General features: G+C 53.9%; 2 protein-coding genes and 2 long non-coding RNA genes across 13 annotated transcripts; 2 read left to right on the top strand and 2 right to left on the bottom strand.

The window, feature by feature from the left end:
- Nucleotides 1-2,008: 2,008 nt before the first annotated feature.
- On the bottom strand, nt 2,009-4,090 carry LOC132517950 (uncharacterized). Its single transcript, XR_009539843.1, has 2 exons — nt 2,663-4,090; nt 2,009-2,373 (listed from the first exon to the last, which is right to left on the bottom strand). It is a non-coding gene; the product is annotated as an uncharacterized LOC132517950 (long non-coding RNA).
- A 10,690-nt stretch (nt 4,091-14,780) lies between these two features.
- LOC132517949 (uncharacterized) lies at nt 14,781-17,976 on the top strand. Its single transcript, XR_009539842.1, has 2 exons — nt 14,781-15,071; nt 17,771-17,976. It is a non-coding gene; the product is annotated as an uncharacterized LOC132517949 (long non-coding RNA).
- Nucleotides 17,977-32,236: 14,260 nt separating this feature from the next.
- Nucleotides 32,237-46,524, bottom strand: TRIP13 (thyroid hormone receptor interactor 13). Its single transcript, XM_060145973.1, has 13 exons — nt 46,345-46,524; nt 45,367-45,532; nt 45,143-45,272; nt 44,382-44,437; nt 43,518-43,608; nt 42,183-42,255; nt 39,538-39,601; nt 38,658-38,744; nt 38,339-38,445; nt 36,499-36,652; nt 34,498-34,610; nt 33,437-33,506; nt 32,237-33,107 (listed from the first exon to the last, which is right to left on the bottom strand). Exons 1-13 carry the CDS (start codon nt 46,434-46,436, stop codon nt 33,012-33,014), a joined length of 1,299 nt encoding a protein of 432 aa, XP_060001956.1. The 5' UTR covers nt 46,437-46,524; the 3' UTR covers nt 32,237-33,011.
- A 102-nt stretch (nt 46,525-46,626) lies between these two features.
- On the top strand, nt 46,627-68,310 carry BRD9 (bromodomain containing 9). Of its 10 annotated transcripts, none has more exons than XM_060146809.1 (17): nt 46,627-46,789; nt 47,443-47,657; nt 47,960-48,092; nt 49,836-49,896; nt 50,335-50,479; nt 52,401-52,511; nt 53,124-53,299; nt 54,462-54,594; nt 56,177-56,252; nt 57,417-57,512; nt 57,954-58,086; nt 59,796-59,907; nt 63,298-63,336; nt 64,410-64,509; nt 66,404-66,571; nt 67,546-67,650; nt 67,796-68,310. In XM_060146809.1, exons 1-16 carry the CDS (start codon nt 46,738-46,740, stop codon nt 67,644-67,646), a joined length of 1,851 nt encoding a protein of 616 aa, XP_060002792.1. In that variant the 5' UTR covers nt 46,627-46,737; the 3' UTR covers nt 67,647-67,650; nt 67,796-68,310. The 10 variants fall into 10 exon arrangements, 9 of the variants coding, with proteins under 9 accessions (XP_060002792.1, XP_060002791.1, XP_060002794.1 ...); XM_060146808.1 differs by having other exon boundaries at nt 67,760-68,310; XR_009539951.1 differs by lacking the exon at nt 64,410-64,509 and having other exon boundaries at nt 63,298-63,353.
- The last annotated feature ends 629 nt before the right edge of the window (nt 68,311-68,939 follow it).

Genomic DNA, 68,939 nt, shown 5'->3' with positions numbered 1-68,939 from the left:
GAGTGCACCCTCTGACTCTCCGTCTCCCCCCGCCCCGGAAGGACCCCTGTGACTGCACCGGGCCACCCCGATGACCCAGGATCACACCCCCACCTCGAGGCCAGCTGGTCAGAGCTTAATCCCCCTTTGCCACATAGCCTAACGTATCTGCTCCCGGGTCCGGGGATTAGAACGCAGAGGTCTTTGCGGGTTCTGCCCGTTGCATCCCGCATTCAGATGCACGGATATTCAGATGGGCGCAGAGGTGACCTTGGGAAATGTGCATGGATGCCTGATGCCACCTCTTCCCAGGGACCACAAGTTCCTCTGAGGAGTTTCAGGGAATCATGGATTCTTCCTGCTGAATTTCATTCCCATTCTCACCCACACCCTCACGGCAGCGCCCAGAGCAGACTCAGCCCTGCCCAGGCTGAGAGAGACAGAGACAGACAGAGAGACAGAGACAGACAGAGACAGAGATACAAAGAGACAGAGACAGAGAGATACAGAAAGACAGAGACAGAGAGAGATACAGAAAGAGACAGAGAGATACAGAGAGAGACAGAGAGAGATACAGAGAGACAGAGACAGAGAGACAGAGAGACAGAGACGGAGTGTACAGCGAGCGTCAGTGTGGACTGAGCCATTTTCAGGGTGAGACGCTGCTTCTTTCTGCACGGGAGACACCGCGGCCGCCCAGACACAGCAGGCGGCATTGCTCGGCTGCCCGTGGCCCTGGGAGCCCCAATCTGGAAACGGGTGGTTGAGTGCCCCTGAGAACGTCTTCACCGTGTGTTTTTCTCTCCCAATCCCTTTTCACCCGAGGGAAGAGCTCAGGGCCAGGAGCAGCCCACTCACTCGGGTGCGGGCGGAGGGCTCCGCCCCCAGACACACGCGTGGTTTCCTCGGGAGTGAAGGTGCTCGGGGCAGGACCGGCAAGCAGTGTGCGTCTGTTTCTCCTGTTCGACGCGGGTAAACGTTTGGGAGGGCGGCTCCCACGTGCAGCTGGATTGACCCGAGACGGAAGCGGTGCCCGCCCCGTCCCTGCCTTCGCCGAGGGCTGCGCCCCCCCCCCGCACCCCCCTGCCCGGGAGGCGGCCGATCTCCGCTCTGGCTTCTGGTCGGTGCAGCTTCCGTCCGGGGGTGGCCAGGCCCTGAACTCACCCGCTGCGGGTGCAGCCTCGGCGGGAGGCCCGACTCTCCCCTCCCGCGGCCCCCGTGCCTGCCCCTCGGGCTCCACCACCCACGCGGCCTCCGCAGAGTCGCTGCTGTGGTCTGAGCTGTGTCTCCCGGCTTAATGGGACACGGAGCCCCTTGCGGTCGCCTGGAAAAGCCCCTGGATGTGCCTTCGTGTCCGGAGTGAGCTCCCTCCTGACGGGCTCCAGCCGCCCGCGTCAGACCCGCGTGTCCCGGAGTCTCCCGGGCTGGGGCTGGCCTTCCCTCCCTGGAGTCCTGGATGCACAGACGTTCTCACCTTTCATACTGCCCCGTTCCTCCCTCTTTTCTTCGGAGTCATGCTGTCTCTGCCCGGTTTGAGGAATCTGCCCCCGGGTCATGAGGCTATTTTCCTGTGTCCTTTCAGATCCATTTCAAACTTATTTTCGTTTTTGATGTGAAGTGTGGCTCACGGTCCGTGTTCCCCTCCCATGCAGATCCTCGGTCGACTGGACACCGCTTACTGAGAAGACTTCCCTTACGGGCAGCGGTGCATTTGTCCAGGCCACGCAACTCGGGTGCTCGGGTCCATTTCACTGTTGTGGCCTCGCCTCGCCCCACACCCGAGGGTCCACGGCTGCCCACAGCCCACCCCTGAGGGTCTGAGGGGTGTGGAAGCTGCCGGGGTGGGGGGGGGAGACAGGTGTGCCCCCCCCAGGCCCATCTCCCATCACCTCCGCAGGCTCAGCCCCACAGAGGGCCCTATATGAGCCGCTGGGGCATCCAAAGTGCTCCGGAGAGGAGGAACGCATTGTTTTCCAGGAAAGCTTTAACGAGGCCCTCCAGCCAAGATGGCACAAGAGGAATACAGGCGCACAATTGAATCCTTTATTTGAAAACGTTCAGACTAGGCTGTTTTTACAGACACATTCTGGCCTGATCCCCCCTCTCTGCCCGCTTCACGCCGCTGTGGCTTTCACGGGGAGCGGGCTGACGTTTCCCTCTGACGGCATCTTTTAGAGCTCGATGGCAGCAGGAAGAAACAATTCCTACCAAAGTCGAGAGGAAAAGAAAGTATAGCAAGTGAACCAGAACAACTTTTACTTATTCCCGTTTCAAAAGGCAGCGCCCACAAGGACAAAGCAGATGTTTGCCGTGCGGGCCACAGAGCCCGCGACTTCCCGGCTGACGGCCATTCAGGGGAGAGCGGACGGCGGCTTGAGAACTGCTCTCGTCATCCTCGCTGTAGGGAAGGAACAACTGATAAATGCATGAAAATAAGAAAAGCAAATGCACGAAAGGAATGCAGGTCTCCTGGAGCCACCCCGCGGGTCCCTGTGGACCAGCCGGACGGGGCGGGTCCACACCCCACTGGGCCCTCACCACCGCTCGACGGCTACACCCCGTCCCAGCAACTGTCTGCAAATGCAACTTGATTTGGGAGGAGTCACGTGCTTCCCGTGAGCGGACGTGGGCTCCTCGTTTCTGAGCCTGACTCTCTCACCAGCACTCAGGTCCCCAGGACAACCTGCCTGAGAGCACGGTGTCCCCTCCTGCCGTCACAGGGGCCTCGTGGACAAAGACAGGGTCTCGAGCAGACGTGGTGGCCCTGACCGCCTCCCAGTGTGACGAGTGGCTGTTTGCTGAAGGTGCGGGCCGGGCTACGGGGGCTGCCACAGGAACTGCCCCAGGGGCTGTGGTGTGACATCCCCGCACCTGTGTGCGGTGATGTGCAGGAAGGATCCAGTTCATTCATTCGGGCTTCAACAGCACGTGGTACCAGCTTTATGAAATGTTCAGTAAGACAAAGGGTAAAGCAAACACACCAGAGGCCACGTGAGAAGGTGGGACACTTGTCCGCAGTGTTCAGTGAACATCCTTCAAACTGGCCTGTAAAGTGAATCCCAATGGTCGTTGTTGGAAACTTGTAACAATATAATTCTTAAGTTTATCTGGAGAAAAGAATCCAGTAATAGCCAGGGAAGTCCTAAAAAGACAGAGTAAGAAGGAGTGACTTTCCCTAAGAGATGTTAAAATACATGAAACTCTGCGTGGCAGGGGTGCGAAGCCGGCAGTGGACTCCAGGATTTCAGGAAGTCACTGTTGACTGAGACAGCATTTCAGGTCGGGTGTGAAGAGACGGAGCTTTTTAAAATGGTTTTAACACTGAAAATAACACTGACCTCTTCTTCATGTCTTATGCCCAAACCGATATGTTGATTACACTATGTAAAAATACCCATCCGTATTTTATTCTAATCCTTTATGGTTTCACTTCTGACTTTTGCTTACTTTTGGAGCTTGGGTGCAGAGTTCATCAAACCTCTCACTTCTGGAACGTGCGCTGTTCCAGTGGGTCACTTCTGGTCCAGCTACGTTGCTTTATGCCCTGCCCTGTTCCTCCAGCGAGTTCCATGTAGTCCCCCAATGTGACTGGGTATGTCCTTCTTTGTGTATGAACCGTGCGAACACACAGGGTGCTTCCTGAACTGATTTTAGTGGCATAATTGATATTTGCAATGATCTTACTCATAATTGTTGATCTTTTAAACTTAACACTGTTTTAAAGCTACGTCCAGATTTACGCTATTGTCACACAGCCGGTTTGCTGGTTCTCAAACCTGCTGCGTTTGGAATAGCCTGGGGTTTCAGAACAAATTGTGTCCCAGCCCCAGAGACTGTGACTGATGGCACCTGGGGTGCAGCCTGGGTGCCACATGTCTTAAAAGCAGGCCTAGTGGTTGCCACATGCACAGAGGTGAAGGGCTGCCCCGCTCACTGCCTCTGGGGGCGGGTCAGGCACCACCTCACCTCCAGCCAGTGGCCACCACCATCCTCCTCCCCAGAGAAGGTGGCAGTGATAGGCGAGCCCGTCTCTCTGGCCCTCTGCCTGCATCCCCCGATGGTGCCCCGGGGGCAGGGTAAGTGCCCGTCACCCAGGTTCTTCTCCATTGCTCTCCAGATGCCCGCGATGCCGGTCCCCCCGCCGGGCGGTGCTTCCCAGCACCCCGCCTTCTCCCCCCCTCTGCTGGGCGTGAAGTGACGGCCTGCTGCTTGCCCTTGCCTGCCCCCACTCCCCGTTACGGGTGAGGCTGCTCACTCACCTGAGTGCCCCTCTGTGCATCGCCCACCCACCTCCTCTGCCCCAGTCCTGGCTCCCCCTTGCCTGGTGGTGGGCGGGAGCTCTGGTGGGTTCTTCAGGGCAGAGACCCTGGCAGGTTTCTGACGATGGAAACGGCTCCCCTCCGCCTGTTGCTCGTCCACAGTGTTGCCTGCAATACCCTCCACGGAACACACGCATCTAACTTTGATGCAGGCAGACCCAGCAGGTTTTCACCTTACGGTTTGTGGTCTTTGCGTTGTGAAGACAGTCCTACATTTTCCTCTGTTCAAGGATTCAAGCTTCAAGGATCATGATGTCACTTTTGGAGCTCTATTCCAGCTCCCCCTTTTTGCATACGGTGTGAGGCAGGGACACCACAGGTAGTAGCCAGTGTTCACACCTCTGACTGGACGGAGCATCCTTTCTCCATGGATATCTGGCATAGAGCTGGTCCCACGTGTGGGGCTGCACTTTGGCTCTCCCTGCCCGTCCTTGCAAACCAGCCCCCTGCCTTATTGCCACGCCGTATCTCGGAGTCAGTAGCGGCAAGAACGGCTCCTCTTCCTATGTCACAGCTCTGCAGAGTCTGTTCCTATTACACCTGGCTGCTGCCGGTAGAGGACAACACTATAACACTGACTGTCTCCTGGGTCAGGTCAGATTGTCGATTGATCTCGTGCATTGGCTGTAGATGATCCAATCATCCGTCTACTCCCAACTCCTTTACTTTGGAGTCAGGAACCTACAAAGCTCTTTGGAAACGCAGTGGGGGTGGAGGTCACCCTTATTGCTCCTGGTCTTGGAGAAGTGCACCAGCTCCTCTGCTGCGTGTCCCATAGAAGAGGGTAATAAAGTGCATCTGACGTGGTGGGGGCTGTGGCCTTGGTGGCCCTAAGTCTCTGATTGCAGCCCTAATTCTCCAGTGGGTATTGGACTATCACATTTTCGGTTCCTTCTCACACTAATTTTGGCATTCTTCATTTTCCCAGAAATGTTTGTTTTACTTAGGTTCTTGAATTTATCGGTGTTTAGTTGATAATCTTCCCTTTCGTTGCTTTCTCGTCTACATAGTTGGCATAAATTGACTTATTATTTAGTTAACAGTTCTGAATAATATATCTATATGGTTTAATAAATACATAGAAAGGTAGAGAGTGAAAATTATCCCGCCTGCGAACTTTCCCAGTTCCATTCCTTCAAGAGGTAATCAGCTGTAACACTTTTTTGTGCATGCTTCCAGAGGTTTTTTCTTTTTAATTTACATACAAGAAATATTATACAAGAAAACACAAGTCTGCCCCCCCTTTTTACAGAAGAGACAAGTTACCCTTGAAATATGGCTTATATATATACCCTTGAAATATGGCTTTTCAGCATCTATTGAGAACATATTATGATATTTGCAGGTCTTCTAATATCTGATCATCACAGCCCCATTTGGTCCTAATGTGTTGCTGGATTCTGTTAGCTAAGATGTTAAAAAGGCTTTTGCATCAATATTCATGATGCAAGACTGGCCTGTTTTATTTTTGATGCATTCCAGACTTTGATGTTATATGCAATTTGTAAAAAGAGTCTAGAATTGTCTATTCCTATTCTATGCTCTAAAACAGCTTAAAGGGCAGGTCTGGTGCTTTTTTCAGAGGTAGGTCTTTGACAAATTCCACTATTTTTTTCCATGGAAAGTGGTCTATTTAAAGTTTATATGTCTTCAAGTTCCATTTGGTAAAGTATATTTTTCTATAAAGTTTTCCATCTGACAGAGGTTTAAATTGATTTTGACAATAATCAATTCTGATTTTTAAAAATTTACTCTCTTTCCATAGCTATTTCCCCTTATTACTTTTTCCAATTAAAAAAAAGTTGGGACTTCCCTGGCGGTCCGGTGGTTAAGGCTCCACACTTCCACTGCGGAGGGGACGTGGGTTCCATCCCTGGTCGGGGAATTAAGATTCTGCATTCCACATGGCGTGGCCAAAACAATAAAAAATAAAAAAATTTTAGTAAAATACACATAACATAAAATGTAGCACGTTAATGATTTTAAGTGTATGTTCAGTGGTATTAAATATATTCAGACTGTTGTGTACCCATCACCACCATCCAGCTCCGTAACTCTCTTCATCTTGCAAAAATGAAACGCTGTACCCATTACACGGTAAGCCCCTCCCCCCTCGGTTCCTGGCACCCACCACCTACTTTGCATTTCTCTGATGACTCTAGGTACCTTGTATAAGTGGGATCACACAGTATTTGTCTCTTTGTGACTGGCTTATTTCCCTCAGCACAATGTCCTCAAGGTTCAACCATGTTGTAGCATTTCTCGTTAGATTGCATACGATTTATATTGATTTCTTTTTGAATGTTTTACCATTCTTGCATATTCGGATTATACCTCAGTTGGCTATGGTGTATATCTGCATACACAGTTGACTGTGACTTGCTAATTTTTAAAGCACGTTTGTGTCCATGCTCATGTCAGAGATTGCTGTAATGTTTCTTTCTTGCAATGACCTTGCGGTCAGATATGAATAATGAGGTCATTCTGTTCTCTTAAATCAAGTTGTGAAGTATCACCTCTTTTTTTTCTCTTCCCTAGAAGAGTTTGTGTAAGACTGATGTCATTTCTTCCACAGCATTTGGAAGAATTTACTGGTGAAGCCAACTGGATCTGGAGTTTTTGTGGGAATGTTTTTAGTAGGACTATTTATGGTGTTTTTTTAAAATTAATTTATTTTTGGCTGCGTTGGGTCTTCATTGCTGCATGCGGGCTTTCTCTAGCTGTGGCGAGCAGGGGCTACTCCTGGCTGCAGTGCGCAGGCTTCTCATTGTGGTGGCTTCTCTTGTTGTGGAGCACGGGCTCCAGGCATGTGGGCTTCAGTAGTTGTGGTGCACGGGCTCAGTAGTGTGGCACTCGGGCTCAGTAGTTGCGGCTCTCGGGCTCTACAGCACAAGCTCAGTAGTTGTGGCTCTCGGGGTTCACTGCTCTGCAGCATGTGGGATCTTCCCGGACCAGGGCTTGTACCCATGTCGCCTGCATTGGCAGGCGGATTCTTAACCCCTGCACCACCAGGGAAGCCCCAGTAGGACTATTTAGACTTAAATTTTTTTCTTGTATTAGTTAAGGCAAGTTGCATTTTTCAGAATTTGTTCAATTTATCTACATTGTCAAGATGATTGGCATAAATTGTCCAGCACGTCCTTTTGTGAGTCAATATCTGTGGGATCCTTAGTGATGTCTCCATTCTCATCTTTGACACTGTTAATTGTGCCTCCCTATCTTCCTCTTGATTAAACTTTCTAGTTTATCATTTTAATTATTCTATTTCAAGCAAACAATCTTTGGCTACTGATTTTCTTCTCCTGTATGATTTACATTTCATTAATTACTGATTTTATCATGGCTGTATTCTTTCTAATTGAGTGTTATTGTTTAATTTTTTGTTGCAATGTAAATAGAAGTGAGAGTTTTCTTTCTTCTTCCCTGACAGCAAGGAAAACAAAGGGAACGGCAAACCAGCTAGAGAAGAAACACAGCCTGGCCTGAAAGAGTTAATCACTCCTTGTTTTACTTTAACCGTCACTGATTTGTAGTAACTAGATTTGTACTTTACCAAGCTAACCTCACTCCCTGACACTATGTAATTTACATTCGGCACCCATCACCCCTAGCTCTGTGTGAGTTACACCCCCTGCCTCTCACTCCCTAACCTTATTATGTCCAGCACTTACATTCTATACGCCCCTCATAACAAATCACCCCCTATACTATTTGCATTTCAGAAACGAGGTCACCGCCGATAAACCAGAGGCAAACGGACGCAATTACCAGACTGCCGGACCCCAATTACCAGGCGGCCTGATGCCAGCTATGACTGTTTTGAAATAATGCAAAGGAAAGGAGGAATGCAAGACCTTCACTGCTTTGATCCTCATCCTATACCCCGGATTGCGAGCTCCACATATAAAATCTTCCCTGATTTTCAAGGGGGTGCACAGTTTTTGAGGCACTAGCCGGCTGTGTCTTCCCTTCTGCCTAGCAGAAAAGTAAAGTCATCTCTGTCTTCCTCCAAAATCCCTGTCTCCGTATTTCTGTTTGGCCTCGGTGCACAGGGAAGCCGAGATTTTGGCAATATTTTCTCGAATTCTTGAGTAAAGTACTTATTTCTTTGATATCCAGCATTTTGCCTAATATATGCAATTGAAAGTTATACATTTTTTTTTTTTTTTTTTGGCTGCTGCTTGTGGGATCTTAGTTCCCAGACTAGGGATCAAACCTGGGGCCACGGCAATGAAAGCACTGAGTCCTAACCACTGAACTGCCAGGAAATTCCCCAAAGTTGTACATTTTCCTTTCAGTATAGCTTTAACTATGCCACACAAGTTTTTTGTTTGTTTGTTTTGGGGTTTTTTTTGCGGTACGCGGGCCTCTCACTGCCGCAGCCTCTCCCGTTGCGGAGCACAGGCTCCGGACGCGCAGGCTCAGTGGCCATGGCTCACGGGCCCAGCTGCTCCGCGGCATGTGGGATCCTCCCGGACCGGGGCACGAACCCGTGTCCCCTGCATCGGCAGGCGGACTCTCAACCACTGCGCCACCAGGGAAGCCCCACACAAGTTTTTATACTTCATATTTTTATCATCATCCAATTCAAAATATCTCCTAATTTCCATCGGGACTTCTCTTTGACTAATGGATCATTTAGAACTTTATCATGTTATTTTCAAACATTTGGGATTTCCTCACTTTGTACCTTTTGGTTACTGATTTCTAGGTTAATTTCAATGTGGTCATAGAGTATTGTATGTTTTGAACACTTCAAAAGTTGTTGAGGGATGCAAAAGGTCATCAGTTTTGGTAAATGTTCCTTGTGCACTTGGAAAAAAAGTGTATACTGCAGTCATCGATTAGATGCAGGGCTCTGTGCATGTCAACCAGGTCAGATTTGTTTATCATGATTTTCAAATCTTCAATATTTCCGCTGATTTTTGTCTGCTTGCGTGGTGTACCTTTCCCCATCCTTTCATGCTGAGGTACTCACATTTACATGTGGCACTTGGAGGAACAATTGTTTGTTTTGTTTTGTTTTTTGTAATCCAGCCTGACAATCTTTGTCTTCAGTTAGAGGATTAATGTATTTTAATGATTTAACGAAATAATAATTATTTTTGGTGTAATTAATGGTACATTTGTGTCAAAGTTACCATATTACAGTTTGCTTTGTAGTGGTCTTCTCTGTCCCTTTTAAATCTTTCTCTGACACATTTTGACTAATATCTAAATATTTCCTATTATTTCCCCTAAATACGATTTCTGTTTTTCTTTTAATGATTTCCCCCATGCATCCTTGATATGTTAGAGTTAGTACTCAGCCTCCTGGACAAAGCAACCACACTTCAACTCTTGAATCCCATTTACCTATCCTAGCTTTTTTTTTTTTCTTTCTGTATCCTAATTTTACATTTATTTAAATTCTACGAGATATTGTATTGCTGCAGTCAGTCAGCAGCAATACAATATCTGGGTTTCCCCACATATGTACCCTTTCTATTGTTTTCCACAATTTTCTCTATTATCTTTCTTTAAAAAAACAAGATTTCCCTTCTGCCTGAAAATTTTCCTTTAACATTTATTTTAGTGAGAATTGCTATTGGCAAATTCTCTCAATTTTTGTTCATTTTAATATATCTTAACTTCATATTTACTCTCAAAAAGCATTTTAACTGGATAGAGAATTCTAGGTGAGCTGTTATTTCCCCAGGATTTTAAATATACCCTTCAATTGTCTCCCAACTTCCATCATTTTGTGAAGAAGTCAGCTGTCTGTAACCCTGTTAACAATTTTCCCTTTATTTACATTTTTGACAGTTGGACTATGATGTGCCCAGGTGTGCTTTCCTTGTGTCCATTTTGCTTCATGTTTGTAGATTTTCACAAATATGTGGTTTGATGTCTTCCATTGCCTTGGGAATTTCTTGACTAGCGTTTCTTCAAATATTTCCTGCCCCTCGTTCTCTCTCTTCTCCTTCTGGGATTCCCATCCATGCATTTTATAGCTTTTCACTAAATCTCAGGTGTTTTTATGCTCCTTTTGATATTTTCTGCCGACCTCTCTGCCAGTTCACTGACCTCTGTTCTGTGCTCTAACCCATCACTAAATCCACCTTTCAAGTACTTAATTTCAATTAATGTAGATTTAACTCTAGTATTTCCATTGATTAAAAAAACGATTTCAGTTCTCCTGTGAAATTGGTCATCCTGTCATATTTCTGTTTATATATTAATAGTTAATTTAATTGTTTAAAACTGGCAGGGAAGGGTTAAAAACAGTTAATTTAAAATCCACATCTGGCAAGTCCAGCATCTGTTCACATTCGATACTATTTACATTGTCTTTTTGTCCCAAGGTTTTTGGCCACTTGGTCCTTGGTATGGTTGGAAAGTTTGAGGGTGTTGTGGATACCATGCATGGAAACAGAGGTCTTGGATGATGTATTTTCCTCCAAAGATCACTTAATTCACTTCTAGGGAGAAGTGAGTCAAGAAATCTAAACACTGAAGAAGTTTAAAAATCACAAAGAGAGAGCCACAAACCAGGGAGCTTATAACATCTGAAGCAGAAGTGTTAGGACAGATTATCTCAAATAAGTATGACAAATATGCTTTAAAAATAAAGGAAGACATTAGCAATAGGAAAAAGGAAAAAATACCCTGAAAAAAGAAGAAAGTAGAAATAGTAGGTACACAGTAGTTGAAAGAACAAACTATTTTGAGGGCATAAAAAAGCTATTCTACAAGGTCTCAAAAGATTTGCCAACAAAACCCACAATGAAAACATTTTTGGAGGAAACTTCAAAATATAAAGAAACAAACCCAGAAAAGCTGCAAGAGATGTGAGAAGAAAAAAAGAAAGATTAAAACGATAACTTTATAAAGTTTGTTGTTGTCTTAAGAAAAAACTAAGACCAAAGAAAAGAAACACGGACACACGTATGTACGAACCCAGAACAAGAACTCCCAGTAGTTTCAACAGATGAGGGACCAGGACGTGGAGACCAGGGGTTCTGAGAGCCACTAAACCCTCCTCTGGTCGAGTGAGCATTTGCTATCAATCTGAATAAAGGCAAAAACAAGAAAAATGAATGAGAAAACATAGAGCAAATTGAACTTTAAGAGGTGATAGGAAACGTCCAAATACATCACTAAATCTGAAAACCTGGGTGGGCTGACAGGGCTGTGCCAGGCCTCCTGGGTTTGCTGGACACCTCTTCTCAGTTCCCTTCACCTCACTGACCTTTCCTCCTGGTCCCCAGCCTCAGAGCTCAAGCGCCTAGGTCTCTGTACTGCGATGCATGGGTGTGTCCTTCTGGTGGTCACGTGATGCCCCTGGCTCCTCCCCCTGGGACCCCAGATGTGCACCATGACATCCACTCTGGGTGCCCCTCCAGCACGTTCATTACGTGTCCCCCATATCTCCCCTGCTCTCAGGAAGTGGCAGCCCCTCCTCTAGGGGCTCCAGATGAAACCCCAGGATTCTCCTGGCAGCCCCCTCACACTCCACCCAGCCATGCGCAGACGCTCTCAGCTCTCCTGCCAACCCACCCAGGACCCAGGCACTCGCACCCCTGTCCCCATCCAGCCGCCCTGGGCACTGGCCACAGCCTCCTGGCAGGTCTTGCTCTTATGCCCCCCATAGTGTATCCTCCATGGGGAGCCAAAGGATCCCTAGAACTGAGAGCCAGGCCCAGCCACCCCCTAAGAAGCCCCCCGTGCCCACCCTCCTCCCTCCCGGTAGGAGCTAGAGTCCCCAAAATGCCTGCAGCCCCAGGTCATTGCCCGCCCTCCCCAGCTTCCTCCAGCCCAACCCACTTGTCCTGCCCCCAGGATAGGAGTTCTCTGGGCCGGGTCCCACAGGCCTTCGGTTTCTGCTCAGAGGCGGCACCATGGACGGACCCCATCCCCTGGGCCCCTGCTTTCACGGTCGCTGCGTGGACATGGCACACAGACATGTTCATGGCTTCCCAGCCTCACCAGGTGGCTGCACCCTGGGCCCAGGGCAGGGCAGCCCCCAGCGCAGGGGCCAGCGCCCCCAGGGCAGAGGCACTAGTCAGGGGTCCAGCTCTGCCCTTCCGTCCAGCCCCCTCATATGGAAGTAATACTGGGCCTCATACAAGATCCTGGTTCTTGTTTCAAATTATGAAACAAACATTCTCCCCAGATAATACCACTTCAGCCACGAGTGAGGCTTTGAATTCCAGCTTCAAGGGCAAGTTTAATTAGCTCTCAACCATAGCATGTAGGTTTGTAGTAAGCTGGATGCCGTCCCCTGCTACCAATTAAAAGTAACTATTAGACACATCCCTTTGAATTACTTGAACCTACACGCATGTTATGCCCTTCACAGAGACTTCGTGAACACAAGTATAAACTTCAAAAATAATTAATGCAATTTAAGGACAAAAAAATAAGCTTCAAAGCCCCACAAAACAGCAGAACTTCATCAAAGCCGAGAAAGCAAATCTGTTTCCAGTTAGGATTTGAAACCCGACCAGCGGCCCAGGGTCTAATCTTGAGAGGAGGCTTGCGAAACACTTTGGAAGGAGGCCACCATGCCCTCCCCGCCTCTGCAGTCATGACACAGCTTCGTGCCCAGAAGGACAGAAGGACGTCTGTCCTCACTGTTCTAAGGGAAGAAGTTCCCTTTGCTCAGAGAAGAGTCTGCCCAACGCCCAGCGACATGCTGTCTAAAGGTCCGCTCTAGGCTACGCTACTTCCTAGAACAAGCCCTTCTCCCAGTTGGGCCTTTTCTAGAAACTTCAGTTCAGGGCCTCCCGTGCATGAGTATTCACTAAAAGTCTGTTAAAAAGACAAGCTACATGTTAAAATGCATAAGAGGTTAGTTGTAAGTGTTCATCACACCGACCTACTTGAGAATTAGCCATTGGTTCCGGATGAGACCCCCGTCACTCCGGAAAGCACACAAGATCGTTTAAAATGTACCTGTCGGTGTTGCATCTCATCTCGTGACTCTGGTGGTCCAGGAGGGCAGAAACCAACCGCGTTAAAGGCCCTCGGCCTCCCTTCCTGTTTTCCTCTGCCCAGAGTCCCCAGAGGGGAGAAGAACGCAGGCCTCCTTGGAAATCCGCTCTTAAGTTTAAGCTCTGGCCAGGAACTCACTCTTTGTCAGCATCTCCACGACACCATGTTAAGTCAATTAAGGCAAAACTCGAGTCCCTGGCCCACGTGCGCTGAACAGTGGACAAAGCTGACAGGCTGTTTGATGTGGCCGCTGCCCGGACCATCTGTCTCAAGCTTTGATCTCCTTTGGGCCCCCGTTTCTCCCCCGGTTCATTAGAGCTCAGGAGGTGAACAGTTTGCTCAGGAGCCCCCTCACCCACCCAGAGTCCCAGTGTGGCGTCCCTGTGTCTCCGAGGAGACGGGGCGCACTCCTGCCTCACCTGGCCCGGCGGTGGGCGACGTCACCTGCCCAGGTGAGGCAGGCCAGCCCTCCCAGGCTCCGGCTCCTGCAGAAAGGCCGGCAGACCGGCGAGCCTGCTCCCACAAGCCTGCCGTGCCCGCAGAGTTTGTACGAGGCTCGGAGCTCCTGCGTCCCCTGCCCTGACGGCTCACCGCTCGCCCCGCCGGCGTGTGTCGGTCCCTAGTGTGTGTAGGGCGCTCGGTGGGCGCAGGGACATCGGGGAGACAGTTCCTGCTGTGAGAGCCCTGGAAGCCGAGAGGGAGGGAAGTAAAGCACCAAAGAGAGAGGAGGGCGGGTCCCTCCGCTTGGGGGCGGCCCCTCGGGAGGAAGGGGACACACGCCCATCGCCCCCGGCCCCTGCTGAGACCTGGGCACCCCTGCCTCTCCCACGCGTCCCCGCTGGGTGTGGTGCGGGGTCAGGGTTCTCATCGTCCCCAGGTCCTCCCTCCGCTCCGGGGGCCTCTCCGGGTGCTCTGGGGCGGAGTGGCTGCAGCCCGGCTCCCGGCCCTCTGGGCAGGACCGACACTCTGCAAGTCATGAAGACAGGATTCGATGCAGGTTTAGCACATGCAACCCTCCCCAGGCGAGCACTCAGAGCGAAGCAGAGGGAACGCCAGGGGCCTGTGGGCACGTCCCGTCACCCAGCTGGGCTCCCGTGGAGAAGAGGGGGCACGACGTGCCACACCCGGAGACCCTCCCCCTCCGTGGGCTGTTCGTGGGCCATCTGGTTCCCTTTGTACAAAAGGAGGGTGAGGTGTGAGTTCCGTGACACGCGTGAGACTCTGGTCCTGTCCTGTCTGCCAAGCGTCCGGCACCTTTACCACGGAGCCGCCAGCGAAAGAAGACTCGGGCGGCGCCTGCCTGCAGGACGACGACAGCTGCGCGGACGGCGGCAGGCGGAGGTTCCCGTGGCGGGGAGGGGGTGCGCATGCGCATGGGAACACAAACGGCCAACCTGGCCCGGCGCGGCCATGGGGCCCACGTGACCGCCCGGTGGCCACGGGGCGGGGCCTTTTCTCCCGGAGAAGCAGGCCGTCGGGCTGGAGGGAGGGGCCGCTCAGGGCAGGGCTGGCCGGACGCTCTCAGCGCGGACGCCCTCAGGGCTGGGTCCGCAGAGGCTTGGGCCCCAGGCCTCGGGTCACTCGGCCGAAAGCACACGAGCACAGAGCCGGCGGCCCCGCGGGTGCTCTCGGTTCTCGGACAGCCCTGGGCCGGGGCTGAGGGGCGGCGGCGGCGCCACCCACGTGGCCTGCCTGTGCTCTCCCGGCGCCTGAGACCCGGGCCCTGAGCGCCTGGCGGGGGAGGGAAGGCAGCACTTCCGGTGCCCGGGTTCGCCCGAAAATTCACGAGAAAAGCGGGTGAGGCGTAGCATGTTCTCCGTGGGAGAGGTTTGATTACACGTTCATTTCGCTAAGGGATTCAGTCTCTCCTTTTTCCCTTGTGTCAGTTTTGGAAAATTGTGTTGAGGATCTCATCCATTTCCTTTGCATTTTCAAATGTAACAGCGCAAAGTGTTTCAGAGTGCGCTCTTACAGCCTTTCACTGTCCGCAGAACACACAGCAACATCACTTTTTATTTTCGATGTTAGTAATTTAGGCCTTTTCCCCTTTTCGTTCACTTTTGTCAGGGTTTTATCAGTGTTTTTGATCTTTTCAAAGAGCCATCTTTTTAAAAACAATGCTTTAGCCTGTGGGGTTTTTATGTTATTAGCTTCTGTCCTTATCCTTATTATTTCCTTCCTGCCACTTTCATTGGCTTTAATTTGCTTTTCTTTAATTTCTGAAGATGGAAATCAGGTCATTGTTTTTAAATTCTTTTTTCCCCTAAATATTCATTTAAGGCTATAAAACCACTGCACCCCCCAAGTTTAAATTTGTCATATGTTTATCGCTCAGTCCATACGTTCTAATTTCCATGGTGATTTATTTTTGACCCACGGGTTATCCAAAAGGTTATTGCTTAATTTCCAAACATTCGAGGATTTCTTAAATCGTGTTTCTGCTGTCCCGCTGCAGTTAGAGAAAACACGCTCCAGCGATCCAGTCCTTCAGTTCTGCGGAGTCTTGCCTCGTGACCCACTTGTCAGTTCAATGTCCTGCGTACCTTTGAAAGGCTTGTGTTCTGTGCACTGAACGCTCTGGTCTACATTTGTCAATTATGTAAATGTGTTTTACAAACCTATGTCTTTACGCAGTTTGTTCCCAGTTGCTAAGCTTCGTGTGCTGAAATCTCCCGCGATGACTGTGGACTCACCCACTTTATCCTTTGGTTCTGCGGACCTGACATCCGTCACCACTTAGGCTGTGGCTCGTGCACAAATCAGAATCACCGCCCCGCCCGCTGGATGGCCTTTTCACCCCCGTGAGCACTCCAGCCCCACAGTCTGCCCCGACCTTGACCTTAGGGTGCAGCCGGTGTTCGCAGCGCAGGCCCGGTGCCTCCCTGCCCCGCCCCTCCCACGTGAGGCACCCCGTGAGCCCGCAGCATCCCGGCTCCCACACGACACCCCGGCTGTCGGATGTGGCGGCGGGCGGCCCTCCCGTGGCCTCCACTCCACCTGCATTCTGGTGCCTCCACCTGGGATGCCTTCCTCCACCCGAGTAACTCACCTGGCGTTTCCTTCGGTGCCGGCCCCTGGCAACGTCTTATCTCTGGTGTTCAGCCTGGAATGTCTGTTCCGTCTTCGTGTTGAAGGCTGCTCACATGGGTACAGGAGTCTGGATGTACTCACTTTTTCTTAGCACCACGAAGATGCCAGTCTGTTCTTTTCTGGGTTGCATCACTTTATTGCCCCTTATGAACTGATATTTGTGTTTTTTCTCTGGCTTTTAAAATATGTCCCTTAATTGGGAGATTGGGATTGACATATATACCCTAATATGTATAAAATAGATAACTAATAAAAAACAAAATAAAATATGGCCCTTGGCCCTTGGTGTTCAGCAGCTCTCCTGTGCTTTGTCGACACATCAATACGTGGTTTCCTTAGCACTGATCTTGGCGTTGGAATTGGTCTTGCTTCCCGACTCTCTCTCTAGGGCTCCAAATATGTACGTGGGGTTAGGTGTTTTCATCACGTCTTCACCTTTTAAACTATGTTTATTTTCTATTTTAATTCTTTTGTCTTTCTTCTTCAGCCCAGGTACTTCCTACGTCTTACAGTCCAGCTTTCCAACCCCCTCTTCTCCTGTGTCTAATCTGCTTTTAAACCTGCCTCTGAAGAGTTGTCTTAAACGTTCTTTTTATAACTTAATGGAGAAATAATTGATATACAAAAATACAAAAAGTGATTGTATTTAGAGTGTGCAATTTGGTGAGTCTCATCACATAGATACACACCTGTGAACCCATCACCTCTGTCAAGGCTGAGCACGTCTCACCCCTGTGACTCCCGTGGACCTCAGGCCGACGTCCTTCTCCTTCACATCTGGGTGTTACTGTCCTGTCTCCTGGCCACTGCTGCAGATCTTCAGAAGCCTGCATCTGTCTAAATGCTCCTTGGCAGGCAAATTGCCTTTTTTCAACATGCTTTCAAGCTGTTTTTATTGTTCGTATCTTGCAATCTCACTACGATACAATGGATCTAGGTTGGGTTTATTCTATTTCTTTTGCTATTTACTGCCAGCCATTAAGGTTTTTCTTTTCTGTTCTTCTGTGACTCCCATGAAAACTAGCTGAACATTTGCATTCTCTCTTCCATGTATGTTAATTCCTCTTTCATGTTTGTCCATCTCTTTTTCCTGTGCATGAACACTGTGGGTTATTTCTTCAAAGCATAACTTTCAGTGATGTTTCATCTGTTGCTTATCCCATCCTTTGTATTTTTAATTTCAATGAACAGTATACTTCATCCTTAGGAGTTTATTTATGAACTGAATGTTTGTGTCCCCTCAAATTAATATGCTGAAACACTCACCCCTGATGTGATGGTGTTAGGAGGTGGGAGCTTTGGGAGCTGATGAGGTCATGAGGGTGCTGCCCCCATGATGGGATCAGTGCCCTGAAGACAGAGACCCTACAGAGCTCACTCACACTTCCTGTGTTTTGGGCACACAGTGAGAAAATGGCAGTCTATGAACCAGGAAGAGTCCTCACCAGAACCCGATCCTGCTGATCCCAGACCTGCAGCCTCCAGAGCTGTGAGGAATACACGTCGTCATGTAAGCCTCTGGTCTGTGGTGTTTTTGTCATAGCAGCTGAACCGATAAGACAAAGTTTTATTTTTTCCTTTTAAAAATTATTCCTGTTTATTTTTCACATTTCATGTTTGTTCTTCATTTTTATATTTTATTTTGGCTTCAAGTCCCTCCTTTATAATTAATGATTTTAAACATAGTGACTTGGGGCAGATTCCAGGGTTTGAACCCTTTGCTTTGTGGCCTCTGCCCACTCTGTAGTGCTCCCTGTCTCCCTGCGCGTTTGTCCTTAGGATTACGGGCTGCTGTTCAGGGGGATCCGAGCAGGCTGGCTGCGGTGCCCCTTCAGCACATCCTGGCCTTTACTTTCAGCAGGAATCCTGGCTTATCACCAGCTTGGAAACGTGTTTGTTTGTCGTTTTACCTTGGTGGTTCCTGGATCACGGAAGTAATGTAAATGTGGGCTCAATTATGTTAGTGAATCCATCTCATTTTATCAGGAGGCAGGTATTTTTCTGAACGTATTGTTTCTTTCTCGTAAGCTCAGCTACTCCGCTACCATCCTTATTTTGCTTTGCTGTGTTTTCCTCAGCATTTCTGTCTGCACGCAGTGGGGCGTCCCTTGCTTTTTGATGTGTCTCAGCAGCTTGCACACGGGAAGATGCCAAGGCCCTCGCTCGGCTGGGCCTCTAGCACTCGGGCCCTGCCTCACCACAGTCTGATGGAGGAAGCAGATGTGAAAACGTAAAATCAGGCTGTGCTGCGGTGTGACAAGTGTTCTCACCCAGAGTCAAGTCTGGGTGCAGCGGGGGGCAGGGGAGCAGTGCCTGCCACAGACAACCCATGTCTCAAGGAAGGACAGAAGCTCCTCCCAGAAGTTTTGTATAATTGCTACTAATGCAATTAAAGTGTTACTAAAATAATTTAATTACCAAAGAAAAGTAAAATCAGTATAAGTGCAGGTCAAGGAGCAGGCCATTGGCTTCTTAGCATCCCAGGCTAAGAAGCCAATGTGTGTGCAGAGCACCCAGTGCATCTGGAACAGTTCCTGCTCCAGAGCTCCCTGTGGGGCTATGCCCCTGCCTTCTGAATACACTGCTGCCTGCACTTCTCTTACTTATGTGGCATTGTGCAAGCATTTACTTTCAGGTGAAAAAGCCCAATCTGGATCACTTTGTTTCAGCTGAGAAGTTCATTTACGTTATTAAGACCCCCAGGAATTCCTTTTGACAGTGAGAGGTGCTGTTTCAGAGTTGGAAAGGAGCTGAGAGGCAACTACAGCATTATTTAGTCAGAATATTTTCAGCAATTTTCTTTCTCTAAATGCAAGGAGGAGAGAAATGAGAAGGAAAGACAATGCAAGTAAAATATGTTTATTTACTTTTAAATTATTTCTTATAAAGAAGAAATGAGTCAGTCAAAATCTATCTTTTGACTATTTTGAAGAATCGGTTCCTTCATTCACTCTTTCATTTATTTATCTGATACACATTTATTTTAATACTAATTACAGGCTAATTTTCTGCTTAAATTTCTCTTTGCTCAATGACACCCCAATAGCAAAGAGCACACCTAATGCCCAGATACGGTTTCTAATACCATTTCCCAATAAAAGGCACCAGGGCTCCTTGGAGAAGTGATTGATTCCAGAGCTGGGCGAAAATATGAGATGAGCCCAGAGTATCTCATTGTGCCAGGAAGCAAGGGAGCGCTCAGAAGAGGATGGTGAGGAGGGAAGTGTGTGTCAAAGGGCACAGGAGCCAACCTGGGAGAGCCCCATGGCCAGAACTGGAACCACTTGAGCAGTCAAACAAGTAACAGCAGTACAGGGGTATAACCTCAGTGTAAGGTGAGTAGCCGCTATCCATACTGATGTAAATAAATAATGGAATAAGCAGAAAATGAGGGAAAGGGAGACTTCTTCCTTACGCAGAAATTCCAGTTCCTAAATGTAGAAGGAATGAGGTAAACATGCAGTCACCATTAGAACGCCACAGGGGTAATCGTCGCAGCAAAATCCGCCAATGGAAGCTAAAGTTAGTGGGCGAGAGTTTGAGGAGAAATAGGATATTTGCAGAGTTTTAAGAAGCTCTCCAAGATGTTTATTACTTACAAAGGAAACAGTAACTTTTCAGTGGGGGAACCTGGCAGACACCACCTTTCTCAGGAGAATCAGGTCAAAACACTCTGGCTTCCTGTGCCCCACAAGACACACCAGAAAACGCACAGCACTCCTGCAGTTTTCTTGCCAAAGATACGTAACCTCAACCGAGTCGTGATAAAATAACAGACACTCCAGTTGAGAGACACTTGACAAACCCCTGACCTTCAGAAGTGTGAAGGTCACGAGGAGACAAAGTGCAGTGGGGTCCTTTGTAGGACCTGGAGCAGGGGTTGGACTTGTGAGGAAACTCTGGTGAGATCTGACCCCCGCCAGCAGTGTAGCCGACCGTATTCTCCCCGTGTCAATCCCTGCTCTGGAGCGCTGCGGCGTGCCTGTGCGGGACGCCGGCACGGGGAGCTGGGCACAAGGCACACCGGAGCTCTGGACTCTTTCTCAACTTTTCTCTAAGTCTAAAATTATCTCAAAATGAAAAGTATAAAAGAATAGTGTCCACGGATTTAAAAATGTACACAAAAGCTGAAAAGTAACAGTCCTCGGCATCACTCAGTTTCCCCGAGGAGACTGCTGTTGATAGTTTCTGAATTTGGTGCTCCTGGAAGGAAGAAGCCCCGAGGACACCCTTGTCCTCCAGGCCTGGATCGGCACCAGTAGATGTGGCATCGGCTCCCTGACGCCTGGGGCGTTTCTCCTCCCCGTCTGCTCCCCAAGTTAGGAGTCCCAAACACAGGGAGCCGCTTCTCAGAGATGCGGCATCCTGGGTGTGCCCTTCTAGCTGGCGCCCTCGAGGGTGCTGCTTCTCGTCCGGAGCCTCTGTTTCCACATCTGTAAAATGGGTGGAAGGCGCCTCCCTCACGGTGTTGAGGAGAGAACTGGGTGTATTGACATGCGTGAACTGATTGGGAGATGGTTTGTACATAGAAAGCTCTCAGAGACTGTTGGTTACTAAAGATACATTCTCTGTGTTAATCTGTGGTTCTTGTTGGTGAAGAGAGAACACTGAATGTGAACGTGGAGTTGAGAAGTGGCTCTGCTGTGACATCCACAAATAAAATGATATCGCTGCAAATTAACTCCCCCTCCCTGCGACATTTCTGCTTCCCATTATCGTAGAGCCAGGTTGACTTTTGGGTCAGCCCCTTAGAAAAGGAATTGAAGAGGTCCATAGAGGTTCTGCAACCTCACGCTGAGACCAAGCAGGACCCTGCCATGTCTTCCTCCTGCCTCTTGTCTGTAGAAAAGCTTTTGCCTCCTAGGACTTCCCTGAGTTCCACAGAGAAAATTTAATCAGAGAAGTGAGAAAATGTGAAACAAAGGAAAACCGTCACAAAATTAATGACCTTTGGTTCCTCGTCAAGGGCTATAGTTACTATTCTGAGCCACATCTTTGAGCTGCTTCGCAGATACTGAAACCGCACCAGGAGGAAGAAGTTAACTGTGTGCTGCCCACAAGCATGTAGACCCCAGACCGGCTAAAACCAGAAGGTTGATGATGCCGACTCCTGACGACCTCACCACCAGCCAATCAGAAGAGTGCCCGTGAGCCGACCAGGCACCCTACAGTCCTCAGCCCTGAGGTCGCCCTTAAACCCCCCCCACCCAGAAGCCTTCGGGGAGTCCCAGCCCTTTGAGAACTAGCCGTCCGTACTCCTCGCCTGGCACCTGCAATAAGCGCTCCCCTTTCCTTCACCGCAACCCGGGGTCAGTAGACTGGCTTCACTGCACGCGGGCGCGGGGACCCAAGTTTGATTCAGTCACAGTGTTTCTGTGTCCCTTAAACTCCTGTTGTATCCTCACTCCTGGAAACGTGAAAGCCCCCTTCTCCCCTTGTTTGGAAGCAGCCTGCGACTGTAACTGTGAACGGACACATTTTCGATGATCTACCAGCTGCTGGTGACCACACAGAACCACAAGGCACTGGCGTTTGTGACTGATGTACTTTCCCAAACCGTGTCCGTGTTTCGTTTGGTTTTCGTCCTCGCCTGGACCCAACGTGCTTTCCTCAGAGAAAATGACGGAGGTGGGAATCTGCGGGGAGCGGCTTCCGATCCTGGCCACCGTGCAGGTGCTGGTGGCTGGCTGTCCCAAGCAGGGTCCCCGGCACGCAGCGCTGCTGAGCCTCGTCCCTGTGTGTCACCAGGCTTGCGCCCTTGGCCACGGGGGGCTGGCTAAGATTTCTGGTCAGGTTTTGTCGACTCTGTCATGCATTTTCTCCTCCTCAGTTTCAGCACAGAATCTGTAAATCATCAACAGGGAGGGACTGGTAAGAGGAAGAGAGGAAGGAAGGGAAACTCCCCCATAAAGGCCATTCCCAGAGCAGCGGCAATAACATTTTAACATAAAGCTGGCGGAGAACACGTCGCTCAGTTTTGAGATAAGATCGTAGGCACAGAGCCCCCTTCTCGTGCTCAGGGGCGACTTGGAGGAGAACGTGGGTTTGGGGAGGAGAGGGGTGCGGGGTCCTGGGAAGCAAAGGCAGAGAGAGGCAGGCCCCTCCTGGGGCACCGGTTCGGCCCTGAGAGGTGGGCAGTTGCAGATTTGACAAACCCTGAAATTCCAGCGTGGGAAGACCCGTCCCCCTCACAAAGCCCCCAGCACGGCTCCCCACCCTCCCGCCCAGGTCACCCACCTCCCCTTCTTGGCCCAGCGGGGAGGGACCCCAGGAGGGGCCCGGAGTCTCCGAACAGCAGGAAACAGTCCCTCAAGTGCGAAGGAATCAGAAACATCTGTGCCGCTTTTCTTCCCCCTCTGTGATGCGTGTTTACAGTTCTGGGAAATGGACTTGGCCAAACCCACATGGGGTTTCATCAAATGACCGCTTAAAATACTTGGCGAGCGCACAGAGCAGCTGGAGTCTGTCCGTCTCTCCCAAACGCTGGCTCTCGCGGGCCCAGCTGACCACGTGGCTTCTCAGGGTGGGCTCGCCCTTCTCCTCCCGACAGCCCCCTTTGAGGCAGGACCCACACAGGTGTTTCTGGTCTTGAAACATGAAGAGGCTCCGTCCCTCCCTGCAGCGTGGCCACCGCAGACTAAGGTCAAGAACAGGAAGCCCTGGGGCAGGAGTAGCCGGGCCGGGTGTCCGGGGACAGAGCCGGCGTCCACTGAGCCAGAGCCGTGGGGCTGGCAGGTCCCCACTGTCTGGTCGTCAGGGCCTTTCATTTTCTTTCCCAGTAGTTTGATGAAATGCCACCGAAGAGGGTTTCTGGACGAGCCCCACAGTCTGGGGTCTCAGCTCGGCCCAAACAACCGGAAACCGTTCCAGGAACTGGAGCATCGGCACCTCGCTTGCTCTCGGCTTCCCGGGGGTGAAGGAACGTGCAGTCACCCTGGAGACGTGCGCTGGCTGCCGGCCTGTGAGGGGAGGGGAGGGGAGGCCGAAGGGAGCCGCCCGCCCGGTGGAGGCTGAGCCCGGGGTGGGGCACAGGGCCTGCAGGGCGCCCGGGGGATGGAGGGGTGAACTCGGGCTGCGTGTGCTCTTCACACCCAGACCCAGCCTGCGGAGCCCTTCCTGGAGTGCCCGGCGCCCCACGGCCTCTCCTCCACGCCCAGCTGCCCTGGGATGGGCGCTGGAGTTGCCCCCAGGGGTCGGGGGCCTCACGCGCGAGTCCAAAGACCCCGTGGATCCCTCGTGCCGGAGCAGTCCTCTGAAGGCCACCTCTCGGGTTTGAGACCCCAGAGGAGCGGCAACGATGGGCCCCCACTTTCTGGGACGTCTCCTGAGCCAGGAGAGCAGGCAGAGATGGAAGACCGTCCCTCCTGGTGGCCTAACGGCTCACGCTGACCACTGGCCCAAGCCCTGGCCCCAGCCGGGGCCACCCTGACCTGGCCACAGACAGCCCCCAGGAGCCAGATTTCCAGGCCCGGGTCACTGAGATGAACCCATTTTCCAGATGGAGGAGTCAAGATGCTTTGTCCCCGCAGCCCTTCTAAGCAGTGGGAGTCCAGCAGCGAACAGACAGACAAAATTCCAATTTAGTCATGTGATCAGCTTATAGAAAAACATCTGAGAACACTCACAGTCATCCACGAAAAACTTTTTATCAGACTTAGAAAGGCATTTCCTTAACGGGATGAAGGGTCTCTTCAGAAAGCCTTCAGCAAATATAACACTAAAGGGTGAAACAGAAAGTATTATCCCTTAAGAACAGGATTGGTAAGTATGCCTCCAACTGTACTTCTTGCTACATTCAGAGAGAGGTAGGCGGTCATATCATCTGCGGAAGAGAGAGAGACACACACAGGAAGAGACAGAGACAGAGACAAAGAGAGACAGAGGAAGATGGAGAAAAAGACAACGGCTAAGGATTGGAAAGGAAAGAAGAAAAAATAGATTATTCACAAATGGTATTATTATATTATAGAGATTAGGAAAAATGAACAGAAAGAAAAAGAATAATAAAGATAAGAAATAAAAGAGGATAAAGATAGAAAATCCAAAAGAATTTGCACATACTTTAGACATAGCAAGATGTAGCGAGTGTGTCGGATGTGAACCCAACACACAGAATCACCTGCATTTCTATATCCCAGATAAAACATTTTAAAAATCTAACAAAACGTGAACAGGGCAATTGAGGAGAAAATCATACACTTTACTGAGGCGTTAATAAAGACCTAAATCCAGGAGAGGTTGCCACGCAGACAGAGGGCAGGACTCGTGCTGTGAGGAAGCCGCGGCCTCCCAACGGGTCTGTGGATCCAGCGCAATTCCAGTCAGCTTCCAGCGGGTTTGCTGTGGACCCTGGTGAGATGATTTTAAAGTTCACGTGGATGGGCAGAGGAATGCGAGTTGCAGAGATGAACCAGAAGCAGGAGACCACGGCGGGGACCTTCCCCACCGATACTGAGAGCTGTTGCTGAGGGGCCGGGTGGCTTTGCTGCAGGGATAGACCAGCCCACGCTGGGGACCATGTGGCTGGACTCCCATGTGGAAGTCGTAGGGAAGTTAGTCACTGCAAGAAAAAAAGGCTGCACTCCTCCCTCACCCCACACGTAGAGAGATCCTAGTGCCCCCATAGCCCTAACTGTTAACAACAAATTAGAAGATGGGGCAGGAGGTTATCTGTAAGCCCTGAAGGTACGGAGGGATTCCTTAAACAACTGAGAAAAGGCACAGACAGCAAAGAACATTCTGATGTATTCAACCACGTTCAGAGGAAGGACATCTGCTCGTCCCAGAGAGTAAAGAGGCCGCGAAGCAGGAAGGAGGTATCCGTTCCGCCCTGCACCAAGTGTTAATACTCAGGATACGTGAAGACCCCCAACGTTCGATAAGGAAACCACAAGCGACCCAATAACTGTAAGATGTTCAACCTTATGAGTGATCAGGTGAGTGGAAATTAAAAGTATAATTGACATCATTTCACACCAACCGTGTGGCAGAATTTACAGGTCAGGAAACACCAAGAGTTGGCGAGAACGGACACCGAGAGGAGCCCGCTTTCTCATCGACAGCAGGCAAGGAGGAGATCATGAAGCCCTGCAGAGAACAGCTACTGCCGCGTGGTCAAGTCAGGCCCGCAGACGTGCGTCCCAGCAGGCTCACCGCCGGGCGGCCCGCAGTGCCTGTGTGCCGTGCGTCACTGCTGCGGTGGGGGGTCTGGACCGGGGGCTTCGACGGCGGCAGAATGGACAAACCGATGCGGCCTGTGGTAGCCAACGAACGTCTGTGAAAATACAGGGGAGGCTCCAGTGCAAAATGAGCCAAGTGAGCGAAGGCAGCAGGTCACGGAGCAGAGTGTGGCCCGTTCACAGAGGCCAACGCCGGGCAGGACCGAGCAGCGTCTTCTCCAGGGATGCAGAGTGTGGCCCGTTCACAGAGGCCAACGCCGGGCAGGACCGAGCAGCGTCTTCTCCAGGGACGTTGGTAGAAACACACCCTCCAGGTGGTGGTTAGTGTTGAGGAGGAGAGAGGCGTTGATCAGGGCGAGTCCCTTAAGCTGTGCACACGCGCTTTTGTACGCTGTCCTGTCACCTTGCTTTATCTCATAATTCTAAAACCAAACCAGAACAGAACAGACCACGAGCATGTGGCCAGGGCCGCTTGCACGGCTCATGGGGCCCTTCAGTCAGCCTTCCTTCGCCCCTGCCCAGCTGGTTTATCCCCGCGGCTCTGAAAACTCGCCTCGTGGCCGCAGGAAAGACAATTTCTCTCCCTTCTCAGTGAAGGCTCTTCTGGGGGCTGAGTGTCTCCGGTCCCACCGCCGACGTCCAAGTCCACAGTACGTGACTCCGGCCACCCTGCCCTTCTGCTGCAAGCTCACGAGTCTGTCACTGCCCCTCTGGAAACCCTGAGGCCGGGCCGGACACCCTGCAGGACCCCTGAGAGGCACCCGAGGGCGGAGCTTCGCCTCCCACTGCCTGGGCCCACCTCCTGTCCCCTTCGGTGGAAAGACCCACTGCACGATGTGAGGGTCACACCCTTATTAACCCGTGAAACGTCCACACAGGACCACAGGACGGCCCCGTCAGCGTGGGCTGCTATCACCCTGTGTCTGACTGGTGGGCACTGACCAGTGGAGACCATGGCAAGGCGGGGGTGACTTCCTTTGTTGGCCTGAGGGTCCTCTTCTCTCTGGCTGCTCAAGGCTACATCAGGGCTTTTAAGCAGCCGAGTCACACAGCTGTCTTCTGATGAGCTTGTGGTCCACTGACACTCTCAGATCTTCTTCACAAGCTGTCAGGCTGGGGCTTTCTGCTCCTCGTGTGAAGCGAGTGGGCCCGAGAGCGTGACTGCGGACTTCTCCCACCACCTTCCGTCTTGTAACTTGGGCCCTTTCTCCAGGGTGGCGAGGGCGTCTTGGACCTTCACTTCATCCTGCAGTACACCAGCTCTCCCTCCTAGCTTCCTGCCATTTGCACGTTGGATCAGCACGCAGTGCTTCCCTCCAGGGAACCGGAATGCAGGGGGGCTGATAGCGGGGCACTGGGGGGGCGACCCAAGTGAGGACCAGGTTCATGTCCACCAGGTGGAGCGGGGGGGATGCAGAGGCCAGGCCGGGGTTGAGGGGGAGTGTGGGATTCAACAGAACCAGAGCATCGGAGAAGTGGGGGAGGGGGGAGCGGGGAGAGGAAGACCCTTGCTCCCGAGCATGCGGGGTTGGGGGTGCTCTCTGGGCCCCAGTCACTAACGCAACTGTCAGGTGGACAAGGAGGGTGGTCCCGGGATGGCGGACAGAGCAGGGGGCGGGGCATCCTGGAGCCCCTCCCACCACGGAACAGTCAGCCTCTGTCTCGGGAGGCCGGACAGCCCAGAGGCCTGGACGAGAGCTGTTGTTTCTTTTCCGCCCAGGTGTGGCACTCCGGCCTGTCGCCTGCAGGGACCAGAAGTGGCGAAGGGCCCCGGGGCCACGGGAGAGGGGGTGAGGAGGCACCCCACACCCCACGAGTTCCTTGGGACACCGGCACGTCCTTGGTGCACAGGTGTGACGGGGGCACCCACAGGCCAGGAGGCCACGGGTGAGCCCTGCTGATGCCCACGAGGGCAGGGATGGCCTTGTGCGGGGACCCCCATCCATGTGCAGGGCCTGGGGTTTCCTATCCGTGTGCAGGGCCTGGGGTTTCCTCTCTTGCTGCTCTACTTCTGGAACAAATTCTGAAGGACCTCTGGGACACGGCCAAACTCTGGAAGTAACGCTGCGTCTGGAAGGCTGGCCGGCCCAGAAGGAAGTTGCCCGGGACAGATGCACTGCTTTCAGTAAGGGAGGGTGGAAGGGCTGCAGGCTGATCCCAGAGCCCCGTGTGGGCTGAGGGTGGCCCTCAAAAGATGTCCACCGCCTCACCCCAGGATCTATGAACTTATTGGCTTATTAGGAAAAGATTCTTTCAAATGTGATTGTGTCGAGTGCGTAGGATGAGAGGATGCTAGCTTATCTGCCGGGCTGTAAACCCAAAGACAGGGTCCTTACAAGGGACGGGAAGAGAGACACAGCCACAGAGGAGACCCATGTGATGACGTGGCCACAAGCCCAGGGATACCTGGAGCCCCGGGAGCCGGAAGAGGTGGCAAGGACCCTCTCTGGGGCCTCGGGAGGGAGCGCGGCCCTAGGGCACCTGGATCTCAGACGTCTGGCCCCGGAGCTGGGAGAGAGTGAATCTGCTGTTTAGGCCCCAGTTCACGTGCTTTGTTACGGCAGGAAGGGAAGCTGGCGCCAGGCGTGAAGGAGAGGGTCCTAGCTAGAGCTCAAACCCTCCCACAAGGGACCCCAGCCCACCCCCGCCGTGGGCTCAGGACCGAGCTGGGCCGGTGGATCTCGGCAGGGCCGGACCTGCGATCCCTGGGGCCACATGCCCTCTGCTGGGTGGGTGGGGCTCCCGTGAGGCCCTCAGAGGACACGGGGGACACTGAGCACGTGCTGCTTCACAGACACAGCGGGAGACTCGGCCTCCGCCATCCATCAGTGCCTGTCAGGTGTTTAATATCAGCTTGTTCTGTGTCCAGAGCTGGGCGGCACTTGGACTTAATCACCACCGCCCAGCCGCTGGGCTCCCGAAACTCGCGCCGTGGGGCCTGCACCATGGGGACCCCAGCCCCGCCAGGGAGCCCTCTGCCCGTGGGGATCTTGGGCCCTCGCAGGGATGAAGCAGCCCCGGGCGGCACCAGCCCCGTTTACTGGGAAACGTTAGGCCAGTCGCCAGTGCCTCTGTGATTAAGTCTTCCCACTGGCGTTTCCTGTTTTTATTTTATTTTCTTAAATTCATTAAAAAATTTTTTAAATAAATTCTAAGGTAATTTAATTATGAAGTGGTTTAAATCCTCATTTCACATTTTTCTATTTGAATATAGCTGACTTACAATATTATATTAGTTTCAGCTGTACAACATAGTGGTTCAGTACTTTTATAGATTATACTCCAAAGTTATGATAAAACATTGGCTGTGTTCCCTGTGCTGTACATTATGTCCCTGGAACTTTCTTGTTTTATTCCTAGTGCTTTGTGCCTCTAACTCCCCTTCACCTACCCTGCCCCTCCCCTACTCCTCTCGCCGCTGGTCACCCCTAGTTTGTTCTGTGTCTGTGAGTCTATTTCCACTTTGTTATACTTGTTTGCTTTAATTTTTAGAGTCCACATATAAGTGATAATATTTGTCTTTCTCAAGTCATAAAAGATAAATCATATGATAGAGAAAGAGTGTTTCCAGTTGTAAATAATAACTCAGGTGATAAACTCAGGTGAGAGAAAATGAAATGTTTTCAGTCAAAAATTGTAACTCAGGTAATAGGAAAGAACACTTCCAGTTATAGATAATAATTCATAAGCTAGAGAAGAAGGTTTTGAGTCACAAATGAAGACTTATAGAGAAAGAAAGGTTTCCAGTCATAAATAATCATTCAGGTGATACAGAAAGAAGGTTCCTAGTCAAAATAGAGAACTAAGGTGCTAGAGAAAAGGTTTCTAGTCATAAAGAAGACAGAAAAAGAAAGGTTTCCAATAATTAGTGATAGTTCAGGTGACAGAGGAAAAAGGTTTCACTCATAAATGATAACTCAGGTGAGAGACAAGGAAGGTTTCCAGGCCTGAAAGATGTCAGGTGATAAAGAGACAAGGTACCAGTCATCAATTATGGAGAAAGAAGACTTTTCAGTCATAAATGATCAATCAGGAGAGAAAAAAACTTCAGTCATGAATGATAACTAGGCGATAGAGAAGGAAGGTTTCCAGTCATAAATGGTAACCAACATTATATATAAAAAAAGGTTTCCATCACAGACGATAAGTCGGATCACAGAAAAAGAAGACCGTCCATGGTCAATAAACCAGTGCACGCTTGGGAAAAAAAAAGAAGACCGTCCGTCACGGAGGCAACAGGGTCAAGAGAAGGAAATGTTCCAGCCTCATGTGATGACTCAGGTGACAGGACAGAGACGTCCTGTCGTAAACGGGGGTTCGGGTGCCAGAGGAAGAAGGAAAACAGTCACAAATGGCAACTCAGGCGGCAAAACTGAAGGCTGTTGCTCAAAACTAGCGAAAAAGAAAAGTTTCCAGAAGGGAATGATAGCGCAGGTCATGGTGAAAGACGGTTTCCAGTCATAAGTGACAACACCGGGGGTAGAAAGAGATGACCTCCAGTCACAAATGCTAAATCAGGAGACAGATAAATGCGGTCTCCAGCCCTAAGTGCTAACGACCGTGACACAGGGAGAAGTTTCTAGTCATAAATGTCACTCAGGCAACGGAAAACCTTTCCAGTCGTAAATCCCAAGTGGGGTGATGCAGAAAGAAGTTTCCTCATCATAAATCGTAACTCAGGTGGTCCAGACAGAAGACCGCTTGTCACAGAGGCACATCGAGCGACTGAGAAGGTAGTTTGCAGACACAGACAACCCAAGTGATACAGAAAGAAAGGATTCCCCTCAGAAGTGATGATTCTCTGAAAGAGAAAAGAGCCTTCGCGTTGTGATGACGTCGGGGGATAGAGGAAGAAGGTTTCCAGTCACAGATGACGACGCAAGTGATAATGAAGAAGGTTTCCAGTCAGTAATAATGACTCAGGTGACAGGGGAAGAAACTGTCTTGTCGTAAATTCTAACTGAGGTGATTGATAGAGGAGGAAGGTTTCCAATAACAAATGCGAACCCAGATTATAGACAAAGAAGCTTTCAGGAACAAAGGAAACTCACATTAGAGAAAAAGAAGGTTTCTGGTCAGAATAGATAAATCTGGAGATGACAGAGAATAAAGGTTTCCATCCGTGACAGCTCAGGTGAGAGAGAAAGAAGGTTCCAATTCCGAATGATATAAGGTGACTGAGAACAAAATATTTCCTGTCCTGAACGGTAACCAGAGGGTGGAGGGAGGAAGTTTGAGTTGGAAATCGGAACTCGGGGGATGGAAAACCCACCTCCCCATCACAAAGGACACTTCAGCCCGAGGAGACAGGCTGCCACCATGTTGCCATGGTGACAGGAGCCGCAGCCCTGGGGCACCGCTGAGGGTGGGAACCACGACCTCCACAGAAGGGCCTCCAGGCTGGGCAGGCGGAGCCCCTCCAAGCCGGGTGGAGGGCCTGCGGCCACGGCGCCCTCAGCTCAGCACCTGGCTCCTCGGTGGCGTGACCGTGAGAATCGCCCTCGCCAACCCCGATCCCCATCGCCTCGTCCTCCAGGTCATCCTGCCCGGGAAGTTCTGCTCCCTCCGGCCCCATGTCCGCGGCCTCTCCCGCAGGGCGCCCCTCCCGGCTTAGGGGTCGGGCCGGAGCCCTTTGCGCCAGGCCGGGGGCTCAGGAGAGGCCTGGCCAGCGGTCGCCGTGTCCGGCGGGCTCACCGGGCCCCCCCACAGGAACCTGCCCCCAGGGGGTGGGCCGCGCGGACCCACCCTGGCCCCAGGGCCCAGCCACTCGGCTTCTGGCCGAGGCCCAGGACGTGCCCACGACAGCCTGCGCCCGGTGAGGCGCCCGGGGTCCGCGTCCTCCGCCTGGGGGCCCGGGAAGGCAGGATGGGCGCCGAGCATCCGTGCTCCCGCCCCCACCTGGCTGGCACGCGGGTGCCGATGTCCCATGGGCACGGGCACACGTGGCGGCGGGGGAGGAGGCCAGAGAGCCTGAACAGGAGCGCGGGGCAAGGCTGGCCATCTCTGCTGACCACTGTCGCCCCGCCCCGGGGCCCTGGCTGAACCCGGAGCCCCCGCTGTCCGTCCCGCGGAGCAGCGCTGACCCCTGGTGCCCGGAGGCGGCGGCGGCAGACATACCCGCGTTCTGGGAGACGCCCGGTGGAGCCCACCGAGACCTGCGCTGCAGGCCCCGCCGCCGTCCCTCTCGGGGCTTCCCTCCCCCGCTGCCCCCGCGCTCCCGTCTCCTCCCATCTGGACACCTGGACGCTGGGCACTTCAGCAGCAACCCTGGAGCGTGGAGCACCCCCTCCCCTCTTCTGACCCCAGGGCCCACAGACACCACTTTCACCCTATTTCAGGGTCTTGAGGAGACCACAGAGCCAGGCCCCGGCCCCAGGGCCGCAGTCGCTCTAGTCCTGGATCTGACCAGAGCACGGCCAACGGCCCAGGGGCGGAGACTCAGGTCCTCCCACCCCCAGCCCAGCCCTGACCCTGGGCCTCCCCGGGCTGCACAGCCACCTGCAGACGATGCACCTTCACCTCAAGGCGTAAAACCGGCTAAAAGTCAAGTGATCGTGTGAGTAATTTTAAAATAAAACTCAAAGCATTTGAGAGTGATAAGAGAATCAAAACGAGAAGATTTTGGAAAAACAATTTTAACACTTAAGTTCTGTGACAAAAGGTAACGTGTTCTTTTAAAAGTGTATACGAAACACTAATGTGAAATTTATTTTAGCATGAGGTGACAGCAACAAACACGATATTCTGTGGAATACATCAATTATTGGCCAATTTATTTTACACGTGTTAACGTCAATCTGCATTTGGGCCGTGAGTGACCGTGAAACGTCCCCGTAACGCCGGCCTGCACTGGGCACCAGGGAGGCTCGCCCCGCGTCAGCTTCTCCTCCCCGCAAGTGGAGCCTGTCTGCTCACTGAGAAGAGCACCTGCCCTAGAATTTTCTTCTCGATTTCTGTTAACATAGGAACAGGTTTTTCTTATTCATCAGTCTCCAAATGTCTGCACTGAACAGAACAAGCTCACGCAGGAGGCAAACGCTGTCTTGCCTCGAGTGACGTGCACTTTTCTTTTAATGCTATGATTACATTCTTATTTAAGGCAATGTGGTTTCTGCTTCGCTTCTATAAAGCTTACTTAATCATCTTTTCTAAACAAAATTTGTCAGCATTTTGGGCCCAGTCAACCGGAGCCAGGCTAGAGCAAGGACATCTAGACGGTTCTTTACAAAGAGACACAGAGCTCAGATGATCGTCTTTTAAAACAGAGAAAACGACATGCTGTTTGTCTTCTAACACGCGTTTAAAAGTACGTAGATATAACACGCTTCTTGAACAACACCGGCCTGTGGGTTTCTGGCCGGCAAGGCTCAGCCACGGGCTCGGGAATTCCCGGGGCGGCCGCTGCTGTGAGAGAAGCCTGTCGCCTCCTTGCTGTGTGCTCCCCGAGAACGCGGACGGGGATGTCAGGTCACACGCACGACGAGAGCTTCTTTCTGTCCTCAAACTGCTTGTCCACGGCCAGAGACAGGGCCTGGAGGAAGCCCTCGACGGTGATGGTGGGGGCCTGGAAAGACAGACAGCATTGTGAGTGTTCTCGTCCTCGGAGGGGCCACCCGGCAGCACCCGCGCCCCCCCCCCGCCCTCCCCTCACCCCAGGGCACAAGCACCTCCTAGGTGGCGGGGGGCCTGCACGTGAGCTCGACGGCCAGCGAGGGGTGAGCAGACACACGGCCGCCTCCTCCCACTGCCCCAGGAGCCCGTCGCTTCAGAAACGTGAAATGAGGCAGACACCCCAATGGTGGCAAGTGGGACCCTCAGCGACGCCACACCCTGCTGGACAGAGCGGGCGGCGGTGGAACAGGGCCCGGAGGCGGAGCTCGGCCGGGGACTCACCTGGACATACAGAGCGTGAGCCAGAAAAGGGAGTTTTCTCAGGACACGGCCGCTGAGGCCCTCACTCTTCCTGTGAACATAAGCACACTCGGGGCGTCAACTCCACACGGACCGCTGCATGTTTCAGGACTAGACCCTGCACGTCCCTCCCCCAGAGCCCCTCGAGGGGGGCCAGGACAGGGTCCCGACGCCACCCACGGCCTCACAAGGAGCACAGTGAGGTGGGCACACGGCTGGCAACAAGAGCTCCCCCGGGAACCAGGCTGGTTCACGTGGTGGTGAATTTTTGCCCAAGTCTCTGAACTGCTCTCCTCTGTCCCACCTCAGCCACTTTAACTAAATCTCTCCAACAGGTAGTGACACCACGCCCCAGGCCCCGCCAGCGCCACCAGCTGGTGTCTGCAGCGCAACCCACCTAAGGGCGCCCGCAGCCTTCCTGATTTCTCTCCAGTTTATGCAAATTCTAACTGTCCTTCAAGGCTCTGCTCCATTTCCCAGCTTCCCTTGATCACCAGGGCCATCTGAGAACTTGAAAGCGCTACCAGCCTGGGCCTTGAGCAGGCGTGCCCACGATTCTCGATGCTCACGTGTTACGTGTCCCTCGGTGCCCAGGGAGCTGGACCACTTTCCTTTATTTCCCAAAGCACCAAGCCTAGCGCCCTAATTGTTTACTTGTTTAACTGTTTGCTTATCAAAACAAAAGCCTCCGTTTTATTTTCTTGCCAAATTGTCAAAGTTTACCAGATACTGCTTAAGAAATCAGTAATGCGTCTAAGAGAGCCTTAACCTGAACGTCTTTCCAGATACAAGGGCAGAACTTTGTTCACGGTCCGCTGTCACGTCTAGGAGGTAGGAGGGCAGCTGCTTCCACCCTCCTGTCCACGAGCCCAGGGTCAGGGAGGCTGGGGGGCTTCGGGCGCGTGTGCGATGCCTCGGGATCAAGCCCATGCCGTCTGACCCCAAACTACAACCACGGCTGCCACAGGCAATTACGACGACCTCCCCGCCAATCCCAAAGCAAACAGGCTTCTCTTGGTTACGAAAGCGAGGTCAGCGCTCACCGTGAAATTTCACTCAGAAGGAGGCTCAACTTGGACACGTTGTTCTCAATGAAGCCAATCATCTCCAGCTCGCGGAGGGTCAGCAGCTGCTGGCGAGGGTATACGATCTGACACTGTGGGGACACAGGCAGGGTCAGCAACAGGGACGGCACTCAGGCGGCAGGCACACCCCACGCCACATCTCAGAAACCCAAGCGGGGCCGTTGGGCCTGCACGGGCCCCAGGAAGCAGCTCTCTCACACAGCCCCTCTTCTTCTAACAAAGGCAAGAATACAGACAGCAAAACGTGTCTCAGAAACCACAGCGCTCAGCCTCTTCTGCTCCTGTGGGCAAAACATGTCCTCAGCACGTGTCAGGTGGGGAGGAACTCAGAGGTGTTGAGTCCAGCCTGATATTCAGTTTCAACCATGCGTCACATCCCACAATGGACAGAGTTGGGCCCTGGAGCCGGACTTGGCTGGCCTTTCAAGGAGGGTCTCTGTTCACGGTTTTAAAACCAAGACTCTCATTTGGTGGAATGTCAGACAGCCTCTAACTGACCATGGACCCGGGTCCTAGAGTTCACCTCCCAGACCACGTGTCTGCACGTGGGACGCTCCTTCCCAAGCACCCGCGCTAAACTGTCAGGCTGCCACGCCGTCTGATTCAGAAGCCACGAGAGGAGAAAGGAGAGGTCTGGCTGCACATTTGGGAGGGCTGGTGGGGGTCGTAGGTAAAACTAAGCAACAGGGTCTGTGCTGGCTGTGTTCTGACCTTCCCACCTGACTGCGTGACACTCCCTCAGGCTCCCGCGGCCTCCGCGGACCCCCCAGGGACCTGAGCCGTCCAGCAGGCTCCCGACAGCGTGCAGGGCCACAGTCCCGCGCCGACAGCCTTCAGGGCCGGCCAAACCGCCGCCACATCGGAATGTCTTCATTTCCCATAAACCGTCTAGGAAACGACACCTGCTCCAGGCACTCGGCTCCCAGAAAACGTCCGAACGCCTGGCGAAACCTCAGGGCGGCCCCTGGACTCGCAGAACGGTGCGACGCGGCACCCTGGAAAGGCCCCCAGGGGTCTCCAGCAGGACCCGCCACCACGCAGGCCCCTAAACGGCAGCACCACGTCGAAGCTCCACGCCCCACCCCGCCCCCCCCATGGCGCGGGAAAACAGGAGGGCCCGGGACAGCGCACCCGGGGCGGAGACCGCTCCCGTCCCCGTCACAGAGGCCGGGTCACCCTTGTGAGGACGCTGGGGCCCCCACTCCGTGGTGCAGGCAGTGGTCCCAACCCCCAGCCAGTTACAAGGATGCCAGCCTGGCGATCGCTGTAGAAATCCCTATTTGTTGGCTGGCTTGGTTACCGCCCACGGGCACACGCGGGCCCCTAGATTGACTCGCGAGAGACAGACAGTGAACGTGAACGCGTTCGCTGCCGCTGTGCTCGCGCTGACGGTAGAACCCAGGGCTGCGAACACTGCAGCCGACGACCTCCCTGTGAACTACGACCCCCAGTCCGGTGACCTCCCTGTGAACCAGGACCACTACCGCTCTTCCTCTTTCAGGGGAGGAAATCGAGGCCCAGAGAGCAGGTCACTTGCAAAGGCCGTGAGGTCTGGGACGGGCGCACACCCCTACTCACTCGGCCCCTGCAGATCAGCAGATCAAACCACCATGATGATCACCAAACACTCGATCAGTGGCTGTGGTTTCGACTATTTGCTCAGCCTGCAGATACAACGGTAGCTTGCTTTCTTTTTTTTTTTTTGGCCTCACCACGTGGCCCGTGGGATTTTAGCTCCCCGACCAGGGATCGAACCCTCACCCCATGCAGTGGAAACACGGAGCCTTAACCACTGGACCACAGGAAGTCCCCAACAACTGTAACTTTCAATCTCAGGAGATGACTGATGTCAGGTTGAGAGACCTCATTCTATGCTGGAACCAGATACATTAGGCTACATCAGCGGGTTAAGAAAACATAAGAAATCTACTGATTAGGAGAGAGAAAAAACCAAGGTACCCTCATCAGTTCTTCGAGGCAGGAGAGGTAGATTCTGAAGATGGCTGCTGCGGAGGGCGGCCCAATGTACTGCCTGATGTCAGCTCTGTCCACGAAGGCCACGTCGATCCTCTCCGTGATGTTGGACGTGGTCAGGATCACCACGTTGGAGTGCCTGCGGACAGAGAGGTGAGGACCGGTCAGCCCATGCTGTAGGGACTCGACCACACCTGACCCGACACGAGGAGCGTCAGGACAGACGGCCACCAAGGTCCCAGGCATTCAGCCAGCGCCCTTCAGCCGGCTACACTCCCCCTCCGCACACCTGCCCGCGAGGCCTTCCGAAGCCCTGCGCCTTGAGCTCCTGCCTGACCCCCAACTCCTGCCAGGTTCTCCTGGCTGCAACACAGCAGACCCTCCCCGGGCCGTGTGCCCCGGTCGCTCCCCTGCCTCCTGGAAAGCTCTCCCGGGCCCCTGCTTGACATCCCCCTGCCTTTCACCCACGGCGAACCCCTCACCTCTGTGCGCGCCCGAGCCCCCAGCACCTACACTCCCGCCTGCCTGGGCACGGCCATACACAGGTACACAGCCCTCTGCAGGGTGAGCAGGGTGAGCCCGGGGCGGGGCGGGCACACGGGCCAGGAGGCTGGGGAGCCCAGGCTGCACGGAGGGCGCACACACGCCGCTGGGACCCTCGTCCGGGGCTCGGGCTTCTCACAAACGGTCAGACCCGCACAGAGGCAGCGTGAGGTGAGTGGGGTGAGAGACAAACCAGAGCCCCATTCTCCACTCCTCCCGGAGTGACGTGGGTGGTCCGGGGGCCCCGTCTTCTGCCTTGAGCAGTGGGTGCGCAGCAAGGCCATCAGTGCAATGGAAACCACGGGGAGTTGGGGTTTCTGGGCCGAACGAGGGCCGGGGACCTTGTGGACATACAGGTCTTCGAAGGAGACTCGCCCACCAGATCCGTGAGCAGGGTGGGAGTGCAGGCCCTCCCCTGCCCAGAGATGCCGGGGAGACGCCGGCAGCAGAAACGGAGAGGTCAGGAGAGCGGAGAGAGGTAGGGGCCCCGGGGGCTGAATGCCGCGGATGGTTCCACGCTGAGCGCTGGGGTGGACGCGGGGGCAGTGGCAGGGGGAGAAACCAGACCAAAGAGTGGGGCGGTGGGGTGAGGGGGCAGAGACAAGAGGGTCTACACCTCACACGAAGTTCGCCTGCAGGACAAGCAAGGGACGCCTGCCGCTGACCCCAAGAGACAATGAAGATGTTCTCCGCCGTGAAGAACACCGCGACGGCAGGGTAAAGTCCGACACAGCGCAGTGCAGCTCGCGGCACCCCGCTCAGCAAACCCCCGCCTGAGCGCGGCACGTGGAGGGCAACGGGGGAACCCCGAGGGGCTGGCGGGAGACCGCACAGGGCAGACGGGGCTTCTCGTGAGTCAGGAGCCGCCCCCAGAGCTGGGCCGGCTTTGGGCGCGCTGGCCACAGGCCTGAGCTGCAGGACCGGGCTGCGCACACACGGCCCCGGCCCCGTGAAGGGCGAGCGGCTGGCGCCCCACCTGCCCAGTGGCGGCCCTTCAGCGGCCACCGGCACCGGGTCCTGCGGGCACTGACTCAGACACCGCATTTATGCGTCTCTGCAGGGCACACATCCTCCCCACACCCCAGGTTTGTTTTGTGTTTTTAATGCTTTAATAAAGCAAAACATACTTCACTTCTAAAACGTGCATTTAGCACAAGCTGCCTCAGATGTGGAGAAGACAGAGCCCACGCTCAACGTCAGACGCGTTCTTAGCTAGAAAAGCTGGGAGTAAGGCTGAGCGGCGTCCGTGCTTCTCCGGCAAGCCCGCTGTGCACAGCGTTACCTTTTGATCTGATCGATCTGGGTCAACACGGCGTTGACCACGCGGATGGCATCCGAAGGCTCGGCACCCGCCCTGCAGGCGTTGCGGGAAGCCGTTAGGCTCTCCACCTGTAGGGACGGAGCAACGGGGCGCTGTCAGCCGAGCAGACGCAGGTGTGGGCATGCGCACGTGCACCGTGAGCCTGATAGGGGCAAGGACTGCAGGACACGGAGCCTGCGGAGGCTGGACCCGTGGGGGGCTGGCGGCGCCCCAGCAATTTGCGAGGCCGCTCAGTCTCGAGCCTCCTCCAGTCACAGGTTTAAAGTCTGAACACACGCACCTCGTCAATCAGCACAAACACCAGAGCATCTTTGTCATCAATTAAGTCCTGAATCTTCTGGAACATCCTAGTTACCAGCTTGCCGCTCTGGAAGCAAAACACTCTTTATTATCCACTTGCACTCGGCAAGCTGCCTGGTGCGCACGTGTCCACTGTCCCCACCGGGCTTCGCTCTGGCCCCAGGTGGCCACACAAGCCCACCGTCCCCTGACGGCCCCTCGGGAAACTCCCTGAGCCAGAGGAGCCAGTCTGCAGAGAACCCGGGGGTCCTCCCTCCTGGCTTCGTGGGCCAGGGATGCATGGCTCAGGTGACTCGCACCGTGGCCCACCTGTCCTTCCTCCTTTCCCTTCCCGGTTGTCCTCATGACCAGGACAGCCTGGGTCTCGCGTGCACACCGGCCCGGTGCACCCTTATGGGCACTCCCCGTCCCCACTCACCACCCGCCAGGGGGACCTCCCGACACAGGTGCCCGCGGCAGAGCCTTTCAGAGGTGAGGGGCACCTGTGCCATCACCTGGTTGGAGTCCCTCAGTTCACAGATGGTGAACGAGCTCAGGCCCCCAGCGCATGCTCAGCTGAGGGGTGCCGCCCCGTTGGAAGGCAGACCCCCCCTCCTAAGGTTACACTGAACTTCCTGTCCCACCCAGTCAGAGGTCTGGATGTGACGGGCACAGGGTCCTCTCAGGCCTCACGTGATTTCCAAGTTACCGCTGAGCTCTGGAAGTTTTCTCTGACCACAAAGTCAGCCCCTTGTTCACTTTCCCGTTTCACCTCTTTCTCTCCTAAAGCTTTTGGAGGAGAAAGTTTGCCTAATCTACAGGACAACTTTTCAACTGCATAGCTGACAACCCAGAGAACTGGAATTAGTACTAACACTTACTTCTGAAAACCACTTAGAGAAGAGGCTGTGGCTGTTTATTTCAATTAACTGGCCATACCGGTACCTAAGACAGAAAAAAAGAGTCACAGCAATTGTTACAAACCAGTCCGGCAGCCTCCTCTGCAGCAGCACCTCCACCTCGTTAATGCAGCGTCTCTCAAATGCCCAGCACGCTGAGAACGGCTACTTTGTCCAATCGTTACAGCCACTGACACAGGATTGGGCTACCTCGCAAGCTATGTACTAAAAATATGAAAAATCTAACAAGGTGCATCAACGTCAATAGTTCTAGATGGAGCAAGTTAAGTTTCTCGAACTGAACGGTACCTTCATCTGAATTAAAGCAAGATAAAATCCCTCTCATTTTAAATCTACTTATAATTTACGCTTCCATATTGAAAAAGGATTACCTGCACTAACACAGCAAAGAAATCAAAACACGAGCATGACGAATGTTTTGGCCAGAGCGGAACATTTTGTCCTCCTTCCACAAAACCGTAAAGAATGTGACAATTTGTTTTCCGGCACAAAATCACTTCCTGCAACCTAGAGCCCTGAAAGGCTCAAAAGGGAACCTGAACACACACCGACTGAAATCCAGCGCTAACACCCGGTCCACAAGGAGGCGGCAAGAGCCTGCATGCACTGGGTTCTGACTAAAATCGAACAGGAAACGGGCCCGAGAAAAGCTAACTCCCAGGTCCTCTTCACAGTTTCTTTCAGGTCAAAAGTCCACAGAAGAAAAAGAATTACTTTTAAAAAGTATCATTAATTTTCCAGTTGAAAAAGACCATTTACTAATTCTGTTTAACAAAATAGAAGGGGGAGACAGACAACCTAATGATCGGGTTGACTATTAAACAAAATTAATTATAAAGCATGTTGATTATTAAGTGAAGTGGGCGAAAAAGGCTTGCTAAGGCTTCTTTCTGCCACAAAATTAGTACAGATTTCCAGATCTTTGTACTGGAAAAGTCACATTTCTTGTAATAACACCTCCCCCTCTGGTGGCTTAGGAAACCGCCTTTAAGAGGTCTTCAAAACATAGATGCATTTCACTGTATAAAGCCCAAGACCAAGTTACTAAATGTAAAAGAAAGCGTTGAAATAAAGCAATTTCCCTACTTATAAGACATTTTTGAAAACAAAATAGATTTCAAAGTAAATCTCACAGGGCTTCCTCTTCTAGTCATACTGGATCAACAGGGGTCATATTTACCTTCTGCCTTAACCAACTGGAAAACCAGGCAGAACAAATGAAACAACGTCTATGACAGGCACTGGACGACAGCTCCGGAGGACTGTGACCCGAGAGGACGGCAACGGGGCGAGCGCGACCGCCCTGACTTCCTGCCTGGAGCACCTTCCAACAGTGACCGTGGGGGGGACCCAAGAAGAGTGGCCATCAGGCTGGGTCGAGGAGACAGAGGCCAGAGTTCAAGGAGCCTGAGGTGTCTGGAGGCTACAGAGCAGGGCTCCAGAGAGGAGGGGGATACACAGGAATAAAGCCCCAGAAACCATCAGGGGCCCTGGAGTCTTTCCTGGGTAGGTGGTGTGTCTGAGTAGGGAGACCTTGGCGCTCATAGGCCCCAACAGCCAAGGTGCAGAGTACTCGCTGCTCATTCAGGGGCTCAGCGGAGACCCGAGAAAGGCCCCACCTGAGGGTTAAGCCTAGATCACATGGAGACCCCTCTCGAACGAAGCTTGAAAAGAGACCTCAAAGGATCACACCGAAGACAAGCACACAAACGCCCGCCAGAACGAAACCCAGCGGTCGCTAAAGACAGACCAGAGAGTCCAGACGCTTGAAATCGTAACGTCCGCATTCAAGCAAAAATTCCCTGACACGCCAAGAGGCAGAAACATGTGTCCCGCAACCAGACCCAGATGATAACGACAATGGACTTGGTAGACAGAGCATAAGACAGCTATCATAAACGTACCCAAGGATTTACCGAGAACACAATGGGACAAGGAATACAAGTATAAAAGGAACCAAACAGAATCTCCAAAGAAAAATACACTATCAGAAACGAAAATTCCACTGACAGATCGTACACTGCAGAAAACTATCGAAATGAAACACAGACAGAAAATTTTTAAAGCCCGAAAAACACATAAGAGCACATCAGTGGCCTGTGGGACAGTATCAGGCAGTGTAACGTGTAAACAAATGCAGAGAGCAGGGGATTAGTTGGAAAGATAACAGTCAGATATTCCCTACATGTGATACAACTATAAACCCCAAAGCTGACAAAACTCAAGGAAGACACACCCAGCGCTAGGCTTGGACAGTCCTCCCAGGAAGCGACAGAACAGCAGACAGACGACCAGCACGGACGCCAAGCATCCTGAGCTAACAGTCGACGCAACAAGAGCAGAAACACGTTCTGAGTGCACGTGGTGGGACAGTCACCAGGAGGGACCACGTGCTGGTCATAAAGCAAGTCTCAACACGTTTAAAAAGACTGGAATCATAACTCAAGACAATGCTGAGTACAGAGGAATTCATTAATTTACACTGGAAGATAGAGACCTACTATTCATGTAGAATGATTTAAAAATAAAAACAGTTTCCGTTGTTATAACTGAAAACCCAGCAAACCCACTTCTGTGGCTCTCCTCTCTCAAATTACCGAAGTTACCTGCTTGAGAGTCTGATGGTCAATTTCTGCGCTAAAGCTTTACACAGGGATGTTTTTCCAGTTCCTGGAGGACCTGTAACAAAATGCAAGCAAATATGTTTTTAAGTTAGTACTATAAGAAATTTCTTAAACAACAGGAGTTGCATTATCCACAGGATATAAGATAACGAACAGACTTCAATGCTACGAATGTTATTACCACAAGTACCGCTTATGAACTTACAAAGAAATCTCCTAGCGGTGTAAATGCTAGAAAACATCACCAAGTATGCCTCCTGGCCCACAGTCCGCTCCACGTTCCTTTGTCCACATCTTCACTGACATCCTCCTCGTCCCCACACGTCCTCTATGAAATCCACTGACTATGAAAATCCACCTTTCAAAAGTCAAACACACCTTTCCTGGTAGCCGTCAGGACCCTTCTGAAGGCACTGACGTTTGCTCTTTCTGAAACCACGGAACCACCATCTTCCACTCCAGGTACCTGGACGTGGGCCCGAACCCCACGCTACACAGGGAGAGCCGTAAGGCGAGGGCTTGTGCCCTGAGTGTGTGTCACTTAGCACAGCGTTTTGCAGGAACTCTGAGGTAACTGATGTGGAAGCATGAACCCATCCAATAGAAAATGCTGACACGGTCAACTCTGATTTTCTGCATTTTCCATAGTTTAAGAGTAAACATACAACCAATTCTAAATGCAAGTAATGTACTGCGCTAACTAAGATGCCTCTGGACTGCCTCCACTGACCCTGGCTTTAAGCCAATCTGCCACAATACATGCTGTTTAAAAGACTTTGTTTTCTTAAAGTTGTATACAAGCCTACAAGCCTATTGTATAAAGAGACTAATCACCCTTTTAATTATAGCTCCTACTTCACTATAATTGGGGTTTTCTCTCGATTCTTTTCTCTCCGGGAACATTAAGAAAGGAAACCCAGTATTCTCCTCCAAGAACTAGGCAGAGTCCTGTGAAGAGTGGCTTTTGCAGTCCATTAGCCATCAAGGGAAGCTCTAAGGACACTACGAAGAAATACGAGGCAACTGCTATCCTAAGGAGTCCACGGTCAACCGGAAAATAAGGCAGTTACTTGAAAAGTTTAATAACAGTAGAAAAAGCCACAAGGCATAATCAGGTGGCTGCCAAATGAAAGGTCAAGTAACCAAAGCCCAGATAGTGTGAGGCCGACTGGCTTCACAGAGGAGGATGTTCTAGGACAACTCTGGCCCCCCCAGAAAAAAGGAGCTGCAACTCCTCGCAGAAGGACAAAGCCACAAGCAAAAGCCTGGTTTCGCACAGTTGATCTCGTCACACAAACCAAAGCTGCGATGCTTTACCGTGAAGCAGCACCACCCGGTTCCAGGTGATGAGGGTGCTGTCGACATTCTTGTCTGAAAACAGTAAAGTTGTCATCACGTAGTCAAGGAGCTGCGTGGAGAAAGGAAAAGTACAGATAAAGTCCCCAGCAAGGCAAAGGTTCCGCTGAACGTGCCCTAAGCGAGTAGAGCGACGGGAGTCTTCAGAGACCGCCACGGCCAGACACCTGCCACACACCTGCAGGCTTTCAACCCGGACGGTAACTTGAGACATGAGAGGACAAGCGCTGGCTGTTACTGTTTTCAGGATAAACGGTGAACACAAAGATCACTTTTATTTAAAATGCTAACGACACACAAAACTACTGAGGGACACACCAAGTAAGAGTGAGCTCCTTCCTCTGGGACACAGCAGTGGACCAGCGCACGGCACATTCACTGAAAGAACAGCCAGGGCTCTGCGGTCCACTGTGGCTGCCTAGAGGAGCGTGGGGTGATGAGGGGCGGTGGGGACAGACCCCTAGTGCCCCCCCAGTGTGCAGGACTCTTCCCCTTGAAGGGGGTTCAGACCTGCCCACCTGCTCGGTCTGCCCCTCAGCACTGCCTCCTCAGCCCACGGGAGTGACCATGTGCACGTGCTTGGTCACACCAAGCGTGTGACCCAGTGCAAGTGGTCTTCACCCTCCCAACGCTCCCCCTTCTCCCAAGGGGAACTCCCCGGAGGGCAGCTCCACTCAGGAGCAATCCCACAGGACAGAAATCCAGGACATGGGCTGCTGGTAAGCAGTGTTCACAAAGCCCATCTGAGTTAAGGAGTGCTAGAGAGTGACACAATAATGATTCTACTTCAAATAATGGGGTCTTTTGGGAAAATGCACAACTCACGTGAGATTTGATTTCCACATCATACACCAGGCTGTCCCAAAGCCCATGGAATTCAGCTGAGAGAATAAAACAAAAACCTAATTTTAGGAAAGGAAGCCTTGCACCTACTGGTTAGGTCTGCCCTGAGCCACTGATGCCCTCCACTGCTCCACACGCGGTAAGCTAAAATTCTGGTTACAGGGAAGCTAAACTTTTAAAATTGTTCTTAAAATTAAAGATGTTGAATAAGTGGCAGTCGCACGTGGCTTTGGACAGATAATTAACCTCGTTGTCGTATTATTCTGCACACCTGTCTCTGTGGACCTATGCTCGGACACAAGCAAAGACCCTGAACCCACCACTCTCCCCACAAGCCGACATTCCAGCAGGGCCGAGCGGCGGGTCTATTCCAGTCGTTAGGACATCAAGCCTAACCCGGATTAGAAGCAGGATTCTGCCTGCTAGACCCCATCGGCAAAGTTCACGGAGGACCATCGAGAAGGCAGGAGAAAGCCGTGGTCCAGCAAGACTGACCAACTGGGCAGGAAAGCAGAGCACCAGTGTAATTCTCAGTTAGCACTGTCTTTGACGGATCTATCCAAATAGGTTCATACTGTAAGTTTCTACCTTTCTCTGTCGTGATATACTTTCTATTTCATAACAGATACAACATTCTAAAATTCTACACAGCGGACAAAATCTCCTTGATAAGCCCAAGGCGTGTACCATCCTCCGACCTCCCATTCTTGGCATGCTCTGCCTACTGTTACTGCCACGGGTACCTGCAGGCAGCACCCAATGGTTTGCCGCAACTATATTTTCTGTTTCTTCCTCCAAATTTTCACTGCTGGGGCCATCTTCATTCAGCTGGAAGATGTGAAGTGCAATAGTGCACATGCTCAAATCAACGGGCTGTGACGAGAAAAAAACATCAAATAAATCTACACAACACACTCTCAAAACAGCACGTGCACGTTCACGGGGCCGCTGAGAAGTAGTAAGTTACCTGTGGACCTTTAGCCTGTAATTCTGTGTCAACAATGGACACAGACTGCACGTTTCTGGCCAGAAAAGGCTCATCAAACTCAGTCCACGTGTAATCGCCAAACACAATGTTATGCCTGGTGAGGAGCTTCCTAACACTCAGCTTTAGATCTTCTCTTTTTGCAGTGCTAGGAAAACAAACAAAACATGTAAATCAGGTCTGAGTTAAAAACCAACATTTTAACAATAAGTGATTTTAAAAAAAGAAAAAAAAACAGACGGAACAGGGCAAAGTGCAGTGAAGAGGGCAGGCGGGAGGGCCTGCCTGGGGAGCAGACCTGCGCAGACTCCTCGTGACCCGGGGAAGCCGCCCAAGGGCTCTGTGCCCCAGGTCCCCATTCGAAGAAGGGGCGACGGCAAGAGTCGGTGCCACCCTGGGCTCCTGGAGATCAGTCACTACGCTGGAGCTGTGCCGGATAACGCGAGGCCCAACGTGAAGCCCGCAAAGCGCAGCCGCAGTGACAGGGCTGTGATTAGCGGAGACTGGAATCCCCACAGCTGCGGCGGCGGGCGACGAGGCCGTGAGCTGCGGTCCCCCTTCAGCCCCCTGCCCGCTGCTTCCCAGACCTCGCAGGCCCTTCGGCTGCCCCTAGAGCCCGCCCCCCGCCGCCGCCCGCCGGGGCCCGTCACCCGCCACCGGCACCCCCGGCGCCCCGGCCCCTCCCCGCCCACCTAGGCCAGACAGGTTTCGCCGGGGATCGGGACTGCGGGCGAGGGTGCGGGGTCAGGGCCGTTTCCCCAGACTCGGAGCTCCTGCGACCGGCAGTTCCAGAGCCCGGCGTTCCCTGGCTCAGCCGAGGCCGGGCCGGAGTCCGCCTCGGGATCGGAGTCGGCTCCTGTCAGGGCGGGATCTGGTCGGGGTCAGGCTCGGGGGAGGCGGGTCGAGGTCGGGTGTTGTCAGGTCTGGGTTGCGCCGCGGTCGGCTCGGGGCCCGGCTCACCTGCCGCTCCGCTGGTGGACCTCCACATGGACGGTCGGCGCCTCGGCCACGCAGGGCAGCGCCTGCTTCAGGTCGCCCACGGCCTCGTCCATGGCGCCGCCGCCGAGAGCCGAGAGGACCGGACCGGACCGCGGCCGCCGCCGCCTCTCGCCTCGCGCCGCCGCCACCGCCGCAGCCTCAGCCCTCCGCCGCGCCCGCGCTTCGAACTTGCCGCGCGCAGCGTCCCGCTCCCTGACCCGGAAGCGCCGGCGCCGGCGGGCGGGTCACTTCCGGTCTCGGCGCCCGCTTCCGGCGCGATCCCACAAGCTCCGCGGCGAGGCGGGCGGAGAACCAGGGCCGGGGGTCGGCGGCCACGGTGCGGGAGGACTCGCTGCTGACCTCGGCGCCGTCGCCATGGGCAAGAAGCACAAGAAGCATAAGGCCGAGTGGCGCTCGTCGTACGAGGGTGAGGCGGCGGACGCGCTTTGTGACGCCGGGAGGGCGGACGGGCGGGCGTTCGAGGCGGCGGGGATCCCGGGGACGAGAGCGGGGGTCCGGGGCGCGCCGGCGGGGTCTCGGGGCCGCGCCTCTCAAGCGTTCGTCTAGCTCTGGCCGCATCCTGGAGAAAAGCGTTGAGCACCTCTGTGGTTCTTCGTCCGTGTTTCCCGAGGTCTTCTCCCGCCTTTCCCGCCTGTGTCCTGGTCCGGCCGCCCCTGGTCCCGGTGTCAGGGACGCCGCACGGGGACTGCTGCAGGACAGGAAGGGGGTGACCACGGGCCAGGACCTGGGGGTAGAGGATTGTGCGCCTGGGCCCTAGGCGTGGTCTGGCTCCTCCCCCCTGACAGTGACCCAGAGATCTCCCTACAGCCCCCCTGAGAATGTCTGTGGGCGAGAGGGAGGGAGCACCCCACCTGTCTTTGCCCCCAGCAGCATCTTTCGCTGTTGGTTTTGGCATTCCCCTGCTGTCCACCTGAGCTTAGCCGATCCCCCCACCTTCCTGGGCCTCTGTGTCCTCCCCGTGACACCCCACCCTGGGCCCACCACGCTGCCGACAGGGCAGCAGTATGCGCCTCTGAGCGCCCTGAGCACACACGGTGAAGGTCGCCTGCGTGTCCACAGACTATGCAGACAAGCCTTTGGAGAAGCCCCTGAAGCTGGTGCTCAAGGTTGGAGGAAGTGAAGTGACAGAGCTCTCAGGGTCCGGCCACGACTCCAGTTACTACGATGACAGGTCAGACCACGAGCGAGAGAGGCACAAGGAGAAGAAGAAGAAGAAAAAGAAAAAGTCAGAGAAGGAGAAGCACCTTGACGATGAAGAAAGAAGGAAGCGAAAGGTGAGCGAGGACGGCCAAAAGCCCTTGGGGGGCAGGTGGAGCAAGGGCTTCCTGGCTTCCGGAAGCGAGTGTTCTGTTTCTCGTAGGGTGTAGGGTGCGCCGTGCAGAGGTCGGTTGCTTCGGTTTTGGCTCTTTGCGCATCTTTTCTTGTCTGGCCCCTGGGGGCCGGGTCTTTGAAGGGTGGTGGCCTGGAGTGAGAAGGGGCTCTGGAAGAGGGCTTTTCTCTCTTAGCTTTCCCTGAGGAACGCGAGGTCTGTTAACAAGCACTTCGTTGCTCTCGCTGCCTTGACCCTGCCTCACAGGAAGAGAAGAAGCGGAAGCGGGAAAAGGAACACTGTGACACAGAGGGAGAGGCGGACGACTTTGATCCGGGGAAGAAGGTGGAGGTGGAGCCGCCCCCCGACCGGCCTGTCCGAGCGTGCCGGACACAGCCAGGCAAGTGGCGGCGTTTTCAGAGACGTCCTGGAGCTTCGGAGCTTGTCGCTGTGAACTAGTGGTTGGCATCCGCCCTTCAGCTCTTGGGAGAAGCATAGGAAGGAAGGAACAGCATTTTCTCTCCCAGGGCCTCACACAGAGTAGCTGGATAGACCTAAAGTTCTTGCCATCCTCTCTGAACTCCTAGAGCAGGGCTTGGCCCACCACTGCTGGCCTTTTTTTTTAAAGCCCAGGAGCTAATGAGAAGCTCATTGTGGACGGGAGGAGGCTAGTGCTGGTATCAGTTATTCAGGACATCATCCCGCCTGGGAGCTATGCTGGCTGCAGCAGAGGAAGGCTTCTGGAGTGCTCGGGACGCTCTGATTTGTGCGTGGTCGCTTCCCTCAGAGGCTGTCAGGTTGTCAGGAGGTGCTGAACTGGAGGCGGGTTTGTCCTGCAGGTGTTTCTTCCTTGGCTTGGGGTCTGGCCACCTTTGAGTTGCCGGGGTGGGGGCAGGGGAGGTACTGTATTGCAGTGTGGGGTTGCTGCTTCCTGGCAACACCCTCTCCTGCGGGAGTCATTGCTGTAGGGAACAGGTAGGACTCAGGGCCCTTGGGCCTGCTGTGGAGCAGAGAAGGTCAGGCACAGAGCATCAGTGCCTCAGATGAACGCGCCTGAAGTTACTACAGTTACTAGTACTTGCTAGCTTAATCTGCCCAACGGCCTGTTGGAGAGCATACGTTTAGCACCTGCCCCGGTGTACCTGAAAAACTCACGATCAGACGATGCTCTCTTGGACCTGTCCTGATCACTCTCAAGAGCGTCACTCTTGGGACCCGCAGGTCTGCACTCGTGTTGCCCTTCAGCCCAGAAGTGAGCCATTTCCCCAAGGAGCCCTGGTTGCTTGGTGGAGTACAGCATTCAGAATGCCAGATCTGGGCGCTGGGTGTGGGCCTTGGGGGACAAAGCTAGGGAGGACCATTTAATACATACTCTTGCGGAAGGAAGCCTGTACCGACATCTGCGTTCACATTCCCTGAAAACCGTGTTTTTCACGTTGTGGGCCCAGAGACGTAGTTAACAATTGGAGTCCTCACGGGAACTCTCATTTTTATCCCCGTTTTACAGATAAACAGAGGCGTGCCTAGAAGTTTAGGCCCGTAAACGATATCAAGTACAACGATATCGGTGCATCCAGGGTCAGCTTCTATGTCCAGAGCCTTCGTCTGCTGCTTCATACCTTGTGTGGAATGTCCCAGGCCCAGGAGTGCTGGGGGCTGGAGACAGGGTGATGAGTGATGGCTCTACGTCACTGTTTGAGAGGGGTGTTGGCAGTCTGAGGGGTTTAGGGGACCAGTGCTGTGGGTGCCCTTTTTCACCCTGCTGAGCTTTGCGGGATCTGCTTATCTTTTTTTTTTTTTTTTTTTTTTTGGTGATATGCGGGCCTCTCACTGTTGTGGCCTCTCCCATTGCGGAGCGCTGGCTCAGCGGCCATGGCTCATGGGAGCAGCCGCTCCGTGGCATGTGGGATCTTCCCGGACTGGGGCACGAACCCGTGTCCCCTGCATCGGCAGGCGGACTCTCAACCACTGCGCCACCAGGGAAGCCCCCTGCTTATCTTTATATCCAGTTCTCGTTTGAACCCAAAACATTGTAGAACACGAAATAGATAAATAAGTATTACGAAATTGGAGTTTGCTTTCTGGTGAAGTGATACCAAAATCCTTTTGTTCAATTTTATTTTTTTACTTTTGAAATCGTCAGCTGAAAATGAGAGCACGCCTATTCAGCAACTACTAGAGCATTTCCTCCGCCAGCTCCAGAGGTAAAGAGCTTTTCTAAAGGGTTTGTGCTAGGGGACATCTGAGGTGTCTTCTCTCTCTGGTGTTCTTGCCTCACCCCTGTCACCTGTAAAGCAGGCCCTTCACCTTCGCTGGGTAACGCTCAGTCGGGGCGGTGGGGCACTGCCATGTGGGAGCAGAGCTGGGAGGGCTCGAGAACACCTCCTTGATCTCCTCTGAGTCTGCACCGGTTGTCAGACGCCCTGATGTAGAGTCATGGCAGGAGCCGGGATGGTAGTTTTGGAATTTTCAGTGTATCCAAAATACCACAGTTTTAAAGAGCATAAATTTTATTTGTTATTTTTAAGAAACAAATCTTAAAATCTGGTTAATTGTATCAAATTTTTAACTGGGAGGGGTTTTGTTTAGAAATTTAGATTTCAGCGTTTTTCCAGTTTAAATAAAGATGTTTGTGTTTTCAGAAAAGATCCTCATGGATTTTTTGCTTTTCCTGTCACGGATGCAATCGCCCCTGGATACTCAATGATCATCAAGCACCCGATGGATTTTGGCACAATGAGAGACAAAATTGTAGCTAATGAATACAAGTCAGTCACGGAATTTAAGGTACATTCATTTCAGCTCCTGAAGTAATTGTTAGGAGGCTCCATGTGTCTTCATGTGCAGTAGACACTGCGTACATCTTAGGTTGTTTCCAGTTCCAAGTTTTCGTGGGTGTTTCTACGTTGGGTTGACGTTTCGCCAGCATAGGGACTGGTTGTACTTTTCTCAGTATTTTGGTCTAGAAGCTGGCCTGTATGTTGCGTGCTAGTAGACGTGTTTCTTTTAAAGTTACTGTTTTTGCATAAACGGACATGTTGGGTCAAGCGAGGATGTGTTCGTTTTGGCCTGGCCCCAGAATGGGTATTTTTAGAAACATAATTTTCCTTATCTTAATAACTGGGAGTTTAAATTTTTTAGGATAACAAATCTTCATGTCTCCTGACCACTCTGTTCCTGACTCCCTGTTTCTCAGCACTGGCTGTGAAAGGGAAAAATTGCTTATTGGCTTTCAGGTGCGGGGGAAGAGCAAAACAAATGCTTGACAACATTGACAATAACGTCACTTAGAAAAAGGCTTTAGGTTTCTTAGGTTCTGTTAACTTCGGAAAAGCTTGGTTTTTCTGTTTGTATTTACTGGAGACCTTACTTACTGAAAGGGTTTGCTGACCTGCAGAAACAGCACAACAGACTAAAGGGAGGGTGGGAGAAAAGGGAAGCTTTCATAGGAAGGTCAGGCGCTACGCCTGTGGGCAGGTGGTTAATAATAATCCATGTCCTAGAGGCGACCTGTCTACCTGCAGGCCCCTAATTTGGTCACTCACCCAGTGACAAAGCCAAGACGTGTCCTCCAGAGAGTGTTCTGAGCCTGTCACAGTTGGGCCTTGTGACAGAGGGACTTTATGGCCTCGGTCCCAGCCCTGGGGACACCGGCACCGTGACTTGGTAAGGACTCCAGGTGGTACATGCTGCGTTAGCAGTCGTCCATCCTGAGGTCTGACTCACCTGTGACAGGTGTACCCTAAGGAATTTGGCTAGGTGGTAAAATGCTGATATTTCCAAGCATTTACTTTTATTGTAAGTTTTTCACTAAGGCTCTTCTTTATTTTAGGGGAAAATGTTTTTCTAATCGTACTAGAGGCACTGTCCATAGACAGAATTTTAAATCCTATGGAAAAATCCCAGAGATAGAGGACATGCCCACCTCTCAGTTAATCCCTCTGCTTTTGCTTAAAAGAACTGGTTGTTGGTTTTTGTTCCTGTTAATGTCTGAGTTCCTTCCAAAGAGAGGGAATAGGGTGGGTCAGGAAGGAAGCAGAGGGAACCAGCATTTTACTCCTGTGAAATGTGTGTGTCACGTTCAGAAAGAAGTCACACACTTTGGCAGGCTTCTCACTGGAATATTTTTCATACAAGTAAAGACCGATGAACAATTATGAAAATTTCTCAGAGTTTTTAAAAAGTACTCTTTAATTACTCAGCCATAAAAAAAGAATGAAATATTACCATTGGCAGCAACATGGATAAACCTAGAGACGATCATACCTAGTGAAGTGAGTCAGATAGAGACAAATGTTACATGACATCACTTGTGGAGTGTAAAAAATGTAACAATCTATGTACGAGACAGCAACAGACTCACAGGCATAGAAAACAAACTTACAGTTACCAAAGGGGACAGGCATGGGGGGGAGCCTAAATTTGGACTTTGGGACTAACAGTTACAGACTATTATATATAAAAAACAGACAGGCAACCAGGATTTACTACATAGAACAGGGAACTATATGCTCAATATCTTAATAGTAGTCCATAGTGGAAAATAACCTGTGAAAGTTCATATAAATTAACAAAGGTTACTCCTTGAATTAGAGAGCCAAGTTGTTTTCCACTCTGTTTCAGCCCCTTCCGGCCTCTTGATAGAAACCTCAACTCTTTGTTGTTATCTGTGGTGTTTCAAACTTGATGCATTCTTTTTTCTTTTCAGGCAGATTTCAAACTGATGTGTGATAATGCAATGACGTACAACAGACCCGACACCGTGTACTACAAGTTAGCTAAGAAGATCCTCCACGCGGGCTTTAAGATGATGAGCAAAGTAAGGGACCCTCTAACAGCGAGCGAGGAGCCTCGGCTGTGAGCGTCCTCCTCCACGATCCTTGTGCCTAAACAGAAGCTCACAGTGACTGACATGCTTCCATCCATCCGCCCCTGGCCACGGCGTGGACCCTCTGCTCTAGGGTAGCCCCCCAGCCAGCCGCCCTCCCCACGCCCCTCTCCTGCAGGCGCTCTCTGCTCTCTGCTCCTGCCCCAGCTGCAGGTCTCGCGTAGGGTTGGTGCAGAGTTCCGGATCTGTTGGTCTCACTGGGTCGCAGCCTGCGTTGCGGGCTTGTTTTACGTGGTTGCCTCTCTGAATCCAGACAGCCATCCCGGGCATCCCAGGTGGCTTCCCCGACCTCTCCCGTGAGCCAGGCTGCATGCGTCACGCATCTAGGACCAGTGCCTTGGGCCTGACCAGCCCATAGGTGAGGTGCATCCCCGCCAGCTCTGAGCACTCCCGGCCAATTGGCACGCCCTTTGGTGCCGCACCCCGTGGCAGCTTAGCTGTTAGGCCAGGTGGGGCTGTGGCCACCCATCCCATCCCATCGTCATGGTGCCTTGGCCGGAGGGAGAGGTAAAGTCCCTGCTGCTCTGTCCTTTCTGATTCTAGGAGCGGCTGTTAGCTTTGAAGCGCAGCATGTCGTTTATGCAGGACATGGATTTTTCTCAGCAGGCAGCTCTTTTGGGCAACGAAGATACAGCCGTCGAGGAGCCTGTTCCTGAAGTTGTGCCCGTACAAGTAGAAACTGCTAAGAAGTCCAAAAGGCCGAGTGGAGAGGTCATCAGGTACAGGGCCGCCCGCCGTGGGGGCCAGGCTCCGTGGGGGCCGGTGACGCGCTGGGCCTCGCGGGTCTGTGCAGCTGCCGTGGGCAGGCTGCCTGCGTTGCTGGCGGGAGAGTTTGCTCTTTGGAAGCCGAGGGCCATGTTCGTAGCCCCCGGGCTTTCAAGGCAGCTGGGACAGGCCCTGGACCCTGTGTTCAGAGGGAGGCGACCCTTCTTCCCTGCCCGCCTTGGGAATGAGGCGGCCGCGGTGGGTGCAGCGGGTGTCCGAAGGCCCCGAGCCCCGGGGTGAGTTGTGAGGGGCGCGGCTCCGCTCCGCGGCCCGCGCGCTCCGCGTGCCGGTGCCAGCGACTCGTCCTGGAAGAGCGCCGCTGCCCCCTGCCGGGCCCCCGCCAGCCGGCCACGCACACGCTCTGCCCCAGGTGTGGTTTGGCTCTGCGGCGCCCACCGCTGGCCGGTCGCTGCCATTGCCACGCTCATGCTCCGCGTGAATGTTTGCTGACCCCTCACTCCCAGGACATGCCCTCCTGCGCAGGGCGCGCACTGGCGGCCTGGGCCTGCCCGTTGCAGGCTCTGCGCGCGTGCGCTGCTTCGGGCAGACAGCTGCGAGAGGGCGGGCTCCCCGCGCCAGCCGCTGTGAGCCTGGGCCTGAGCGAGGGCCTTCCGCAGGCTCGAGAGCCCCAGGAGGGCTCACCCCAGCCCCACAGTTCCTTGCAGGGGCTCGGCGCCTCTGCTTCTAGAGCCTTCCACTGGGAGGGGGTGGGGGGCGGCTCCCTCGGGCGCTGGCAGTCCGCTCTTCCTCTGCCTCTGCGGTCTTAGGCGCCCTGGGTCCTGGGGGGCTCTCCAGCCCAGGCTCACTGCCAGCGCCCCAGCCCCGCGTGGGATTGTCACTTTTTTACTGGCGCCTCGAGTGGCACTAACGCGTGAGGCCCCTGTTGCTCTTAAAGTGACCGAAACGCGTAGCCGAGACACAAGAAACGTGGAGCATCTGCTTGGCTTGTACTTTCTCGTCTTAGCGGAAGCGTCGGAAGTAGAAGGAAGGGAGTTACAGTGCGCTCTGCGCTGCCCTGTGCCGCGCCCTGGCGTGGCATGAGGGACGGACTGTGGGGATGAGGGGTGAGTGTGCCCACGTGCGGCCCGTTGACTCCTGCCTGTTTCTGCCTCATAGCTGCATGTTCGAGCCGGAAGGAAACGCCTGCAGCCTGACCGACAGCACCGCGGAGGAGCACGTCCTGGCCTTGGTGGAGCACGCGGCCGACGAGGCCCGGGACAGGATCAACCGGCTGGTCCCCGGTGGCAAGGTAGCACTCCCGAACGGGATGGCTGTGTTTCTGCCAGGACAGTGGCACGGCCGTCACGAGCGAGAGGTTAGCCGGTCATTATGAGCATGTGCTCGGAGTCCCGCTGGTGTCCGGGCGGCGCTGTTGTCACCGGAGGGGTCAGCTCCTCGTCCCCACTGGCCGTGGTAGCCTGCTGGCCGGTCTCCCGGAGGGCAGGGGGGGACTCCAAGGGCACCTCAAGGACAGGAGGGGTGTGGTTGTGTGCGGGCCGCCTGCCCGCAGGGGCGCTAACCTCTGTCCCCGGGCCGAGGCCAAGCTGGCCAGGACTCTCCGCTGTAGGTGAATCCTTTCCCCTGTGTGCTCACGTGTCTGTGACCCAGGTGTGAGCCTGTGCGGAGGGCTGCTGGTCCTCACGAGGGGGCCCTGCCCTCCTCTGAGCACCTTCTCTCTCCAACACAAGGTGTCCTCCCTCCGTGCATCCAATAGAAATAGCGTGAATCACACACGCGTGCGGCTTTAAACCTCCTAGTAGTCGCGTTAGCAAGGACACAGATGAAATTAACCCTAGTGGTTAGTTTGATGTGATACGTCTAAAATTTTATTTCAACGTGCAGTCTGTGTAAAGACGTATTACAGCTTTACTTTGTTTTTTTTGTACTAAGTCTGGGAAACATGCGTTGGAATTTACATTTTACGTAAAGAAGTTTGAAGTGGTAACAATTTGGATGTGTCGGGTTATATGAAATACGTTACATTTTACGCCACGTGTTTCTTTTTATTTCCAACGTGCCTTGTAGAAAGTTTGAAGTTGCCCGTGTGGCTCACGTGATAGTTCTTTCTGTTGAGCTCGCTTGTCTGCACTCCTGTGGCCTTTCAGCCCTGGAGTCAGCATTTCTCTAAGGAGCCCTGGTTCCCTAGCGGAGAGCAGCATCCCAGACCTAGACCTGGGCCCTGGTGGACAAAGCTAGGAAGGCCCCGTCAGTCCGTACAGCCTGTACTGACGTCCGTGTTTACGTTCACTGAACACCGAGTTTTCACACGGAAACGTTCAATTCCGTCCAACACCAGTGGGTCTGCTTTGCTTTTCCCCCTTACAGTTTCGCAGTTCCACCGTGAGAAACCCGACTTACGTCGCCTCTCCATTCCCCTCTACCCCGTGCCCTACTCACCCTGCTCGGACGCACGGACCCACAAGGCAGCCTCCCCTTCCTGGGCCCTCCCGACAGCCTGTGCAGGGGCTGCTCTTGCGCGCAGGCTGGTTTTCAAATGGAGATGAGTTCCCACGGGCGTCAGAGGTGGATCTCTGGTCTCCTTGACCAGGCCCCGACCCAGCTCGCTGTGCTCGGGCCTCTGACTGCTGGAAAAGGCTGTTTCTAGGGTTCGCTCTCTGTCTTCAAAGCTCCTGTTTGGAGCCCGTCCCAGAAGTTCTGCGATCGCACACGTGTGCACGTGGCCTTTGTTCACAGGGAAACGAGTAACTTCGTGGCCTTTTAGGATTCAGGCCGCCCTCGGAGGCCTCTGTTCTGTTGGTGCCTCGGTGGAGCCCTGGGCCAGGGGGCCGGGGCCATCCGGAGAGCGGGCGCTCAGGCGTGCTTCCTTGCAGATGGGCTACCTGAAGAAGAACGGGGACGGGAGCCTGCTCTACAGCGTGGTCAACACGGCCGAGCCGGACGCAGACGGTGGGCGGCTCACACGCGCTCCCCTCACCTCTGTCCCGTTCGGTGACCTTGCACCTCACGGCCTGCCCGAGATGCCCCTTTTCCCTGGTCACGACGCTGTGGTGAAGTGTAGATAAAGGCGTGTCCAGTCTCCCACACAGCGGGACGCAAATGTGGTCAGTGGACCGCGGGCGGCCGTCCAGTGGGGCCGGAGATGCTGGTCAGACCTTTCGGACCAAGGGCCCCAAGCCCCAAGCGCTTGGGGTCGCGCTCCCCAAAGCTGCAGCAAGGCCCTGGGAGCTGGGTTTGCTTCACAGCCCAGCTGAGGCTCCTCTGTTGGAACCGGGGCACTGAGCTCTGCCCGCCCTCGAGGCTAGAACGAGGCAGGCGTCTGCCCCACACGACCTGCCTGGCAGCTGCATCAGGGAAGCTTTCGAAGGAGGCAGGAGCTTCCTTGAAGGGAGGGTCCATCCAACCTGTACGGCCACGGCTGTGGTCTTTAAAGTACTTTTACACTTTTCCATCTTCTGGAAAAGTATTTCAAAGGCTTGTCACACACACACAGCAGGTGAAACACCCCCCTTGTTCTCACCTGCGTGGATGTGGGACGGCTCTCACGGCCCAGCGTGCCCCTCGGTGCTTCCCCGCCCCCGCCAAGATGAGCAGGGTCACTCAGTGTCCTCTGATGGATGAGGGTGACAGGCGCTGGCCACTGCTTTTGACCTTCAGTTGGAGTGAATCATAACGTTCTCGTTAGAAGAGAACAGGCGAGCTGGTCAACACTTAGCAAGAGAACATGAGATTGAGGTTCAGATTGGGGATTTGAAGGGTCCTGCTCAGGTCACGTGAGCAACTTGAAGGGTGAATTCAGCGTAGGAATTGCCCTCAGGCTGCTCTGTTGCTCGTGACACGTGGCCCGAGGTCTCTCGGAGGTGGTGAGCGGTAGCGTGGCTTTGGGAAGGTTATGTTGCCCTGTGGTGGGCAGACCGCTGGCCTGTCGTCATGAGAGCTGGGGCACTAAGGTGAGATCACGGTGCAGCTGAGACGAGAGAAAGGCAGCCAGCTTGGTAGATCGGCTGTAGGTGGGCACAGGGAGCCCCCGGGCCCGCCCTCCTGCGTGCACCCATCACTGCCTGGGGCTGGGGGCTCCGGGGTCACCTGCTCACGGCCCTGGTGCCCTTGCAGAGGAGGAGACGCACCCGGTGGACCTGAGCGCGCTGTCCAGCAAGCTGCTGCCCGGCTTCACCGCGCTGGGCTTCAGGGAGGAGCGGAGGAGCAGAGGTGAGCGCCCCAGGGCCCCCGGCTCACCGTGTGGGCGCCGCGTCCGGGCCTGGTTTGGAACCTCATCTTACAGGTCAGGTCCCGGGAAGTGCTGGGAAGCAGGAGCCCACCGGGCAGGTGGGCAGGTGCCGCCTCTGCCGCTGGGGGGCGGGGCCTGCACGTGGCAGCCGCCTGCGTGTGCGGTTTACGTTTCCTCCAACAAGCTGTCACGCTTCATCTGTTGGAGGGCTCGTGAGACTGCCTGCAGCGGGGACCCTGCGCGAAGGGCGGGAGGACGCGTGGGGCTCACGCTGGGCTCCCTGGCTTGTGCGGCTCCTGCGCGACCTCCCCGTCCTCGGAGGACGCGGCGTGGGCGTGGCGAGGCGCAGCGGCGGCGGCGCGGGGTCGCGGGGCGTGGCCCGCGTGCCCGCAGCCCTGACGCCGCCCTGCCCCGCCCCCCAGTCACCTTCCTGTCCGGTGCCAGCAGTGCCCTGTCCACGCGCAACAACTCGGTGTTCGGCGACTTGACGTGCGACGAGGTGGAGCTGCTGTACGCGGCCTACGGAGACGAGACGGGTGTGCAGTGCGCGCTGAGGTGGGCGGCGGCGCGGCCCTTGCGGCAGCGCTGGGCGCGGGCCGGGGTGTTTCCAGTAGACCTCCGCGGCCACCGCAGGCGGCCCTGAAGCTCGGGTCCCTCGCTTGGTCGGGATTTGGAGGTGATGACGGTCCAGGCCGGAGCCACGGGAGCCCGTGTGTGGGACGGCCGTGCGCCGTCCCGGGGAGCCGGGGTCGCGGCTGCGCGACGGCCCCGGCCGCCAGAACAAGGCGGCTCGCGCAGCACACACTCACGGTCTCCAGTCCTGGAGGCGGGAAGCCGAGGTGCAGGTGCGGGCAGGGCAGCTCCTCCCGTGGCCTCTCTCGCCGGCGTGCAGACAGCCGTCCCCCGCACCCTCCCCCGGCTTCCCTCTGCGCGTCTGCTTCCTGAGCTCCCTTGCTCTGGGGACGCCAAGGTTAGGCCCCCCCCAAAGACCTGGTTGTAACTTAATCACCTTTAAATTGTAAGGGCCGCATCTCAAAATACAGTTACGCTCTGAGGTACAGGGGCTCCGGGCCTCAACGTGTGAGTTTCGGGAACGCGGTTCAGCCCCAGCTGGGATTAAAATTAGTGATAGAGTATTGCATTTCTATAGGGCTGCTTTCGTATTTTTTGTTTTCTGAGACAAAGTAAAAGTGGATCATTCTTTTAGAATTTTCGTGGTTTCCTATGGGGAAAGTAACGATTTTGTTAGTCTCTGAGAAATAGAGTCTTCCCGTATCAGGTCTTTGTTTTATTCCAAAGAGAACACGGAATATCTTTGAAGAGCACACAAGAAACCAGGTAGCGCCTAACACAGTAAATGAATACCTAACCCTGATTTTTGTGCGAAAAGAGAAGTGGAGGTTAAGAAGCGAGGAGGAAGCTGCAGGTGGGAGGCCCGTGTCCCGAGCCGTTGGCCCTGTCCTCGGCTCAGCTCTGGGGGGACCACTCCCCATGGCTCGCGCAGCAAGTGCAGCCGGCGCGAGCTCGCCCCCGGTGAGCTCAGTATATGACCTTCCGCGAGCCCCGGAAGGCCTGCGGATCCCGGGCCGCCTGAGCAGCCCAGGAAGCAGGCCACGCCGTTCGCGGTGCCAGCGCCCCTTCTCCCCCGGGAGAGCTGCTGCTCGGCCCCGCTCCCCACCCCAAGACTCCTGGTGGAGACCCTCCAGGCCCGCGGCCCTCCCCGCGCCACGCCAGGGCCTTTGCAGTCCGGGGCCCCTGCTGGGACTTGGCCTGGCTCTGCGGCTTGGGCTGTGGGTTCTGTTCCCGGCCTCCTTTCCAAATTTGCTGTTTCGTCTTGTTTTGGATTTTCAAGCATTCACACGGTCCAGAGATCAAAATGTCACTCAGGGTGCACGTGGGGAGTCTTGCTCCCGTACCTGCCGCCCCGCTCCCCAGCGTGGAGCCCTCCGCAGCACGCTCTCCTCAGTCTCCCTGTGTTTCTAAATCCAAAACGCGCAGATAGGAGTGTGCTGCTTTTGTGAAAGCTAGCGTGAGCTGTATCGGGAGGCAGATACGTGTTCTTCACTTTGCTCTTTAACTCTTCTGGGTCCCGGGCCGCTCTGATGAAGACTGTTCTCCACTCCCCAAACCGCTGCACCTGGAGGGCTGTAGCGCTCAGCGAGAGCCTGTCCTGTGGGGGGGTGTCTGAGGGGCGTGCAGCCAGCCAGGATGGGGCGCGGGCACGGAGGGCGGCTTCCAGCCTGTTCTCTCGCGGCCCCTCCCAGCCTGCAGGAGTTTGTGAAGGATGCCGGGAGCTACAGCAAGAAGCTGGTGGATGACCTCCTGGACCAGATCACGGGCGGGGACCACTCACGGATGCTCTTCCAGCTGAGGCAGGTGGGTACGCTGGGCCACTCCTGTGCCCGCCAGACTGGGCGCTAGGGGATGTGCTGTTTTCAGGTGGTCGGTGGCTGTTTCTCCCTCACTGGTTATTATTTATTCTTTGTTTTTACTTTAGTCAGTTATTTCTCAGAGAAACTTACAGAGTTCCTCTCTGTCTGGCACGTATTCTCCACCACTCTCTAGACCTACATTTCTTTCATCTGCTGTCACTTTCCTTTGTCCTGAAAACTTTCCTTTGAAGTTTCTTAAAGGACAGATTTGCTGGCTGCGAATTTACTCAGCTTTTTCTTTATCTGAAAAGTGTCTTCGTTTTCCTTCGTTTTTGAAAGTCACCTTCCCGGTGTGGAATTATAGGGTGACATTTTAGCCTCTACTTAAAATGGTCACTTACTCGCTTTGTTTCTGAGGAAGTGTCTGCAGTCATTTTTATCTTTGTTTTCCATTTTTAATGTGTCTTTTTTTGGTCAAGATCAAGGATTGGCAAATTTGGGCCCATAAGCTAATAATGTTTTTTGCAGTTTTTGAAGATTCAAAAGAAAAAAAGAAAAACGTGCTACAGACCGTGCGTGACCACAAAGCTTCAGATATTTGCTCTCCAGCCATTTGGAGAAAAAGTGCTGCCTGTTGCTCTAGATACTTGAAAATTATAGTTTCTATAACTGACTTACATCCGTTTACTTCTGGTGTTTTTTCGTGTGCTTTTCTTGTCTTTATTCTGCTTAACATTTGGTGAGCTTCTTGGGCTTCTCGGTGTATAGTTTTCATCAAACTTGGAATATTTTCAGCCTTTATTTCTTCAAATATCGTTTTTCTTTTTTGTGTGTGAAGTCTAGATTGTGCTTTTATTTCTTTATCATTTTTTTATCGAAGTATAGTTGATGTGCAATGTTACGTAAGTTTCAGGTATACGATATAGTGATTCACAATTTTTAAAGTTTATATTCCATTCCTAGTTATTATAAAATATTGGCTCTGTTCCCCGTGTTGCACAGTACATCCTTGTAGCTTATTTGTGCAGAGTAGTTTGTACCTCTTACTCCCCTATCTTGCCCCTCCCCCTTCCCTCTCCCCACTGGTTACCACTAGTTTGTTCTCTGTATCTGTGAGTCTGCTTCTTTTTTGTTGTATTCACTGGTTTGTTGTGTTTTTTAGGTTACAAATATAAGTGGTAACACACAGTATTCGTGTTTCTTTGACTTATCTCACGTAGCATAAAATCCTCCAAGTCCATCCATGTTATTGCCAGTCGCAAAATTTCGTTCTATTTTATGGTTAAGTCGTACTTCGTTGTATGTATATGCGTGTATGTGTGTGTGTATGTATATATATTTATATATATACACACACACACATGCACGCACCCATATACACCACATCTTTTTTATCCATTCATCTGTTGATGGACACTTCGGTTGCTTCCATGTCTTGGCAAACATAAATAATCTTCTGTGAACATTGGAGTGCACGTATCTTTTCGAATTTGTATATATTTTGGATCTATACCCAGAAGTGGAATTGCTGGATCACGTGGTAGTTCTGTTTTTAGTTTTCTTGAGAAATCTCCATACTGTTTTTCCATAGTGACTGCACCAATGTACATTGCCACCAACAGTGTAGGAGGGTTCCCTTTTCTCCACGCCCTCTCCAGCATTTATTTGATGACAGCCACTCTGACAGGTGTGAGGTGATCTCATTTTGGTTTTGATTTGCATTTCCCTGATGATTAGCGACGTTGAGCATCTTTTCATGTGCCTGTTGGCCATCTGTAAGTCTTCTTTGGAGAAATGTCTGTTTAATTCTTCTGCCCATTTTTTAATTGGGTGGGTTCTTTTTCTGATGTTGAATTGTGTGAGCTATTTATGTATTTGGGATATTAATCCCTATTGGTCATATCATTTGCAAATATTTTCTCCCATTCAGTAGGTTGTCTTTTTGTTTTGTTTATAGTTTCCTTTGCTGTGCAAAAGCTTTTAGTTTAATTAAGTCTCATTTGTTTATTGCTTTTATTTTCTTTGCTTTAGGAGACAGATCCAAAAACAAAACTATTGCTACGATTTATATCAATGTTCTGCTTATGTTTTTTTCTAGGCGTTTTATGGTTTCTGGTCTTACACTTAGGTCTTTAATCCATTTTGAGTTTATTTTTGTATGTGGTGTTAGGTAGTGTTCTGATTTCATTCTTTTACATGTAGCTGTCCAGTTGTCCCAGCACCACTTGTTGCACAGACTGTCCTTTCTTGCATTGGAAGAAGTAATATGGTTAAAACGGCCATGCTATCCAAGGCAGTCCACAGATTCAGTGCAATCCCTATCAAAATACCAGTGGCATTTTTCACAAAACTGGAACAAATAATTTTAAAATTGATATGGAAACACGAAAGACCCCGAATAGCCAAAGCAATCTTGAGACAGAATAGCTGGAGGTATCACACTCCCAGACTTTAGACTGTACTACAAAGATAGAGTAATCAAAACAGTGTGGTATTGGCACAAAAACAGACACACAGATCAGTGGAACAGAATAGAGAGCCCAGAAATAAACTCACCCACTTATGGCCAATTTATGACAAAGAAGGCAAGAACAGTTTGATCAATTTTCTGAATGAACTGTGTTCAGAGTGGCATAATTTCAGATGTGCCAAAGCATAAATAACATCCAATAATGAAATATATACGTCAGCAGAAGTTTATGTGAGGAAACAGATGTTAAAATAAGGGCAGTATTTATTTTTCTGCTTAAGAGTTGTGAAGCTTTTAACACAAGCGAGTCTCAGAAACATCATCTTGAGCAAAAGATCGCAGATGGAGAGCGTGCAGGCTGAGTAACTTTCTAGGTTCATCCACAGAACTAGGGTGGTTTCACACAGTGCTCCTGCCAGGTCACAGGACACGGCTCAGTGCAACCTTTGCGCTTGGTCAGAGTGGTGGTCACAGGGGTGGTCAAGTGTGCGCCCTCCCCTGGCGCTGAGCAGGCCAGAGAGAAGGGTGCCTGGCCTGTGGCCCCATCCCTGCGAGGGCGTTGGTACCACAGGCGTCGTGCTCTGTCGGGATCCAGCTGGTCTCTGGATCTCTCTACCTCCTGGGTTAAACCGTCTTCCAGGTTAAACCTTTGGCTGTTTTTCCAACGTCTGACTTTCCTCTTTGGTGTTCTGCCCCCAGGGATGCAGATGCAGGTTGGGGTGCTCTCCTTGGTGTCCACCTCACCCCAGGGTGGTCTCGTGAGCCGGGCCCCACGGGCCGTGTGGTTCACAGTGCAGCACGACCCCACGAGGGCCAGCTCGGAGCAGCGGATGAGCCGCGTCCACCTCATGCGTGGGCGACCGGATGAGTGGTTCTGTGTGAAACTGTTGTGGAACACTGGTTCTTGTCTCTTTTGCTTTGCAGAGGAGAAGCATTCCGACGAAGCCTCTGGATGAAGTAAAGGTGCGTCTCGTGGACAAGTTAGTAGAAACCTAATCGTTTGGGTTCCCGTGAGGACAGTTGTGTTTGCCCTTTGAAACGGTTGAGATATTTTATTTAGAAACTGGCTACGTTGCTGATGAGGAATCTTAAGTGGTGGTCCCCCCATCCCGACTGTGATGACCGGACTGAGGGTGTGGGCACAGCACATTCCTCCAAATTGGACAGAGGGATTCACGGGCTGGAGGGGCGGCCTGCAGGGTGAGCAAGGGGTCTTCCGGTCCTCCCAGAAGGTGGGCTTGCCGGCGGACACGTGCTGTCAGCTGGGGCGTCCCGGGGCCTTGCCAGCGCCGGGGCGGGCACTCTGAGGAAACGCTCCGCTGCGGTCCGGCCATGGTTTCCTCATCCTGCCCTGGGGTGACTTGGAGCACTTGTGGCCCCCAGCTTTGCACACGGCCATGTGGGCAGAGATGCCAGGACTCTGGGCAGGGTGTGGGGGCCTGGACTCCAGGGGTCACCTGGCCTTGGTGACCGGGGGGCCCACCCAGGGCAGAGCGTCAGGTGCCTGTCAGGTGGGGGCCCTTGGATAGGCAGAGAAGGTGCCAAGGGCATCTCCCCTGGGTGCACGGGGCAGCCAGGGTTCTGCTCGGGTCTCTGTCTGGGTTACACAGACACGTGTGGCGTTGGGTGCCGGCCTCACACAGTCTGCGAGGAGCTGGGATGGGCTGCAGGCTGCCTTGGGCAGGGACCCGGCCGCTCTGGCCTGCAGCAGGGCCTCCGTGGGTCAGCCCAGAGAAGGAAAGAGAGTGCGCTGCTCTGGAATCTGCCGCGTTATCTGTTAAGTTCCTGGAAGGTAGCCTGGCCCTTCAGGTCTTGGGTCTCTCTCAGGTCCCCTCAGCGCCTGTAGGTCCCAGAGACCAGCCGCCTTCATTGCTGGTCCAGGTACAGGCATCCACTGGGAGCTCACCCCTGGACTGCGGTGTGGGCTCTTCGGGGTGGACACGACGCGACAGGCCTGGCCTCCCCGTGGCTGGTAGGCCGTTACATCCGTGTCAGCTGCCTCTCCTTTCCTGTTTCACATCGCTTGTCTCCTGCAGGCGGGGGACCCTCTCGGGGATGGTGGCCCCGCCCTGGACTTCATGGCCATGAAGTCCTACTCGGACGTCTCTCTGGACATCTCCGTGCTCGGCTGTCTGGGTAGGTTGTGCCGGGCACCTCCCGGGGGGCAGGGTGGCTCGGCCCTGCCCATTGGCCGCACGATGAAGACCCCCATCCTCAGGACCCGCCAGGTGACTCCAGATGGGGCCCGCCCGGCTCTCCTGTCTGACCTCAGGCCCCATCCTTGGGAATCGTCTGCTGGGGTCCCGCCCCCAGTTAGTGCATCCGTGTGCTCCCCACCGTCGTCCACGGGTGCCCACTGGGCTGGCCCCGTCGGGGGAGATGCCTCTGTGCTCCCCTCGGCTCTCGTGTGCCGACGAGGCCCTCCCAGCCCCTCGTGGCCAGTGGTTTTCATGGTGCGTCTCCTCCCCTCCCCCTTCAGACCTGCTGGACGTACTGTGCGTCCCCTCGGTGGTCTCGCCCAGGGCAGTTCCCCCAGGGGACCTGTGGCAGCCTCTGGAGACGTCTTTGGCCTCACACTTGGGACCTGGTGCTTCTGGCCTCAAGTAGACGGAGGCCAGAGGTGCTGCTGACCGCCCTGGAGCCCCAGAAGAGCCCCAGCAGGAATGGCCTGGCCTGCGGCTGGGGGCTGGGTCCGGGCCCCGCCTGCTGTTGGAAGTGGACCTCGTCACCCCGTCGTGAAGGGTGTCAGGCAGCCTCGCTCCGTCACGCAGCCTGGCAGGCCCTGCTTCTGGTTGAAGCGCGTCAGGCCCTTGGTGTTCAGCGCGGTTGTGGATAGGACTGCACTCCAGCCTGCCGTCTGGCTGTGTGCTGGTTTCCCAGCGGTTCAGGGGTCCCCAGGACCACCCCCAGGTGTGATTCCTTAGGACCCCAGGACTCGGAGGGGCCTGGGGGGGTGTTGCTGCGGGAGACCCGGCCCCAGCTGCCAACGCCCTCCCCACGAGCCCCCGGCCGGAGCCGTGGCGACCGGCACCCTCTGCTTGGCCCAGCCCCGGCCCCAGACTCCCAGCAGGAAGGCGGGGCCCAGGACAAAGCACGCCGTGGCCCAGACGGTCTGGTACGGCGGCCCCTCGGCCACTCGGCGGTGGGAGCCAGCCAGGGGCCGGCCTGGCTTCTGACAACTGTTCTCTGTCCTCTCGCGGAGTCTAAGGCTTTCTCCACTTTACCTGGTTGTGGTAGTTTGGTTACAGCAGCCCTGGTTGGTTCTCCTTTAGGTTTATTCTTCACGGGTTGCGTTTCGTCGTTGGGCCTGGGGGTTTGGAGCTGAATGTGGGGAGTCTGGCTGTAGTTCTCCAGCACCCTCCTGAGCCCGACTCTGCCCACCTGCCTTTGGTCTTCTCTCTGCTTGGTTTCGGGCCGTGGCGGGCGAGTCCTGGGGGCGCTGGGCACCCTTCTGCTGACCTGTCAGTCTCCTGGGCTCGCCGTAGCTGCCATTCTTTTCACCCCCAGAAGCTCCACCGACTTTTCCCGCGTCGTCCCCCTCTTGCCTCCGGTCACGTGTGTCCTTTGCCTTTGGAACACGCGGTGTGTGTTCCTGATCTCTGTCCCCGCATCTCACTCGCAGGGCTGTCCCCCGGTGGGGCTGCGTGTCCCTGTTTCTCTGCCTGCATGGGCGTGGCTGGTGGGATGCGCTGGATTTAGTCGGCGCCTTTGCACGTGCCGGGCGCTGTTCCGATGGTCGTTAGGCAGCTTGGAGCGTCGGGCCCTGTCCAGGTTTTTCTTAGGCCGTCTTAGGGTACAGAGCCAGGTCCGTGCAGGGCGGACGTGGTCCCACCATTAGGCCGCGCCCTTCCGGGGGCTTGGGCCGCAGGTGACCACAGCATGTGTGCGGCTCTTGACCCCCCAAGAGGCCACCCTCACACTGGCGCAGGGCAGGCTCGGCCAGGCGTTTGTCGTCCTTGGTGCGTGTGGTGACGTGGCTGCGGGTGGACGGGCTGGCCGGCCTCCACATCCCATCGTCCCGTGTGTGCAGGGAAAGTGAAGAAGGAGCTGGACCACGACGACGGCCACCTGAGCCTGGACGAGACCACGAAGCTCCTTCAGGACCTGCAGGAGGCGCAGGCAGAGCGTGGGGGCTCCCGGCCGTCCTCCAACCTCAGCTCCCTGTCCAACGCCTCTGACAGGGACCAGCGCCACCTGGGTGAGGCCGCCTCGTGCAGAGTGGCGTGGGCCGCGGCCGGGAGGGCCCTGGCCCCTGGGGTTCCCGGGCCAGGCGGCTGCACTGAGGTGAAGGCTTTGGGTGGGACTCAGTCTAGGGATCTGGGGGCTTGGCCGGAAGGTGCTGCAGGTCCCGTGTCAGGAGGAGCCCCCAGCCGTGGACCTGCCAGCCTCCAGAGTGAGGGATTGGGAACGTTGCTTTCTTTCTGCTGCTCCTACTTGTGGTCCTGAAGCCCCGTGTGGACAAGTGTGTTCCTGCAGGACCCTCGTGTGGGGAGAGCACAGGGCCTGGCCTGGCCTGGGAGTCCCCTGGTGAACCAGTGAGGGTGGGTGGGTGTGTCGGGGCCCCGCCCGACAGTGCGTCTCCTGGCCGCTTGGCCGCGCCAGATGAGTCCTCGCCCTGCTCTTGCAGTTCCCAGATACGGACACCGAGTTACTCTTTCAGTGTAACAGAGCTTGGCGTTCGGGGCAGGGGGCGACGAGTGATCACCTGTAGAGGTTTGGCTAAAACTGTCTTAAGGACCAGCATTTTGGTCCCGTTAACCTTGTGATAAAGGCATGTGAAGGAGGTTCCAGGTGACCCTGGGGCAGCTCCAGATATGAGGGCCCCAAGGTCCTGGTGGACTCAGGGTGACACTGGGGCTCCTCCGGAGCGTGGGATTGTCTGAGGCCCCCGGCCGAGGAGCCTTCCTTCCTGCAGAAGCAGCAGCCCTGCTGCGTGGAGGCTCGGGGCCCCCTTCCTGGGGCCATCGGGTGGCCCATCCCTGGGAGCCACGGCTCGGGGCTGAGGCCCGGGCTCAGCTGGCTGCAGCCACGCGGACGTTCGTGTTCAGCACACGTGCATTTGTAGCTTTTAAAGTTGTCCCGTGGAGCAGCGATGCCCCTGAAGGAGGGTCGTGAGCTGCGTGCGTGTGGCAGACCCTGGGGTGACACGTCCCTTCTCTCCCGTGATTGCAGGAAGCCCTTCTCGCCTCAGTGCTGGGGAGCAGCCCGAGGGGACCCACGACCCGTACGAGTTTCTTCAGTCCCCAGAGCCCGCAGCCTCCACAAAGAGCTAGCCCTGTAGGTGGCCTTTGGTTGTTTCTTATTTTGTAAGCTTTTATTGCATGTACAGAGTTTTTGTCATGAGACGAAGACTTTCATTTTGTCCCCTTTGGCGTGCGGGAAGCAGCCCCGGGAGGTGGTGACTCGTCTGTCTTCGTGTTAGCCGCGCTGGGACGCAGCGTTTCTGTGAGTGGTCCTGTGCGTCCTGAAGAGCTGGAGATCACTCGTAAAGGGTGTGCGACCAGATGCTGGGCAGCTGCTGTGGTCTGTCTCTGAGCTTCTCGGTGGCGGTGAAGTCCTCCTCTGTGCCTGTGTGGACGCACCTGTCTGCCCCGCGTCCTCTGGGAGAAGCCCTTGGGAGGCAGACGTGGGTGCGTCTGTCTCTGTTCCCTGCGGCATCCTACGCGTTCCCGCCCCGCCCGTGCCCCACGTCCCCACGTTTCCCAGGCGGGTCACGGCGGGGGCCGCGTCGGGGCTAGGAGTGAGGGCAGCGTCCCCGTTCTCTGAGCCTTGTGCTGAGAGGGGCGCCCCCTGCTGACAGCTGGCCTGTCCTGCTGGCCGTGGTGAAGGGTTAAGTGTCCGAAAACGCTCTTTGTTCTGGATGTGTTTACTGGAAGCCTGTTTGTATTTGCAGAATGTAAATACAGGTCTTAATAAAAAGATACACAAAGGGTGTCATTACACGTAGTTATTTACAGCACTGCTACGTGTCCCCTTTTGCGTGACTTAGTAAAAACCCTTGTCACGCGAGCTGGATGGCATTCCTTCTTCCTAGCCCCGTCTCCTGCGGTCTGCTCCGCATCTGGCCCGGTTCTTGGCACCGCAGTGACGTCCGGGGTCACGCCCATCCCCGCACAGTTTCCCGTTCTGTTCCCTCGCCGTGAAACATAAAACCGGAGCCTCCGTTAGCTGCCGGGGCAGGGTCAGTCCTGGGAGAGGCGTGTGGCCGAGAGGCCAGGGAGCAGGGCTGGCTGCCTCGCTGTCTGGACAGACGAGGATCCCCATGAGCACCGGGGAGAGGGGAGACAAGGCATCTCACAGGCGAAGCGTCAGGAGCAGCTGTGGCCGCTGTGAGCAGATGAGTTTATCAGCAGGGCTGGTACGGAGCAGACGCCCGGGGCGGGCTGGAGGGCAGCCGTCCTCCCTACCTACGCGGGGCTGCAGCCCGGCTGCAGAGCCGGGCCCGAACCCTGTGGCTGGCCCTCCACTGCCCTGCAGGCCCCCCCAGCCCCCACCTCAGCCACCGTCCCAGCTGTGGGGAGGCCGGGAGGGGCAGGATCTGGATTTCCACCCTTGGGATGGCGGTG

Source organism: Lagenorhynchus albirostris, chromosome 3 (assembly GCF_949774975.1).
Source record: "Lagenorhynchus albirostris chromosome 3, mLagAlb1.1, whole genome shotgun sequence".
Lineage (NCBI taxonomy): Eukaryota > Metazoa > Chordata > Mammalia > Artiodactyla > Delphinidae > Lagenorhynchus > Lagenorhynchus albirostris.
This window is presented reverse-complemented; position numbering and strand designations above follow the sequence as displayed.

Bases quoted from the DNA above. Each gene is read 5' to 3' on its own strand.
- TRIP13 (XM_060145973.1), bottom strand. From the start codon at position 46,436: ATGGACGAGGCCGTGGGCGACCTGAAGCAGGCGCTGCCCTGCGTGGCC. The intron at 44,438-45,142 runs GTACCCGTGGCA...TTATTCTCTCAG, and splicing joins CCATTGGGTGCTGCCTGCAG to CTGAATTCCATGGGCTTTGG. The intron at 33,507-34,497 runs GTGAGCGCTGAC...TTATGTTCACAG, and splicing joins CTTCTGAGTGAAATTTCACG to GAAGAGTGAGGGCCTCAGCG.
- BRD9 (XM_060146809.1), top strand. From the start codon at position 46,738: ATGGGCAAGAAGCACAAGAAGCATAAGGCCGAGTGGCGCTCGTCGTAC. The intron at 47,658-47,959 runs GTGAGCGAGGAC...CCTGCCTCACAG, and splicing joins AAGAAAGAAGGAAGCGAAAG to GAAGAGAAGAAGCGGAAGCG. The intron at 63,337-64,409 runs GTGCGTCTCGTG...TGTCTCCTGCAG, and splicing joins AGCCTCTGGATGAAGTAAAG to GCGGGGGACCCTCTCGGGGA.